The sequence below is a fragment of the Coenobita brevimanus genome, chromosome 86 (genome assembly GCF_032717465.1).
Source record: "Coenobita brevimanus isolate Jiangsu-jjx chromosome 86, ASM3271746v2, whole genome shotgun sequence".
NCBI classification, from domain to species: Eukaryota; Metazoa; Arthropoda; class Malacostraca; order Decapoda; family Coenobitidae; genus Coenobita; species Coenobita brevimanus.
In genome coordinates this window covers 36,129,085-36,201,173 of record NC_137039.1, presented here as the reverse complement: position 1 = coordinate 36,201,173, position 72,089 = coordinate 36,129,085, and the positions used below count along the sequence as shown (strand labels likewise).

At 40.6% G+C, this 72,089-nt stretch overlaps 2 protein-coding genes across 2 annotated transcripts in view; both read left to right on the top strand.

The window, feature by feature from the left end:
• The window catches only part of LOC145410776 (heat shock cognate 71 kDa protein), a 4,142-nt gene extending 3,843 nt beyond the window's left edge, over positions 1–299 (top strand). The window contains exon 2 of the mRNA XM_080280877.1: positions 1–299. This exon is cut by the window's left edge and continues 1,896 nt beyond it. Coding sequence (XP_080137003.1) covers positions 1–57 — 57 coding nt within the window. The 3' untranslated portion in view covers positions 58–299.
• A 34,171-nt stretch (positions 300–34,470) lies between these two features.
• Positions 34,471–61,384, top strand: Sap-r (prosaposin). Its single transcript, XM_080280837.1, has 19 exons — positions 34,471–34,626; positions 37,881–37,962; positions 38,814–38,961; positions 41,346–41,546; positions 44,629–44,757; positions 45,692–45,833; positions 48,286–48,437; positions 49,503–49,670; positions 50,246–50,438; positions 51,142–51,278; positions 53,674–53,808; positions 54,606–54,746; positions 55,426–55,594; positions 56,712–56,786; positions 57,134–57,243; positions 57,720–57,897; positions 58,246–58,406; positions 59,432–59,623; positions 59,957–61,384. The coding sequence occupies exons 1-19, from the start codon at positions 34,590–34,592 to the stop codon at positions 60,008–60,010; spliced, it is 2,604 nt and encodes an 867-aa protein (XP_080136963.1). The 5' UTR covers positions 34,471–34,589; the 3' UTR covers positions 60,011–61,384.
• The last annotated feature ends 10,705 nt before the right edge of the window (positions 61,385–72,089 follow it).

Below are 72,089 nucleotides of genomic sequence, written 5' to 3'. Positions count from 1 at the left end.
GGTGGGGCTCCCAACACGGGTGGCTCCTCTGGACCTACTATTGAAGAAGTGGATTAAATATTCAGTTCATCTTAAGTTTCATGGATGGATTGAAGCTGTTTATATAGTACAGTACTGTTTAATTGCCAAAGTTGTGGATTGGAGTTTTCAGTATTATTCAATTGCCTGTTTTTTAGAACATCTTTGACCAGGAGGATGTAAATTTAAATGCATTTGATTCATACCTGTAAACATGGAAATTTATGAAGCATTCCAGTTTCATTTCTTAAGATCATTCCAGTTTTCATGAAAATAAAAACAAGTGTTAAGGTGTCTTTTTATTGCCTGCATATTTTGTTGGGTTTATGATTTAAACAAGCTAAAATAGCAATCTGCATGAATGGGGAGTAGTAACAGGTTAACGTGCTAGTGATGGTGTTAACAACGGACGTAAAGCCATAAAGTCACTAAACTGATGTAAATCTGGGCCTGTGGTAAGAATCTCGTTGATTGTTAAATTTTACACGACTTTACTTCTGGCACTCTTAGGAATAACGCGTAGAAAATGTCACTGCCCGACAAGGTAAGGGTAAGGCAAATGAATTTAATTTCATGAAATGCCTCGCATAGCACAACTTAGAATATGAACATGGATTTTGAAGCATTATATTTAAAACCTATTGCTTGATAGCCAAGCACATAATTGTACAGAGTATGTACAACAAATCGAAATCTTTTCATAGTTTCTAATTTACTATGCCGGAAGGGGGTGAAACCTCGCAGTGACTGCACAAAATAAGTTTGTTCCCGTATAGATTCTTGTTTGTTTCTTAGGAATTTGATGAGCCTAGTGGCAATTGCTGGTGACTCCAAAACATCTGAGTTACCACTCTGCTTACACTGCAGTAGAGCATAGTAGTAGTAATGGGTGGGAGTTAACCTAGTATCGTCCCCCGTCCTTTAACTTTCCATTTTTGTTATGCTGACCTTTGATTATTTCTTCTATCATAACTTCTTCAAGCCTTATATTGTCTTTTTTTGTTACTTGTTTTTCATGCCTTTATCAAAATTGATGCAATGCTGCATTTTGCCCGTGGCCAAACTACGTAAAGTTCCAAGCACTTATTTCAGGAGTGGTGGCTAAATTTTTTAGATTCCAAAGCTCTTAATATCACTAAATCAGTCATACAACCCTTAAACGACGCGACACTCCACGCCTTAGTTATCCCTTATTCATTTTGTTGTAGTAGTATGCTATGACAGAAAATGTTTAGGGAAACAATTCTAAATATCTCGGGACACCTTTTGATGCGTCTTAATGTGTCGTCTGCCAAATGTATTTTTTTGTTTTAGGATTTTTTGTGGACAGTTTAAAGTCAGAACACCCAGAATTAAGCGTAAAAAGATGTTTTTTTTTATCTATAGTCAGGCACCACTATGTAAATGTTTCAGAATACAGTACTCAACATACATCCTGACAGGTGGACTTTATGACTTGTAAATACTATTGGGAATTCACCAGAGAATACCAAGTACCATGGGCAGTTTGTACGGTGCACACACTACATGATTACATGTTCTTTGTTGTGACGGCGAATCGTCCTGACGGCGAATTGTCCAGGAACTGACATTGGGGATGGAGGGATGAGAGACGAGTTTGGAGCTATCTTTGTAGCCACCTTAGATGAACTCCGTATTCTGGCAGTTCAGCCTGTATACTTTGCAAGGGTGGATGAAATCCCGAAGTTTGTAGGGAGAGAACAGACTCAAAGTACGGCATAGGTAAGCACGAACTAGTGTACAATAAGAATAAACAACATTTAGATTATGGACTAGAGGTGTTTACATAAGCTGTTACGGGTGACGCGCCATGAAAGAGGTGCTGTAAGTTACGGCAGTAGACTATATATACAGGGACTTGCCGATTTCTTAAAGTCTGACCAACTACCTGAGGAAAGTTGAAGATCAGCAACTGTTATAAAAATAAGCTTACATACAAGAAATACAAATGCAAGGGAAGGGTATATATATCGGTAATACATTTGGTTTCCCTACTTATCTGAGGACATAATCAATTTTCTGTATCTGTACTGTGAACTTTAAACGGTGACTTTTATACAGCCCGAGTCCTGGATGATGATAGGTGATCATGTTGATATGGGATATGGCTGACCCTTATCCTGTTGTTTGTCTCAGAGGGTATTCTCCCGGAGGAGTGGGTCCGCACACAGTCATCCTAATCCCCAAGACTAGTTCCTCCAAGTTCAGGCCTATTTCTCACTTCCTGTATCTACAGAGTCCTCCAGAGAATTCTTTTAGCAAAGCTCGGTGATCTCGTCCGGGATCATCTCTCTCATCTTCGGTTTCGTCCCAGGTCGCAGCATGCGAGTTGCCTTGCAGAATTACTGTCATTTCACATCATCCTCTCGCACTGTCTTTATTGACCTCGTAGCTACCTAGCTTTCTATCCGGGACGTCATCTTGGATGAACTTGACTACCTGGATGTGTCTGACTGCCTGTTTCACTGGCTTGAAATCTACCTGTTGTGTCGCCTCTTCCGTTTTTTTTTTTTTTTTTTTTTTTTTTTCTGCGGGGTGGAGTCACCGACCCTTCGGTCTTACTGGTAGGCTACTTCCCGGGATGGGGATATTAGTTCCTTCCAATTTAACTTTCTCATGAACAGACTACACAGCCTTCATGGTCCTTTCCCCAGTTCCTCTCAGATCTTAAGTTGTGCTGATGATATCTGCATTTACATCCCCTTGCTTGCCTCACTTCTCCGTTTCCTAGTTAGGTTTGACCAGACTGTTTCTGCTTGTGGGTTAATCATTAACACCGCCAAAACCAAAATGTTCGGTTACGCTTCCACTCACAGGTTCGCCAGCACAAGCCGCCGTCCTCCGCTATCATCTCGAAGCAGTACGGGACTGTACATATAATCCCACTCCCTTCCCTCTCCCTTCCAGTATGTCTCCACACTCAACACCCCCTCTTCACAACAGACTTTCTCCTCGGCATTCCTTCCAGTGGCTCACGGGGGGGTCAACATCCTCATTGCTCGTACATTTTGCCATATGTATATTCGCTTTTTTCTTGACTGCCATATCATTCAGCATCCCCCAAACAGCTCCTACCTCTTGAAGTAATACAGTACAGTCTGTGCCCTATTACTGATCACATTCATATGCTCGGTCCCTGCTGACCACATTTCCGTCCTTTGCTTCATCACTTTTCTCCTGACTGGTTGATGTTCTCTCTGATGCCACCCACTTCGGCTGGATCCGGCGCACTCATGTCCCTGGTGTGGTTTTCTGGCTACAAAGACTATTCTCTCCAGTCCTTTGGCAGAGATTCCGCCATTATCTGTACTGACCTTCTCACACCTATCCCTGATAACCATCTGACCCTCTGTCTGGACACGTGCAACTCCTGCTAGTCATTATACACCTACCGCTGCTACTGACCATCCACATATCCCTCCTCAGTTCATCTCAGTGTCCCGTACCTACCCTACCCATCCTGCTCATGATTATATTGACGGTTCTGAACTCGTTAATGGTCGGTCGAGGCTACTTGCCTTGCCTTTACTGAACCTGCTTCTCCCATTTTCTCCACATCCCACCGTTCCCCCAACTGGGTCAGCAGTACTCAGTGTGAACTGTTTGCTCTTATCTCTGCCAGTGATTTCCTTCTCTTAAAAGCTATCAGGCAGTTATGTCCCTACCCAGTAACCATTCCTTCTCATACATGCGTGCAGAAATGTAAGGAAATCGCCATATTGGGATCTTGACAGCATGTACCGCCTGTCCCGTCGCGACAACAGTACCTATGACAACCACACACGTCACGCTTTCTTTGTGTGTGTGTGTGTGTGTGTGTGTGTGAATAGTAAAATGCGTGTTCCCCCTGAATATGATTTTTTTTTTCTTTTCAAGCGAGGATACCATTGCAGGTCTGGATTCACAAACAGACTCGCGACTATTTCCTTTTCATATTTGTGACTTGATTCTCGCACAAAATCTTCTCATGACCTTGTTTTTCCTGAAATGCGAAATTGAGTTAAGAGAGTGAACTAACTGGAAGTCTGTGATTGCGGTACAAGGGCGTCGCGAGGTGTGTGTGTGTGTGTGTGTGTGTGTGTGTGTGTGTGTGTGTTTGACGCCGGGTTGTCATGAGCGTTTGTTTCACTTGACGTCACACTTCTCGATGGTAACAGGATCGTCTGATTTCCCACTCCACCTCCGTAGTTCTTCGCATTTTCCGGAGGAAGTTGGTGCCAAGGAGGATCAGTTTATCGATAGGGAAAATTAAATTGTCGATATAAAAACGTGCATTACCGTCGGAATCACGGAAAACCTCAGACATGAGAAGGAAGTGAATAGTGTTTGCTATTGACGTAGAATTTACCTGCTGAGTGCAGTATCGCCTCGCACCGCGTGCGAATCACGGCGTCTTAGCTCGCTTCTCCAGCCTTTTTCAGTCCTCTTAGCCCTCTCTCTGCCTCTACACAGCCATATCTGCCCTCTACGGCCCCCTTTGACCCCTCTGCAACTTTTCTTTCAAGCTCCAGGAGAAGGGCAGAGGGCAGAATGAGGATTCGCCCGTGGACTGGTTTTGTCCTAGGCGCCCTTGTGGGGGGTGTTGTCTATGCTCAAGGTAATTTGAGGATTTCTCTTATTTTGTCATTCATTCCTCTCTCTCTCTCTCTCTCTCTCTCTCTCTCTCTCTCTCAAATCTTGCTACCTCCAGGCGATTTTTGTTTTTAGCTACGGGGAAACCATTTGTTTGTTTGGGGAGACCTCGTGTAGTGAAGGCTTTTCCTTATCGATAAATTTTTGCATTTGATGCGTTAATATATTCTTGTAGCCTGTGTTATGCAAATATGGCACTGCAAAAAATATGAGCAGAATAAGCGAGAATAATGACGTGTAATGGAAAGAATACATCGTTAAAGTGAAGGTACGAGGAAGCCACTTAAGGTGCACTGGTTGAAGTGGTCGTCTCTCTCCACCCTTGTCCCTCCCCCCACCCTCTTGTCATCCAGCTGACTGCCCAAGCTGCCATCTCCTGTTCTGTCTGTCCTTTCTCGTCCTGTGTACCCTTTCCCGTCTGTCTTGTCCTGTCCTTTCCTGTCTGTCCTGACCTGTCTTGTTTGTCCTGTCCTGTCTTGTCTGTCTGTCCTGTTGTCTCTGTCCTGTTCTGTCTCGTCTGTCTGTTCTGTCCTATCTTGTTTGTATGTCCTATCCTGCCTTGTCTGTCTGTCCTATCCTGTCCTGTACATTCTGTTTGTCTGTCCTGCCGTCTATCCTGTTCTGTTTGTCCTGTCCTGTCTGTCCTGTCGTGTCTGTCCTGTCCTATTTGTCCTGTTTTAAAGTGAGGGTCGTGATGATGGTAGTGGTGACAGCAGTTGTAATGGTGGCAGTGGTAACAGTAATGGTGATGGTGGTTGTACTGATTGTAGTAGCACTGCTGGTGGTGCTGATGGTAGTAGTAGTAGTAGCAGCGGTGGTGGTAGTACAATGGTAGTGGTGGCGATGGTGGTGATGGTGATGGTGGTAGAAGAAATGGTGGTGGTGGTGGTGGTGGTGGTGGTAATGGCAGGGATCAATGTTGTCAAGCATATCACCACAGCGACGTACACACCTTCACCACAACCTTGCCACAACATCCATCGTCCCTCACCACACAATAACCACTCTCGCACCTATTTGCACCACATAATCACTTCTCCCTCGCCTCTGTCACCACATCATCATTCCACTTTCACCATATCCCCTACACATTAACTCAAGGCACCCTCATCACATTTTAGTCACACCTGTGCTTCTCCCTCACCATATCCTCATGCCACTATCATCATATATTAGCTAGAACGGTCATTTTGCTCTCACCACACCCACAGCACACTCACCGCACCACCACCACATCATCATACCATCAGCACACCATTACCACATCGTATCACCACAGCATCATCACCTCATCCACACCATATCACCTTAGTATCACCACACTACCACACCATTACCACACATCACAGTTTCACCACATCATCGTCCTACCGTTACCAGTCCCCACATCATTTATTATTCAGCACAGAGTGAGTCAAAGAAGTCTGAAAGTGTTAGCATTGGTGCCGCTGTCTTATACGGGACAACTCTAGTATTCTATTCTAGCTAGCGATAGACTACTACTATAACTATTATTGCTACTACTACTACTACTACTATGAGGCCTTATTATAGTTTATTCTTGCTATCTTTGGCGATTTAACCCGGTTTACGAGCAACTTTTCTGACTGGATGAGTTAGTTACAGCTTTCAATTATCTCTTCGCCACCAAGGGAGATCCTAAGATGAAAAGGGTCGTATGGTGATGCCAAGATGGTGAATACAGGGTGGTTCATATATAGCGCTCCTTGTCCACTCTGCCGGGGCTATTTCTTGTGTGTTGCCGGTTCAGTGCCTCTCTCGCGTCATTTTACTCCTTACTCCCACTGCCACACCCACGCCCATTCCAACAGACTGAGCCGTTCCCGAAACAGTAAAGGTACCGTCAGATGAGTTTCAAGTGGAGTTCTATTCACCCAGTATATAAGACGAAGGCATTTTTCACGATATGGTTACCGGCAGATAATTTTACATTTTATTCTCGCTTCCTCCCTACGAGTGACTCCGATGGTGTTAGACCATTGATTTTTTTTTTTTTTTTTAATGTGTCCGATTCTGGGCATGGGCTTCACAGCCTGCTCCCAACATGTCACCATTTCGGCGCTAACACCCATTGTCCATATTGAATACATGCTAGGGCTGTCTCATACAGGACTGCTACATTGGTATTAACAGGGGTATTTTTACGCCATGTCGGCGGGTCTTCTGGTAGATCGGTAAAGTCTGCTTTTATGAAATTCAAATCCTCAAACTGTTCCCTGCCCCAGCGGGGATTTGAACCTGGGTCCGGTAGGACTGCAGGCCACCTCTCTACCGATTGAGCTACCTCTAGAATGTTGAGTGTGTCATACTGATGGGTTGTGTTAGGTGGATGGGTTATCAGGTGGAGTCACACTGTAGGCCTACTGTGTCAGGTGGTGCCAGACCGTAGGGTTGTGTCAGGTGGTGCCAGATAGTAGGGTTGTGTTATGTAAGGCAGTAGGGTTGTCAGGTTGTGCAAAACCGTTGGCTTGTGTCAGAAACCTGGGTTGTCAGGGTAGTTATTGGTGCCAGACTGTAGGATTGTTGGTGACTGACTATCTGATTGTGTCAGGCGTTGTCTGCTTGATTATTTTGTAACTGTGTCTCTCTTTTTTCAACAGAATCCACAACTGGCTCGAGCACCTCAGTATCCGAGGGCAGCACATTGAGTACCGATGTACCTGCAGCCACAACATCCCCTACTGCATCAGAAGGTCCAGCTCCCACAGTAGGCCCTACTGTAGAAGGTCCAGCTCCCACAACAGGCCCTACTGCAGGAGGTCCAGCTCCCACAAGAGGTCCAGCTCCCACAACAGGTCCTACTGCAGAAGGTCCAGCTCCCACAACAGGTCCTACTGCAGAAGGTCCAGCTTCCACAACAGGTCCTACTGCAGTTCCAGCTCCCACAACAGGTCCTACTTCAGAAGGCCCAGCTCCCACAGCAGGTCCTACTGCAGAAGGCCCAGCTCCCACAACAGGTCCTACTGCAGAAGGGTCAGCTTCCACAACGGGTCTTACTGCAGAAGGTTCAGCTCCAACAACAGGTCCTACTGCAGAAGGCCCAGCTCCCACAACAGGTCCTACTTCAGAAGGCCCAGCTCCCACAACAGGTCCTACTTCAGAAGACCCAGCTCCCACAACAGGTCCTACTTCAGAAGGCCCAGCTTCCACAACAGGTCCTACTGCAGAAGGTCCAGCTCCCACAACAGGTCCTACTGCAGAAGGGTCAGCTTCCACAACGGGTATTACTGCAGAAGGTTCAGCTCCAACAACAGGTCCTACTGCAGAAGGTTCAACTCCCATAACAGGTCCTACTGCAGAAGGTTCAGCTCCCACAACAACTCCTGCAGAAGGCCCAGCTCCCACAACAGCTCCCGCAGGAGAAAGTCCAGCTCCTACAACAACTACTGAAGCAGAAGGTCCAGGAGGAACAACTACCTCCTCAGGTAAAAAAAAAAAAAATACGAGTATATACAGTATATTGTAGAGCTATGGAGAGGAAACCGTACACATCAATTACAGAGAAGTATTTCTGAGTATGATGAATACCAGCCAGTATTATGTGAGGTCTTTATGGTAATTTACCCATAGTTAGTGCAGACTAGACCTGTTTCTACTTGTCTTTCGGATGATAACATCTGGTGTCTGCAGGTCATCCAAGCCAAACACAATGATGCTACCCTGAAAATCATATCCTTCGGTCCTGATCTGGGTCTTATGCTGACAGTTCTGGAGGTTAAGACATAATCCTGTCAAGTTAACAACATAAGACTAATTTTTCTGAATAGGACTGTTCAGTCTCAATAGATTCGGTTAACGATTTGCTGGTCGGAGGCTTAATTTATAGTTCTACCTCCTCTGGTCGGACATTTTTTTGTTTTGTTTACCTCGGCTACAAACACCCCAACACAAATAAGGATAACTCTTACAATCACTGCGTTTGGACTGGAAGTTGGTTATATGGCATTTAAATCCATGCACACCACTTGGGTGAAGTCATTAATGCAGCTGTATCACAACACATTCAGTGTGGTCATTCATTATGAAATCAAAACAGAACTCAATGAAAAAATTATCTGAGTATGATAAATGTTTCAGATGGCTTTTTTCTCCTAGCTTGGTGTGTGACTTAGCCCTGTCATTTGTCAAATGTGCTGGCTCTGTATCTACGAAAGGTACATAATATTTTCGCACTCTCCGCTACTATAATCAGTAAAATGAAAGGCTATGAAAATGGGTTCTGCAATAGCTGGTCATGGTGTACGAAGTTATTATGACTGTGTGATGAGAAACTGGGAGAAGGAACTAGATTTGTGCAACCAACAGCTGTTCAGGAATTTGTTGGTCCTAAAAGGAAAAAAATGTACTCTTATCATACAGCAGCCCTCCAGTGAGACATTCTGGTTTTCTCCAGTGTTTAGTGTAGGCAGTCTGGCAGAGAAAGCTTAGCGTATAGCAGGTTAAGGGTCATTGTGTATATAATAGCCAAGATGTTGCATTAACACGGCACGACTGCCCTCTACCTCAGCCGATGAGTGGCAGACTAACCACATATTCAGGCTCCCTCAAGGCACATTACTATCATCGGTCCTTTGAAAATTTCTCGTAAATCTTGAGGAAGTCTATTTCACATGTATGGCAAGGGTTAATTAGCGTGTGTGGTATTCAACTTTGAGCATGATTGGGAGTTTTAAGTGTTGAATTTGGAAGTATGCGGAGAGAAAGAGAGAGAGAGAGAGAGAGAGAGAATCAATATCACTACTGACCACACACTCAAGGTTAGGGGAGGAGGGGGGGGAAATAGGGAATGTTGAAGGGAGAAGGGGAGTGGGAAGAGAAAAGGGGAGCGAGGGAGGGTCAGGACGATTAAGGTTCTGAGGGAGGAGAGGAATGGAGAAGGAGAGGGAGAAGAGGAGGGTAGGAGAGAAGAATAGGAAAGGAAAAGGGGGAGGGGAGGGAGGATGGGAAAAGGAGAGAGAGAGAGAGAGAGAGAGAGAGAGAGAGAGAGAGATTGGAGAGGGGAGAAATTAGTATAGGAAAGACTGAGAAATGAATGGACTAAGGCAGAAATTAGGAAGAGAGGTAGGGCTCAATGGAAGTGAGAGAATTGAGGAGAGGGAAGTATCAGGACGAAAGGAGGGAAGGAGGAAGAGAAGGAGATGGACAGAAGGGAGAGGAAGGGAGGGATTAAGGGAGTGAGACGGATAGACAGAGGGAGAGGGAAGGAAGGATTGAGGTGAAATGAGTATGTGGGGAGTACGAGGAGGGAATGAGGCGATAGAGAGGAGAGGAAGGGAGAGGAGGAGGGTAAGGGAGAAGGGTGGGAGAGAGGAAGGAAGGGGAAGGAGGAAGGGAGAGGGAGAGGGAGTGAGGTGAAGATGTAATGAGAATGTTTGGAGGGAAGGAAGGAAGGCGGGAGGGAGGGAGGGAGGTGGGAAGTGAAAGTAAAAAGGTAGATAAGCGGAGCAAAGAATTAGTTTAGGTTTTGTTTATCTTTGCCATCCCAGCAACGCTTCCCCCTTCCTCCTCTCCAACCTCGTCTGCTGTCTCCCTTCCCCCCCCCCTTTCTTCTCGTATCTGCCTCTCTACCCTCCCCTTCCACACCCCTTCCCTTTCCCCGCTTCCCTTCCTCTTCCCTTTCCCTTCTCCTTCTTTTTCCCCTCCCCCCCGTAAGTACCGACACGCCCCCTTCGCCCCATGACTACGGTGATGGACTTATTTTTCACTCTGGCCACTGAGCGGATGATTTTATGGAATTTAGAAAAGACCTCTCTAGTAAAGGACAACTACAGGTCCAAACTTTAGGCAGCAAAAAGAAACACTCTCCTTACTCTATAAACAATACATAAAATCAGCGATTTCCTGTGTTTCCCCGGCATGGGTTTCCATCCTAATACCTACTACAGCATCATGCAAACCATGAAGAACAACGCCCACTAGCTGCACCAGAACTACTTCTACATCTCACTACTGGAACTGAAGTCCTTACTGTCAGAGACTACCCTAAAATAAGAGGCACACGATCTTTGCAGCAACTTGCGTCAGTGCACAACATCCCCGTCGCTACATTACAGAGACACACAACACACAAAGATAAAACAATCACCACGCAAACATTAGCAAACCCCCTACCACAATATCCTCCCCCAGAGACATTTTAACACTGGCAATGAAGAAACGCCTACATACTCACTTCACACACAGGGCAATACAACACCTCGATCAGGACACCATACTACAGTCCCCTCCCCCCCCACTCCTGACATCCACCCACTCGAGGTGTCCTTAAACAGATATGATCGTGTTCACCAGCTAGGCTTAGCGCAGGACATCACCTAGCCCTCCTCAGCTACCAGCTTAGATTTGGGCTGGGTGGAATCACAGCTACATGTGCCCGGAACATAACACACATAATGAAGCACTGAACAATGCATGCCACACTGGGACACAGACACATCATCAACGGTGTAGGGAACTTAGACAACTCCACAGGGGGTGGTTGCTTACCTGTGGTCGACGGGTTTGCTCTGTCGGACGGACCAGGGTTGAGCAATAACGACAACAACTCGAGTGCTTACCCATGCACACATTGCCCATTTACTAATTACTTAACTAATTATTACTTAATTACATACTGTATTGTTTAACAGTACTCAGTTCCTCATTACTTATCTACGTATTGCTCACCTAATTACTTATTCCATGTCTATCTATTTACCTTTTATTACGTTTTATTTCTCCTCCGCTGTTCCCTCCAGTGGCGTTTGATAGTTGATATTACTTGATAGCGCTGATGTTACTTATCTACTACTTACTCAACTATTTGTTACTTATTTACTGATTAGACTCATTATTTCTCCTCAGCCGCTTCTTCCAGTGGCGGTGATAGTGGCACCACAGCTCCACCTGGTGATTCGACTAGCGGTAGGTGATGCTTAAGTGGTTAGTGAATTGATCTGTTGGAATGGACGCGAGTTTGATTGGGTTGGAGTAATAGGGAACAGGTCGATGATCAGAAATTCGTTTACCCTTCACTCCGACGACGTATTAGTTATCTCTCGCTCCAGACGATTTTTTGAGCCTGGGAGAGACAGAACTGCAAAGGTTAAATACAAAGCTCGCTAACCTCTTCTGTACCAGGGGCCCTCCGAGGCTGAAGATAATCGTCTGGTTGTGGCAAGAATAAACCACAAAAAGACGTCATCAGGTTAAAGTGGTTCAGACAGACTTAATTATCTTGCAAAAGCCTCATCGCCAGCCATTGCGTGTTCTCAGTATCCGCGGTGGGTATTCGCGCCGAGTTTGTGACCTTTGAAAGTGTGTGGTACGTAAGAGGACTGCTGGGCCTCAGGGGAAGGGTTGTTAAATTTACACCCAGAGCCGGACACAGAAAAGAAGTAATGACATAGGTAATACGACAACAAATGGTTGGCACTCATTTAACGTGAAGTAAGTTAAAAGTCGCCTGTCATGGGCTTCAGACTTACCATGTATCTTTAGGAAGGGACGTTATTCATTTTATCTCATTCTCTCTGGACCTTACCTTACCCCATTCGAAGGTGGGAAAGGGAGTCTGGAAGATGATGATGATGATGAAGATGTTTCTCTGTGGGCTTGTGGATTATCCCTACCACCTTTAAGTATGAATTGTCATTAAAGAGATAAGACGTCCCAGTGCCGTTTCTCTTCAGTTATTCATTTACGGTATGTAACGTTGGTGGCCGCAGGGAGCTTTACAACAAACATTCCGTAGTTGTATGTCTAGGTAAATTTCGTGGATCGTGACTCTCTGGGTTTCCTTTGCCAATATTTTATATCGCCGTAAACGGAGGGATACAGTGGACAGAGGGGTGCGGTGAAGGGGTACCCGCCAAAACACAGACAGCAGTACTGTAGTCTTGATGCTGTCAGTCAGCTTATTGTTCCTCTCACTAACATTTTAGTCGTCTAGAAAGGATACTTTATATAAATCAGTGCCTTGTATTGGCAACTGTGTTAACATATAAAATAGCTCTGTTACATCTTAAGAATTTAGGTGTAACAAATTCCATGGTGATATAAAATCATAGAAGTGAAAAATAACCGCAGTTACACACTTATATATAGTTCATTAGAACAAAACACCTCATGCACTTTAGATTTCATTAGAAACTTCGAACGCCATCCAATGTCTTGTCCAAGCACACATCTGCTTCGTTTTCATTAACACATATGAAACATAATCCCTTGTTTTCCTTTCCGATATGTTGATAAACATATAAGTAGATGAAATCAGTATGTCTTAAACACTACATTTTTAATACCCTAGGCATGACCACAGGGCCAGACACCGCTGCCACGACAGGTATGTCACCTGCCTCTCATTAACTACCTTGTTGACACAAACCTTAAATACGACCCACCTACAATCATGCAACATAATGATTCAAATGACACAATAACTTATTGAGAATATCGGGTGGGGTGCAGCACAGGGAGGATGTTTGATATATTGTGATAGTTTTGTTCTAAAGTTTAGTACTCGGTTGACAGTAAGTGAACACTTCAAAACCTGACACAATATTTTACAGCAGCGACCACTGTCCAGTCAGGCAGCCAAACTACTGTAGGTGAGTCACTTTCAAACTTACCCATCCATATCATGACCACACTGACCGCTACATTCAGCTAAACACTTTGTACAGTATCATGACGTCTTGGTTCATCACGTGTTATTGTTCTTGCAGATCCATTGTGTCGACATCATTTTTTTCATGATTATTACTGTAGCTGGTAACACCGTCACATTGTAGATCTAGGGTGCACACTTGAATGGAACTGTTTTATCTCATTGGCATTTTTGTGTTATATATTTAGTATATCTCTATCAATCCCACTTTCGTCATATCATCATTAAGCAGATCGAGTCACCACCACCTACTTTTTAGGCCACATAAACATTCATCAGAGGCTCCATTGTGTTATAATACCTCGAGAGTGAGAAATCATGCATGTAACTGTTCCACAGAGCAAGCTATGCATTTCCTGCCTGTATAACAAACATGCAGTAACCATACCACCCAATAACTCTGTTCATAGTATTTCTTCTGCATTCATGTATTCACATATTCAGTAACGATCAGTTTACTGCCTCGATTTGACCAAAACCACAGAAAACTACAAAAGAAACAATTACATGACTTACATTACATTTTTAATACCACAGGCATGACCACAGGCCCAGACACCGCCACTACCACAGGTATGTCACCCTCCTCTCATTAATTACCTTGCTGACTCAAACCTTAAATACGACCCACCTACAATCATGCAACATAATGAGTCAAATGGCACAATAACTTATTGAGAATATCGGGTTGGTTACAACATAGGGGGGAAGTTTGATATACAGTAATAGTTCTGTTCTGAAGTTTAGTACACAGTTGACAGTAAGTAAACACTTTAAAACCTGACACAATATTTTACAGCAGCGACCACTGTCCAGTCAGGCAGCCAAACTACTCTAGGTGAGTCACTTTCACAAACTTACCCACCTTTATCATGGTCACACTGATCATTACATTCATCGTAACAATAGTTAGTGCTATAACTTCACGGGTCAACACCAGCCACCGTTGTTCAAACTTCACTTCGTCAAAAATAGTGTACTTATGTCACACCATCGATACAGTGCCACCATCGATAGTGCCCACCAATACCAGTCACATGTAGGCCCTAGCTACACTTTGAGCTAAAAATAATTGTAACCAAGGCGATAAATCTTGAAGTACTTTTCAGACTCCCAAATCGCGGCTCCCTTGTTCCTCTGAAAATACATTTGTGTTTTATAGATTATATAATGCTGATAAGCACTAAACTTTTGTGGGACTTTCAGATATTAACTGGTTTGTATACAGTTTGTGTTGTTTGACATATTAAAAGTTAAGCCACAACATCATAACTATAAACCATTGTAGTTTGCAGACAGTAGACGAATTTCGGAAATCATACTTGACACACATACACAACTAAATATCCACCACAAATTCCTCTGGTCAAACGTCATAATTTATGAACACCTCAAAGACATTCATTCCTCATAAGCAGTCCTTCCGACAGAGACGTGAAAGCACCTAGCGACACTATCATGTGGCCATCACCCTTCCCTGTGGCAGTACAAACACAAAATACAACTGACAAACAATCCGCTGTCCCCTCACTGTGATGCCGCCCTTACCCTATAGTACACGTACTCACCTCATACAGTTCGCTTGGAAAAAAATGAATAATCTTTTAACAACAGCAGAAATAAATCTAGTAGTACCCGGCTGAAATTGTTGACTTCCTACAGTCCATAGGGTTGAGGTCTTGATGAGCATGGAATAATACCAAAAACAACAACAACAACAAGTATAAGGACACATCATGCATTTCCAGCTTATCTGACAAACATACTTTACCATCCAGTTACTTTGGCCAAACACCTCTTGTTTTCTGCTATTAATACGTGACGGACATTGGCTTATCGTACTGACATACTGTGAATCACATACTAATTGAAGACATAAGTTCATAGCTTAAACACTACATTTTAATACCACAGGCATGACCACAGGGCCAGACACTGCCACTACCACAGGTATGTCACCCGCCTCTCATTAATTACCTTTGCTGACTCAAACCTTAAATACGACCCACCTACAATCATGCAACATAATGAGTCAAATGGCACAATAACTTATTGAGAATATCGGGTGGGTTACAACATAGGGAGGAAGTTTGATATGTAGTAATAGTTTTGTTCTGAAGTTTAGTACAGTTGACAGTAAGTGAACACTTTAAAACCTGACACAATATTTTACAGCAGCGACCACTGTCCAGTCAGGCAGCCAAACTACTCTAGGTGAGTCACTTTCACAAACTTACCCACCTTTATCATGGTCACACTGATCATTACATTCATCGTAACAATAGTTAGTGCTATAACTTCACGGGTCAACACCAGCCACCGTTGTTCAAACTTCACTTCGTCAAAAATAGTGTATTTATGTCACACCATCGATACATTGCCACCATCGATACAGTGCCCACCAATACCAGTCCCATGTAGGCCCTAGCTACACTTTGAGCTATAATGGTAATGAAGGCGGAAAATCTTTACGTACTTTTTAGGCTTCCCAGTAGCTGCTCCCTGGTGCTTCTGAAAATACAATTGTCTTTTATATATTATATCCTGCTGATGACCTACTGAACTTTCCTTGAGACTTTCAAATATATCATTTCATTCATATATAATTAGGGTGTTAACTGGTCTATATACAGTTTGTGCTGTTTTAAATACTAAATGTTAAGCCAGAAAATCGACATTGTAAACCATTGTAGGCTGCAGATATTAGAATAATTTCTGAGATCAGACTTAACACACACAGAAAAACAGCCACCACAGCCATACAATTCCTCCAGTCGAGCAGTATCATTTATCAAACTCGCAAAGACATTCATTCCTTATAAGCAGTCGTTCCCAGAGATGCTAATGCACCTACCACCACTATAATGTGGCCATCACTCTTCCCTGTTCTAGTGCAAACACATAGTACAACTCACAAACAATCCACTGTGCCCTCACTGTGATGGAGCCCCAGCTCAACAACAGCACAAGTACTCATCTTATGTACATTACTTGCAAAAAATAGACAATCTTTTAACACAGACTCAACAAGAAATCTCCGGTAGTACTCAGGTGAAATGGATGGTTTCCTGCAGTCCATAGGGTTCATGTCCAGATAAGTATGGAATAATACCAAAAGCAAAAACATTAGAAAGTAGAATGACACATCCTGCATTTTCAGCTTATCTGACAAACATCTGTACCATTCAGCTACTTTGTCCAGATCATTTGATATTTTCTGCCATTAATACATGACTGACATTGATTTATCGTACTGACATACTGCTAATCACATACTAATAAAAGAAAAGTACATGCTTAAACACGACATTTTAATACCACAGGCATGACCATAGGACCAGACACCGCCACTACCACAGGTATGTCACCTGCCTCTCATTAACTACCTTGTTGACACAAACCATAAATACGACCCAACTACAATCATGCAACATAATGAGTCAAATGACACAATAACTTACTGAGAATATCGGGTGGGGTGCAGCGTAGGGAGGATGTTTAATATATAGTGATAGTTTTGTTCTAAAGTTTAGTACTCGGTTGACAGTAAGTGAACACTTCAAAACCTGACACAGTATTTTACAGCAGCGACCACTGTCCAGTCAGGCAGCCAAACTACTGTAGGTGAGTCACTTTCACAAACTTACCCATCCATATCATGACCACACTGACCGCTACATTCAGCTAAACACTTTGTACAGTATCATGACATCTTGGTTCATCACGTGTTATTGTTCTTGCAGATCCATTGTGTCGACATTATTTTTTTCATGATTACTACTGTAGCTGGTAACACCGTCACATTGTAGATCTAGGGTGCACACTTGAATGGAACTGTTTTATCTCATTGGCATTTTTGTGTTATATATTTAGTATATCTCTATCAATTCCATTTTCGTCATATCATCATTAAGCAGATCGAGTCACCACCACCTACTTTTTAGGCCACATAAACATTCATCAGAGGCTCCATTGTGTTATAATACCTCGGGAGTGAGAAATCATGCATGTAACTGTTCCACAGAGCAAGCTATGCATTTCCTGCCTGTATAACAAACATATAGTAACCATACCACCCAATAACTCTGTTCATAGTATTTCTTCTGCATTCATGTATTCACATATTCAGTAACGATCAGTTTACTGCCTCGATTTGACCAAAACCACAGACTACTACAAAAGAAACAATTACATGACTTACATTACATTTTTAATACCACAGGCATGACCACAGGCCCAGACACCGCCACTACCACAGGTATGTCACCTGCCTTTCATTACCTTGCTGACTCAAACCTTAAATACGACCCACCTACAATCATGCAACATAATGAGTCAATTGGCACAATAACTTATTGAGAAAATCGGGTGGGTTACAACATAGGGAGGATGTTTGATATATAGTAATAGTTCTGTTCTGAAGTTTAGTACACAGTTGACAGTAAGTGAACACTTTAAAACCTGACACAATATTTTACAGCAGCGACCACTGTCCAGTCAGGGAGCCAAACTACTCTAGGTGAGTCACTTTCACAAACTTACCCACCTTTATCATGGTCACACTGATCAATACATTCATCGTAACAATAGTTAGTGCTATAACTTCACGGGTCAACACCAGCCACCGTTGTTCAAACTTCACTTCGTCAAAAATAGTGTACTTATGTCACACCATCGATACAGTGCCACCATCGATACAGTGTCCACCAATACCAGTCACATGTAGGCCCTAGCAACACTTTGAGCTATAATGGTAATGAAGGCGGAAAATCTTTACGTACTTTTTAGGCATCCCAGTAGCTGCTCCCTGGTTCTTCTGAAAATACAATTGTCTTTCGTATTTTATATCCTGCTGATGACCTACTGAACTTTCCTTGAGACTTTCAAATATATCATTTCATTCATATATAATTAGGGTGTTAACTGGTCTATATACAGTTTGTGCTGTTTTAAATACTAAATGTTAAGCCAGAAAATCGACATTATAAACCATTGTAGGCTGCAGATATTAGAATAATTTCTGAGATCAGACTTAACACACACACAGAAAAACAGCCACCACAGCCATACAATTCCTCCGGTCGAGCAGTATCATTTATCAAACTCGCAAAGACATTCATTCCTTATAAGCACTCGTTCCCAGAGATGCTAATGCACCTACCACCACTATAATGTGGCCATCACTCTTCCCTGTTCTAGTGCAAACACATAATACAACTCACAAACAATCCACTGTGCCCTCACTGTGATGGAGCCCCAACTCAACAACAGCACAAGTACTCATCTTATGTACATTACTTGAAAAAAATAGACAATCTTTTAACATAGCCTCAACAAGAAATCTCCGGTAGTACTCAGCTGAAATGGATGGTTTCCTGCAGTCCATAGGGTTCATGTCCAGATAAGTATGGAATAATACCAAAGGCAAAAACATTAGAAAGTAGAATGACACATCCTGCATTTTCAGCTTATCTGACAAACATCTTAACCATTCAGATACTTTGGCCAGATCATTTGAAATTTTCTGCCATTAATACATGACTGACATTGATTTATCGTACTGACATACTGCTAATCACATACTAATAAAAGAAAAGTACATAGCTTAAACACGACATTTTAATACCACAGGCATGACCACAGGGCCAGACACCGCCACTACCACAGGTATGTCACCTACCTCTCATTAACTACCTTGTTGACACAAACCTTAAATACGACCCACCTACAATCATGCAACATAATGAGTCAAATGGCACAGTAACTTACTGAGAATATCGGGTGGGGTGCAGCATAGGAAGGATGTTTGATATATAGTGATAGTTTTGCTCTAAAGTTTAGTACTCAGTTGACAGTAAGTGAACACTTCAAAACCTGACACAATATTTTACAGCAGCGACCACTGTCCAGTCAGGCAGCCAAACTACTGTAGGTGAGTCACTTTCACAAACTTACCCATCCATATCATGACCACACTGACCGCTACATTCAGCTAAACACTTTGTACAGTATCATGACGTCTTGGTTCATCACGTGTTATTGTTCTTGCAAATCCATTGTGTCGACATTATTTTTTTCATGATTATTACTGTAGCTGGTAACACCGTCACATTGTAGATCTAGGGTGCACACTTGAATGGAACTGTTTTATCTCATTGGCATTTTTGTGTTATATATTTAGTATATCTCTATCAATCCCACTTTCGTCATATCATCATTAAGCAGATCGAGTCACCATCACCTACTTTTTAGGCCACATAAACATTCATCAGAGGCTCCATTGTGTTATAATACCTCGGGAGTGAGAAATCATGCATGTAACTGTTCCACAGAGCAAGCTATGCATTTCCTGCCTGTATAACAAACATGCAGTAACCATACCACCCAATAACTCTGTTCATAGTATTTCTTCTGTATTCATGTATTCACATATTCAGTAACGATCAGTTTACTGCCTCGATTTGACCAAAACCACAGAAACAATTACATGACTTACATTACATTTTTAATACCACAGGCATGACCACAGGCCCAGACACCGCCACTACCACAGGTATGTCACCCGCCTCTCATTAATTACCTTTGCTGACTCAAACCTTAAATACGACCCACCTACAATCATGCAACATAATGAGTCAAATGGCACAATAACTTATTGAGAATATCGGGTTGGTTACAACATAGGGGGGAAGTTGGATGTACAGTAATAGTTCTGTTCTGAAGTTTAGTACACAGTTGACAGTAAGTGAATACTTTAATACCTGACACAATATTTTACAGCAGCGACCACTGTCCAGTCAGGCAGCCAAACTACTCTAGGTGAGTCACTTTCACAAACTTACCCACCCATATCATGATCACATTGATCATTACATTCATCGTAACAATAGTTAGTGCTATAACTTCACGGGTCAACACCAACCTCCGTTGTTCCAACTTCACTTCGTCAAAAATAGTGTATTTATATCACACCATCGATACAGTGTCCACCAGTACCAGTCACATGTAGGCCCTAACTACACTTTGAGCTAAAATAATTGTAACCAAGGCGATAAATCTTGAAGTACTTTTCAGACTCCCAAATCGCGGCTCCCTTGTTCCTCTGAAAATACATTTGTGTTTTATAGATTATATAATGCTGATAAGCACTAAACTTTTGTGGGACTTTCAGATATTAACTGGTTTGTATACAGTTTGTGTTGTTTGACATATTAAAAGTTAAGCCACAACATCATAACTATAAACCATTGTAGTTTGCAGACAGTAGACGAATTTCGGAAATCATACTTGACACACATACACAACTAAATATCCACCACAAATTCCTCTGGTCAAACGTCATCATGGTTCGTAGACACCTCAAAGACATTCATTCCTCATAAGCAGTCCTTCCGACAGAGACGTGAAAGCACCTAGCGACACTATCATGTGGCCATCACCCTTCCCTGTGGCAGTACAAACACAAAATACAACTCACAAACAATCCGCTGTCCCCTCACTGTGATGCTGCCCTTACCCTATAGTACACGTACTCACCTCATACAGATCGCTTGGAAAAAAATAAATAATCTTTTACCAACAGCAGAAATAAATCTAGTAGTACCCGGCTGAAATTGTTGACTTCCTACAGTCCATAGGGTTGAAGTCTTGATGAGCATGGAATAATACCAAAAACAACAACAACAACAACAAGTATAAGGACACATCATGCATTTCCAGCTTATCTGACAAACATACTTTACCATCCAGTTACTTTGGCCAAAACACCTCTTGTTTTCTGCTATTAATACGTGACGGACATTGGCTTATCGTACTGACATACTGTGAATCACATACTAATTGAAGACATAAGTTCATAGCTTAAACACTACATTTTAATACCACAGGCATGACCACAGGTCCAGACACCGCCACAACCACAGGTATGTCACCCGCCTCTCATTAATTACCTTGCTGACTCAAACCTTAAATACGACCCACCTACAATCATGCAACATAATGAGTCAAATGGCACAATAACTTATTGAGAAAATCGGGTGGGTTACAACATAGGGGGGAAGTTTGATATATAGTAATAGTTCTGTTCTGAAGTTTAGTACACAGTTGACAATAAGTGAACACTTCAAAACCTGACACAATATTTTACAGCAGCGACCACTGTCCAGTCAGGCAGCCAAACTACTGTAGGTGAGTCACTTTCACAAACTTACCCATCCATATCATGACCACACTGACCGCTACATTCAGTTAAACACTTTGTACAGTATCATGACGTCTTGGTTCTTCACGTGTTATTGTTCTTGCAAATCCATTGTGTCGACATTATTTTTTTCATGATTATTACTGTAGCTGGTAACACCGTCACATTGTAGATCTAGGGTGCACACTTGAATGGAACTGTTTTATCTCATTGGGATTTTTGTGTTATATATTTAGTATATCTCTATCAATCCCACTTTCGTCATATCATCATTAAGCAGATCGAGTCACCACCACCTACTTTTTAGGCCACATAAACATTCATCAGAGGCTCCATTGTGTTATAATACCTCGGGAGTGAGAAATCATGCATGTAACTATTCCACAGAGCAAGCTATGCATTTCCTGCCTGTATAACAAACATGCAGTAACCATACCACCCAATAACTCTGTTCATAGTATTTCTTCTGCATTCATGTATTCACATATTCAGTAACGATCAGTTTACTGCCTCGATTTGACCAAAATCACAGAAAACTACAAAAGAAACAATTACATGACTTACATTACATTTTTAATACCACAGGCATGACCACAGGCCCAGACACCGCCACTACCACAGGTATGTCACCTGCCTCACATTGCCTTGCTGACTCAAACCTTAAATACGACCCACCTACAATCATCCAACATAATGAGTCAAATGGCACAATAACTTATTGAGAATATCGGGTGGGGTGCAACATAGGGAGGAAGTTTGATATATAGTAATAGTTCTGTTCTGAAGTTTAGTACACAGTTGACAGTAAGTGAACACTTTAAAACCTGACACAATGTTTTACTGCAGCGACCACTGTCCAGTCAGGGAGCCAAACTACTCTAGGTGAGTCACTTTCACAAACTTACCCATCCATGTCATGACCACACTGATCATTATATTAATCTTAAGACCAGGTGCTATGCTATAATTTCTTGATTCAATACAAGTCACAGTTCTTCAAACATCTGTCTTTGAAGCATCGTTCATTTACTGTGTATTACGCTACAATATCAGTACCTACCATTATCAAAGAACAGATGATACAAGCACAAACAGGCCATCATAAACTGTCCACAGCAGCACAGTGTTCACCATTAGTTCTTCTAAACAATACATTCTGTACCAAACAGACCCATCAGGAGGGGGAAGTAGCGGTTCTGGGTCGTCAGGTAGGTTCATACACCTTTAGTACCTACCATGTTGACACAAACTAGTTTTCATGAAACTGACTAGTGAGTCACATGCTACTATGTGAGAATGCGAATATCTCGGGTAGGACAAAACATGTTGAATATTCTTCTCATACAATATTGCAGTTTTCAGGAGTGCAGAGATAACATAATGGCTATATTTAATATTCCACTTGTGTATTACAGCAGGGACCACCTCCGGGTCAGACATCTCGACTACACTAGGTTCGTTACCATTACCATCATACTCAGCCACACCTTGATGTTGCCAGTCCTGTCACATTCATTGTTGTAAACACTGACAGCACACGGTTACTCCTTATGCCGTCACACTGTTATGCTGCCAATTACTGTTACCATATGTACACTCTAACTCATCACTCTTGCCACACATTGACTTGTAAGCCACTCATTGTTACCACAACAACAACGTTTGGAAATCATTTTTTACCAAAACTGTACATTTGTAAGTCGATTACTGTCACAGGACAGCTATAAGTGTTTGCATGTACAGTAATTCACTCTTGCCACACTAGTACAGAGGGTGATACACTATGTTCACACAAAAAATATCTTTAACACGCTAACATTGTAGTTGGTTAACTGTCACAACACGATTCGCTGTCACCTCAGTTTATGTTTGATGTTGATGTTTTATATTAATGTTGTGGGACACATAAAATGTTGTGAGGTACTGATTGTGGATGAGGGAAGGAAGTTATGTGGGTGTTGCCTCCCTCATGAGCAATGACTACCAGACCTATGGTAGAAGGATGAGTGACAGGAAGCCTCCCTCACAGAAAGGAAGTGGTTACTGGTGCACGTCGAGTGTCTGGTGTTTGGTATCCCCTCTTGGTGTCCTCCTGTGTCCCTCCAACTGCTGCCACTTGTTCTTGTCTCTTTTGCATCCACACTGCCCTCTCATTTGTCTCGCACTTTGGTCTTAGGACATTTCCTGTACTGATAATAAATTAATAACTTATGCTTATATCCTTTTAGAAGGTTCTTTTGATCCCTGAGCCGATGATACTTAAAAGCATAAACATGGCCATCATAAACTGTCCACAGCAGCACAGTGTTCACCATTAGTTCTTCAAAACAATACATTCTCTACCAAACAGACCCATCAGGAGGGGGAAGTAGCGGTTCTGGGTCGTCAGGTAGGTTCATACACCTTTAGTACCTACCATGTTGACACAAACTAGTTTTCATGACACTAACTAGTGAGTCACATGCTACTATGTGTGGGTGAGAATATCTCGGGTAGGACAAAACATGCTGAATATTCATCTAATACAATATTGTTGTTTATCAGGGGTGCAGAGATAACATAATGGCTATATTTAATATTCCACTTGTGTATTACAGCAGGGACCACCTCCGGGTCAGACATCTCGACTACACTAGGTGCGTTACCTTTACCACCGTACCCAGCCACACTATGATGTTACCACTCCTGTCACATTCATTTTTGTAAACACTGACAGCACACGATTACTTCCTTGTGCCGTCACACCATTATGCTACCAATTACTGTTACAACATAACCCATCATTCTTGCCACACATTGACTTGTAAGCCATTCATTGTTACCACAAGAGCAAAGTTTGGAAATCGTTTTTTACATTTGCAAGTCGATTACTGTTACAACACAACCATTGTCTGCATGTAATTCACTCTTGCCACACTAGTACAGAAGGTGATACACTGTGTTCACACAAAAAATATCTTTAACACGCTAACATTGTAGTTGGTTTACTGTCACAACACGATTCGCTGTCACCTCACTTTATGATTGATGTTGATGTTTTATATTAATTTTGTGGGACACATAAAATGTTGTGAGGTACTGGTTGTGGATGAAGGAAGGAAGTTATGTGGGTGTTGCCTCCCTCATGAGCAATGACTACCTGACCTATGGTAGAAGGATGAGTGACAGGAAGCCTCCCTCACAGAAAGGAACTGGTTACTGGTGCACGTCGAGTGTCTGGTGTTTGGTATCCCCTCTTGGTGTCCTCCTGTGTCCCTCCAACTGCTGCCACTTGTTCTTGTCTCTTTTGCATCCACACTGCCCTCTCATTTGTCTCGCACTTTGGTCTTAGGACATTTCCTGTACTGATAATAAATTAATAACTTATGCTTATATCCTTTTAGAAGGTTCTTTTGATCCCTGAGCCGATGATACTTAAAAGCATAAACATGGCCATCATAAACTGTCCACAGCAGCACAGTGTTCACCATTAGTTCTTCAAAACAATACATTCTCTACCAAACAGACCCATCAGGAGGGGGAAGTAGCGGTTCTGGGTCGTCAGGTAGGTTCATACACCTTTAGTACCTACCATGTTGACACAAACTAGTTTTCATGACACTAACTAGTGAGTCACATGCTACTATGTGTGGGTGAGAATATCTCGGGTAGGACAAAACATGCTGAATATTCATCTAATACAATATTGTTGTTTATCAGGAGTGCAGAGATAACATGATGACTACATTTAATACTCCACTTGTGTGTTACAGCAGGGACTACCTCCGGGTCTGACAACTCGACTACACTAGGTGCGTTACCTTTACCACCATACCCAGCCACACCATGATGTTACCACTCCTGTTACATTCATTTTTGTAAACATTGACAGCACACGATTACTCCTTGTACCATCTCACTGTCACTACCAACCACTTCGACACTGCAAATCATTTATTGATGTGATTTGGTTTTGGCTGTTGTCTCCGTACTTTTATATAATATATGTTGTGATCTCCTCAGTTGTTACCGGCATATATGCAGTTTCCAAGACCACTTATTTTTAATTAGCATTCTATTTCATATACTGAAGATATTGTTCAATTGCTTTTATACTTATTTTTGTCTATGAATCCATTCTCATATCGCCAGACGCCTTAGTCCAGTATACCCCGTCTAACCACCTTCTCCTTGAACATAATTACGCATTTTTTTTTAATCGCATCAACTAAACTGTTCAGTCAGAGCCATTTTGTGTGTTTATCACACCTGGTTATTTATTTATTTATTTTTATTTACCACCTATACTTATTTTGCCTTTATCGTACCAGCTAAATAGTACAAATATACTTGTTTTCTAGTTCCTTTTTATTCCACCGTTGAATCAAACTTTTTTTTTTTCGTCCTATCAGCTAAATAATTGCTGACCTGCGTTATTCATTTGTTTATCCACATTTCTAAACTAAATTGTTCAAGTGCACTTAGATTTTCTTTCCATCAATCAAGAAATTTGAATCAGTCAAGTAATTTGTATTATTGTCACGTCTATAGGAGGCCGCAAAATGCAGTGTATCCATTACTGTGCCACTTACTCACTCTCTCACTGTACCTCCTTAAAGGGTGGAATCTGGCAGGTTGAAGCCGTGGTTTTATGAGCGTCACACTTTCACTTTCGTCTATTTCAGCCATCCCCACAGGGGCGTCTAAGTTGTGTGTGGTGTGCATCTGGGGTGTGTATGAGGGGTATGTCCGAAAACAAAGGAGACTTTGGGGGAATTGTTGGGCTGGTGGATGCGGTTGGGTGGGTGTGGCTATCAGAGATGTTCTAGGTCTTGTTTTACACCCAAAAGCTAAATTATTTAACGACATTATCGTACTTGCCAGGACGATAGCGAGGCGGGTGTAATGTTTGCTTGGAGTGTGCGTGAACAAAAATAATTCTGTAGTTTTTACCCGATTTTAAATGAACTGGATAGGAGGGTTGAAGATCAGCGAAAAAGGTTGACTTTTTTTTTTTTCCAATAGATCAACGGACGAGGTCATAATGATATAGACATCTTAAATAGTTTTGAGCCAGTTTAGACCAATCTTCGTTCAAGGGTGAATGGTAAAGTAAGGCTGAGGTGATAATTTTGAAAACAATCAGTCAAAGGTCAAGATCAAGCAAGCTTTCATCGATCTGGATCAAACTTGATGGAAGGGTTGAGAGTCAGGGAAGGGTGAAGAGATTTCATTTTAAGAACAATAGGTCAAGGGTCATATATATATTGGAAGTGTATTAAAGTACAATATATCCATTTAGGTTCGTTTCTAGTAATCAAGCTTGGTGTCTGTCGGTCTAACTATGCGTCTTTATCTTGATATTCAACCTTTTTATCTGTGTGTGTCTCAGTAGCAGGAAGCAGAACGAACTTTGTTTATGCATCTGTTTTTATCTTACTTGGTCTGCCAATCTATCTGTCTGTTTATCGATCTACCTGTACGTCTGTCGGCCGATCTGTTTTTAGTTTTTCTGACTTTGTATCTTTGTCTATGTGCCTGTTTGTATCTGTGTGTTTTTATTTAATTAATTTATATTTGTCTGTATGTGTTATCCTATGTGGCTTTATTTGTGTGTCTGTTTGTCTGTGTGTACGTGTGGTTGAGAATATGTCAGAACGAATGTAAGTGACTGGAAATATTAATAGATAAATGAGAATCTAATTGATGTAGGATACAAATATATAAACGGGATTATATATGACTGAGAAGATGAATAGGTGAATGAAAAATAAATGAATATACAACACAGACAGATAAAATGAGAATATGAATTGTTGGAGAGAGAGAGAGAGAGAGAGAGAGAGAGAGAGAGAGAGAGAGAGAGAGAGAGAGAGAGAGAGAGAGAGAGATTAATTTGAATATTAATGGATAAATAATAGGAAAATGACCTCTTCCTCCCACCCTTACTATTTTTTCTGCTTTCACTCTCTCATCAATGCCTGCGCCCCTCTGGACAACCCTCATCAATGCCCACGCCCTCGTCAATGCCCTCATCAATGGCCACGCCCTCGTCAATGCCTTCATCAATGGCCACGCCCTCGTCAATGCCCTCATCAATGCCTACGCTACATATGAACTACCCTTTATGATCGCCCTGGCAGGAAAAACGGTTGACGATGAGAATATCACAGAAGGTAAGTAATGATAATAGTAATGGTAATGTATATGTTAATAATGAAGATAATAGATGCAATAATAATAATAATGATAATGACAGGGAAGTGGCTGATCATAGGTATGTCATGGTAGGGAAGTGACTGATATCAGGTGTGGCATGGTAGGGAAGTGACTGATATCAGGTGTGTCATGGTAGGGAAGTGACTGATATCAGGTGTATCATGGTAGGGAAGTGACTGATATCAGGTGTGTCATGGTAGGGAAGTAGTTGATCTCATGTTATGTCCCCGTAGGCTATATCAACATGGCGGAAGTGGAGAAGAAGAGAAAAGAGTTGCAGAAGCAGTTTTGGAGCATCACCATACCCGCGTTTGTCGGTGAGTGCTGGTATGGTGGTGGTGTGATGGTAGAATGGTTGTGCTGTGGTGTGCTTCAGTGGTGGAGTGTGATGGTAAGGCTAGGGTGTGTAGTGGTGTGCTTGCGTGGTGGGGTGTGATGATGAGCTGTGGTTGTGGTGTGGGGTGTGGTGAAGTTGTGGTGTGGTGGTGTGGTGACAGATGAACGAATATGACGAATGAACGAATATGCCGAATGATTTTTAACACCTGTCTTCCTCTACAGGTATGCTGGTGGCTCTGATAGTAATACTCGTCGTCACCAAACCGGGAATTACCTCGAAGTGAACTGGCTCTAATTCACTTGCCCATTCTCTCTAATTTCCTCACTGACACGCTCTGATCTTGGCTTCTTTCTCTTGCTCACTCTCTTACTGTATGTTCATCTTTCTTCTCACACTTTCATGCCCAAGTTCTTTTTCTTACAAATTCTTGCTCATTCTGTTTCTCCATCTCTCTTCCTTGCACAGAGTCGCACACAAACATTCTCTCTCTCTCTCTCTCTCTCTAATCATAATTGTAGTGAAGGGGCTAATTCATGGGTTCCCAGATTAACCTTTGTATTAAGTCGCATTCTTATTGACACTGAAGACTCCGTGGCACATCCTCCCAAGCGATTTATTTTGTCTGTTGCACATGAATGTTCCCATGTATGTTAACTAGTGCAAAGTATGTGGATATTACAATGATATAAATAACACACGGGAGAAAAATCAGGGTATAATAGGCAGAATAAATTACTGAGTTTAAAATGCCACGAAGCCTACAGTTACTTAAATTATCGGTCCAAGTCTGTGATTATCCTTGAAGACGGGAGGTGTAAACTGAAGAAATATCACTTCTCAAATCTTAAATCTCATAGCCATCCCCTTCGTTACTGACCCTTTTACTGTCAGTTGGGAAAAATATATAATCCGATAACCTTTCTAGCCTTCAGATGATTTACCTGCATATCAGAAAAGGTTCATAAATTCATCCCAAACTTTACGTTACTTTCCCCTCAGCTTAAAAGGACGAATGCAGATCTTCAACTGCAGCAGAACCATACCTTTATTTTCCTCCTGTCTGTGTTGAAATGGTATGTTTTTTTAACAGATTTACCAGTATATGTACCGGTATATTTATTGTTTTTCGTTAGTAATCATTCAAACACTGTATCAGTTTAATTCAATATTTGTTTGCCCCAAATCCTTAAGTAGTTTGCAGTGTTGTCCTTCAGAGATCCACCGTAAGTTTGCCAGGTTTTGTTAGCAATTCTTTGAGTATGTACTGTAGCCTACACCTTTTTCAATTTACTTAGCCTTTATTGACCTACTATTGCCTGAAACATGTTTATTATTAGCAATCCTTCAAGTACCTGCACTAACCTTAATATAATTATTCATTGTCTTTCTTGCAAAGTCAGTTATAGCATCTGTTATTGTTGGTTAGCAGCAATCCTTAGGCGTTGACTGTAATATGCCTTTTTTTTTTCCTTAGTTATTATTCAAGCATTTGTTCAGTTTATATATTGTTATTCTTTGTGTATCTAATATTGCTTATGCAGTGTTGTTCATGAGGAAGCTTGCTGGTATGTGCTGTAACCTGCTCTATGTTGTTCATCCAGAATCTTCTCTGAGATCATTGTACCTCCAGTTTCAGTTTTTTGGAATGCCTCTCGCACTTTGCTTCCTTATTTTGGCATTAAAATTTCCCACATAAAATTTTTGTGCTCATGATCAACGTGTATAATCCAGCTGATCCTCGATGTCAGGCACGTACAGGCCGCCGTTAGAGTAGTTTACGTATATATTGTGAAATAAGCATCAAGAATCCTCTATATCACAGCGCTCTGTTTTTAGTCAGCGTCGCATTTTAAGTGACGCTCGACTTTCCGTAGCATCTCCTCCTAAGCGATTTATTCTTCATAGTACACCCCAATGTCCTCATGTAAGTTACTGATACATATTAAAAAGCGTTAGTGATGTGCAGAATAAATCGCTAAGGAAGAGGTGTTAGGAAGCTCCCCATGCCACCAAGAATGTGTCACTCAGTCATGAAAGTCAGAGAATTAGTGTATCATTGGACGACAGTTTAAGTTATCGGTCGCAAACAGCTTTATCATTTTCGTCTATAGGAGTGAAGTATAGTACAAAGAGAAACATTAGATTATTTCATATCTAACTACAAACACACGATCAACTAAGAGGATCCTGATGGTACGATATAGCTGAAGAAGATAATGGGCATTCAGTATGATTTTTTACCTGTTTCCGTAAATTAATTGTCCGTAGTTTTAGGAATAATGACAAAATGCTGATAGACCATAAGACGAAAATTAGTTTAACCATTCAGCGTTAAGTGTGATTCCGGGGGCATGGCGTACGTGACAAATTGTTCTACTGTTTTGATTTTACTACGAGTATATCCTGGCACTGCCTAATTATGTACCGGAAGTCAAAATGTGACAATAGTGCTAATTTATTCAGCTTTACTCTGCCCATTTCAACTTGGTCTAAAATTGTCTAGTGTCCCTCCTAGAGCTGCAACAAGGTATTAACACTAGAACACGATACTAATCGCAAGGAAGTGTTCCTGGAACGATGTAGGCCGGGCCCTAATAATGTCATGTTCTACCACTGAGCACCGGAATATAGTCTGAAAGAGGATGGAAATCTCCGCTGAGTTAGGTGGACGACCTCGACGCGACCTTCCACCTCAGCTTGTTTCCGTTTAGTCACAATTTATTATTACCTAACACCAAAGTCAGTATGGTACTAAATGACTGATGCAGGCATTTAATAACTCCATGTGTTTATCATTAGTTAAAAATGTATTGTTTCTTGAGGTAAATGGTGGATTGTGTGTGGGATGCCATGAAAAGATAATATATATATATATATATATATATATATATATATATATATATATATATATATATATATATATATATATATATATTATAAGTACTTTGTTGTGATGAAATACATAATATATACATACACGTATATAGAAGATATATATGAATAAACTGTTTGACTGTATATCTTATTTCTATATTGTCTGACGTCGCATCCTGCGAGGGGTTGCCTAGAAACAATGCCCTCAAAGAAATTCTTGTTTTTGCCCAGCAACGACATCTCTTGTCACGTCCCCCCCTCCTCACCCTTATTAACAGATTTTCTTCCTGTTTAAAAAATGTAAGCGAACATTGAATACATTCGGAACCCTTCCTTGTATGGCCCCTTCACTCCAATGACGTATTTTATGGTACACTAATTGACTGGAATGTGTACTGTTTTAGAAGTCGTATTTATCAAGGCTGTTAACCAATTCTGATGATTATCAAGGATATTAACCAATTCTGAAGATAAATTCTACCAAACAGCTCATCCATACTGCTATCAGAAATAGTTTTGTTTTCGTTTTTTTTTTTCACTTTAATATTACTCGTATATCCATTCTGGTTGTTGTTTGGTGGCAGTTTAAATGAAAATAAAGGTAGCAGCAAGCGATCTCATACACAGCTTGGCTAAAGGAAGTCCGTAAACAAGGAACCAGTCACTGATGCTGACACCGCCCCGAGACAGGGAAGGAGGGCCTCTCCACTTAAGTGCTGAACACGTCCTAGACACATGTATGTTCACTGCTCACATGCTGTACACGTCCCAGACGCATGCACATTCTTTTTGGCATTGTGAAGGTTTGCGTTGTGCTTATTACCTTACAGTGTGGTTTGTCTGAATAATACCTTCGCTGACGTTAATTACTCGTATGGTAGCGTAATGAATGTAGTTCCTTAGAGTTTTATAACGAAACGCAGCATTTCACTCTTCAATACGGGACGGATCCATGTTTTAAGAGACGAGTGGCAACTCGGCCTACAACATAAAAGTCGTGGGTTCGATTCCCGGACCAATCACGATACTTTTGCACAGGTCACCTTTGTAGTGTAATGGTCTGTCTGTACTCAGAACTGAAACAGTCTAAAGTGAATGTTACCTGTCGTAGACTTAAAAGATGTTTGTGCGATTTACTTGTCAGTCAGTCATGCACTAATAAACAATGCTCTTCTGGCCTCTGCTAGGTAGCTCCTGTATGAGTGAGTCTATTGTACTCTGTTAAGGCAAAGATGGCAAAGAGAAAACCAGTCCACTTGAAAGTACACAGCAGGAGGGAGATTCACTAAGGGACGATCATTTTTCCCTCTAGCAGTCTTTATTTATTTGCTAAGACAAGAGATTTGGATAGATTTTGCCCCTTTCTCTTCCTGTCTTTCTTACAGCTACACAAATAAACAAATAAATAAATCTTGCCTACGATAGGGAATGGACAGTAATTCTATTGGTGAATCAACGTCCTGTCTATCATGGCCCAACCCTGAAATTTTCCTTGTGTACCTCATGTAAGTTAGCAGAGTTGATATTTGTGTGTGTGTGTGTGTGTGTGTGTGTGTGTGTGTGTGTGTGTGTGTGTGTGTGTGTGTGTGAAGAAGCAGTGGGAAATGAAGTGGGTGTGGAAAGGAGGTAGTCGTGAGAAGGACAAAGTGAATATGAGTAGGTTGTGACTTGTGAGGAAGAAAAATGAGAGAGAGAGAGAGAGAGAGAGAGAGAGAGAGAGAGAGAGAGAGAGAGAGAGAGAGAGAGAGAAGCGTGTGGGGGTAATGTCACCGGGTCAGCTAAGGGTTAACTTTCTTTGTCCCTGACCACGTGACTCCCTCCTCCCTCGGTGCACAAATACCCACCGACCTATCTCCAGATTATCATCCCGTGTTTGGATGGTGGCGTATTTGCGCTCGTTTGAGAGCTTTCGTACTATCTGTTACTAAGTGATTAATTTTGCCCGTTACACCTTAATATTCTCGTGTGTGCTACTATGGTGATATTTGCCAGACGTAAGTAGTGCACAAGAGGACATCAAAAGGTAAAATAATAAATCGCTTAGGGAGAATACGAAGCCTCTAGTGTCAACGTGAATACTGGCCTGTTTCTGTATTTAATTTATTCCTTTCTCTGCTCATCTCGAGAGAGAGAGAGAGAGAGAGAGAGAGAGAGAGAGAGAGAGAGAGCAGTGGCAGTCATATTATGACTGATGCTTAAAGTTTAATGGATCTTCCACCTACAGTACACAAATGTCCCCCCCTTCTCTCTCTCAAGCTTCAGTAATATGCTTATGTGAATAAATCGTCCGTCCCTCCTACTGACGCACTCATCTGAATAAAATCGTCTTGCATTAACTGATACAGCATGTTACAGTTGTTCGTTGTTTCTGTCATAATAGGGTTTGACAAATTATTTATTGTTGTGAAGGTATACAGTATACATATACTTCAAGAAGGTGGTTTATTAATCCACAATGCAAGTGAATCTGCTGACAATTTGTGGGGGTAAAAGTGAACGTGAAATATGACTTGGTTTCTAGAGTAATTCAGATGCACTAATCAGACTTGTCGCAGTGAGATGTGGCGGCAGAGGTGCGTGTGGTCACTGGTGGGAAGATGCGCTATAGTCAGCTCTGTCATTACCGAGTGAGTCATTGTCATGCGTCCGGTTGTGTCTTCATACCCTTTGTCTCACTGCCCACGGAAGACAGGCTACTCCATAAAAGGAAATATTGTTTGTGGACGATCATATACCAGTAGTCCTCCATTTACCTTTGAAACCTGAACCCATTTTGTTCCCCTTCTTCCTTGTATTCCGTAAGTCTACCTACTGGGCTAGCCTAGCAACAGCCTTGGTTATTATTAGTTCGTCCTCTCGGTCATGGAAATAAAAGTTGCACACTGCATTTTTCTGCGTTAATAGCAAAGGCAAAGCTTTGTAAACTTCTGCTTACTGTAACACAATAACGTAACTAAATATCTTAACAGTTAAATATCTCATTTGCTTTGGTACTGTACATATTTTAAGCTGCTACTTGAGTACGTCAGCTCTTACAATGAGGTGCATAAAGTAGGCCAAAGTTCCCTATGTCTTCATAATCCATGACGAAGAAATATCTAACCGATAAGGAGGACATTGCTGCACTGATTAGATAATAAGGGCTACAGCTAACGAAGGAAAATTAAAGTGCAAGGCTAGGTTTGTTTTGCTTGTCTGCGGAGGGCAAGGAATAGCTTTCAGTGCATTGTTTTGTAATCGACAATACCACAATAATCATCACTGTTACACAAAGACGTCCTGCGTATTATAGGAATCTTTAAAAATAAATGTATCAAAATTAGGCATCTTACCACGACCTGAATTGAACATGGCAGAGGTTTGCTTTAATTTGTTTTCCCTCAGTAGTGTGAGGTAGCTCTTTGTTTTGATATTGAGATCAGGCCCGTAATTGATACTAACTGTCTTAAAATGCTGCGTTAACAACCTGAAGCATTACAAGAGGAAAAATGAAGTAAGATGTGCGAACAGATTGATGAGAAATGGCAACATCGCGGTGGCGTGTTGGGGATGGAGATGTAAACATCACGTGATAGCGGAGCTCCCAGGCTGCCATAGGCGCTAGGTGGTTGGTGCTGCGTCACTTCTCATTCGCCACCATGAGGCTTCTGGGGATCCTTGTCTCTCTCCTTGTGGGTAAGTATGTGTGTGATATCTCAGGCCACATTGCGCTGAGTGGATCCAGTAATTAGTACTTAATCCCTTGCTGTAATTTCATTTTGTTACAGTCTGTGGTACATTGGGTACTGATTGACAGAATGGTGATTAACAAAGTTACTTTATGGAGTTCGTGCCGTTGTAGCCAGTTGGAAATGTAAAAAGATCTGTGTGACCCTCCCTCCCCTATCATGCGGGTAACTCTACGTATGATATATCTGCATTCCCATGGCCATTGTGCAGAATTAATGCAGTATGGTACTGTATTATATCCTAGTGCAGATATCATTTGAGAAAATATTTAGCAAAAGCCACAATTGGAATTAAAGTATTTGGAGTGCATATTTTTAGAATAATGCTTAAGTTAGCTGAAGCCACAACTGGAATTCAAGTATTCTGAAGTGCTTTATGTTTAAATAGCATTGTAGGAGGACTACTGGGCCTTGGGATAGGCAGCTGCCCCTGAGATATAGGCCTTGAAGCCTTTGCCCAGAGTTGGAAAAAAAAAGCAAATGACCCCAGGGGAATTAATGATCCAAAGGGGGGGAAGGAGTTTTTTTTGTGACATGTCATAGAAGAAAACTACCAGCAGATTATGAGATGTAAACAGAAAACCTAAAAATACTTTAATTACTGTTGTGGTGTTTGCCAAATATTTACCTCACTTTGTTATTAGCCCATCGTGTAGAAGGTTTTTATTGACAGAGATGGGTAATTCCTGTAGTTTATGGGTTTCTGTACTAAAAAAAGTAGTTCAGTTCCTGGGTAAACAGTTTCTGCAGTTTCAAGAGGATCAGGTTGTGTTTTGATACGTTGTCTCAGAAGATACCGTATGTTAACAGAATTTTCCAGGAAATTTTACTAGATTGTATTACTGAATATTGTATTATGTTATCTTTCGAAAATGTGTGGACATAATCAGTGTTTTGGAAAAAAAATGTTCTACATGATTCTATATGAAATGTAAACTTTAAGAATTGTCGTTGTTTGATTGATTCATCTATCTTTTTGTGGTACGGTAGATGGTGGCGACCATCATCCACTCGCTTGATGTAGTGCTGTCTGCTTCTTCCATCACCTTTATCGTTGTTTTTCTGTGTCCATCCTCCTCGTTTCATGTTTCTCCATCATTCCTGTCACTCTTAATTACTCTTCTTTCCTTTTCAGGTGGCTTTACATCAGGTGACAAGCCAAATGCTTTCCTGTAAGCCAGGAAACCATTTACATTGCTGGGTGGTTACCATATAACTGACCTACATGTGTTCCCTACATGTCACCAAGTGGGTTGGTGGACGATTGGTGCCCCTCCCCATAAAACCTCTAACTCAGAGACAAACAGCCACCCCTCATGGGATTATGGCGTCTGGCTATAGATATATAAATTACCTTTTCTGATTATTTTTTCCTGTTTTGACAATTTGATGCTCATTTTTGTCAGAAATATCCTGTTTTGCCCCCTCCCCCTCCCCCTGACCCCTACCCCATCATGGGGAATAAGTCAGATACCGGTACTAAATAAAGTTATAAAAAGCAGTGAGAGTATATGAGAAACCACCAGAAAAACCTGAGGTACCTTTTATTTAATGCAAGGAAAAAGGAACGGAAGGCTTAAGCCTGAAGATTATTCCAATTAAAAAAAAAAAAAAGAAAAAAATGAGGGAACAAAATCCCCCAGACCCCACCAGTGATATGAATCATTCAGACAACCACTGAACCTAACTTTGGAAGCTGCTCAACACTCGACCTGTGGCCATGCACTTACCGTCTTGGACCTAACATAACTGACAGCCGCTTCCTGTGGGAGAAGGTGCAGTTTCAGTTGATTCAGCCACCCTGGCACGTCCGGGGATGGGAGGCTTCCCAAACAAATGTACCAGTCTGCATCACCCCTTGTCCTCAAGTATATTTCCTTTTTACAGCTGAAGTTTCATCAGTTTCCATGTCCATTGTTGGCCCACCAGTTGCTTCTTTGTTATGAAACAAATTCTCTGTCACCTCGCTATAGATATCACATCAGTCCAGCCTCGCACGTGATGAAATCCCAGTGTTCCCAAACACTGGTGAGTGCCTCTACACTTACTTTATCAAGCCATAAGTTTGTAAAAGCTAGGGTTTGTGACAGCTGTAGGTGACATCTTCCTGTAAAGTACCATTAAAGTCTCTTGTAAAAAATTCACACTTCTTGCTTTTTATGATGTTAGTCATACCGTACCTAATGCAGGTGTAGTTGCACTGCCGGAAATGCCGGAAATGGTCATCCTGTCAATACCAACACAAAATACCACATTGGGGACACTTTATATAACTCTTCGTATATCACCATGGTTACGTTAAAAAAAAACTGGCTGGGTTATTTTGAAGAAGAAGGCTGATGATTTCATGCAGAGGTGAGTTGTCATGATAAAAGGACATTTTGAAATAACATGATGTGGCTTGGTTGAGAGTAACCTCGGGTCAAATTGGCTTCTGTCAGGTTAGTCAGTTCAAGGCCTTGCTTTGCCAGAGTAGCAGCACCTCATACCCACATTGGTTAATTTAAAGCATTTTTCTCAGAATTGAGTACAGTAGTTGTTCAGTGAAGGATTGCTTGATGGCAGCACTGATATACAATAATTTTTCATCTGTCTACAGGATGAAGATCTCTCTCCATGTTGCGTGTCGCTGCCTGGGAACATATTTGTGTGATGAAAATGAAGTTACCATAAAGATGCATTTGTGATGGAAATACCATAGAGAAGACCTCCTTAATTTGAGGAGGCATTGTCATAGAACACACTGAAATCACTTTTGGGCATAATTGAACCTAACTTCAATTATAACTTTCTAGGATTTTTTTTTTTTTTCACATTTTTTCCCTCTTACTTTCCAGCTTTTGTTTTCATTGCCTTCTTTTTCTTGTAAATATGGTGTTTTTCATTGATAAATGAAGCTCATTTTGGTTGTGTGATTCCCATAAATATTGGTAACCCTTTGGTGGATGCTAAGATTAGGGTTAAAGGATAACAATGATTTACACCTAAATGAAATGCTGTACCTGTTACATTGATTGCATCCAGATGTCCAATTAATCATTATTTTAAGTTGTTTCATTATTTAGATGATAAGTGTTGCATCACTTGAAGTTGCTTGTGAAACAATACAGTACAAAGTTGCATTCATATCAAATTGCTGTAACGTTTTAATTTCTTTATGTAAAATGGTTAATGGTAGCTATTATATCATTTTCCTTCCAGGATGTGTTGTTTTTGGAGAAGGTGCCCTTTTAGGCAGTAAAAAATGTACATACGGCCCAAGTTACTGGTGTGACTCTCTTGTGTAAGTATCATACAGGATGTGCTTTATCACTACAGGATGCAGTTTGTTTTGGTGTGCTGGGTTTGCAGTATTTTGAGTGATAAATTTTACCCTGAATATTTGTATGTACTCAAGTGACTGGATTGCACATGCATATGGGTGGATAACTATCATACCATACTGGTTCAAACATTATTGCAAAGTAGCATTACTACTGAACTTTAGTGTACAAGGTATATCAGTAATACAGTAATGTATTTTTTAATGAATTTCCGTAAAAAATTTTCTTTGTGCTGCCCCTGTACTTTTTTTTTTTTTTTTCATCATCATCATAACATCCAGATCTTTCCCCACATAAGGGTGGGGTGAGGTAGTGTCCAGAGAGAAAGAAAAACAGCTGGGAAGGAGGACTAGCAAAAGTCTGTCTAGTTAAATGGATCACACTTTCTTTCATTCACCATTCAAGCCTGTGCAATCCTGACTCCATGTCATAGGTATATAAACATCAACACTTACTGTATGTGTGTGATATTATTTACTTATCAGCTTGAGTCAGTCTGACAACCATCATATCACCAGGAAAAAAACAGGGTGTCAGTCCCATGTCATATACTCCTCATAGAAAATATATCCAGCAGCTTGATCCACTGTTAGATTAATAAAAATTTTACGGTAAGTCTGAAAGGAACAAGAATTATCTTTCACAGATCACTAGTTACAGTATGGGAGTTTTGGGACCAAGAAATCCTTAATTACAACTGCTTTTCTCATCCAGACCACTATACTCCTTTCAGGGAACAGGAAGGGAGTTGAAGAATGTATACTGTCAGTGCCTTTGGGTAAATTTTTATCTCTGCCTGTACTCCTAACAGAAAAGCTAAGGAGTGCAGTGCTGTTCGTCATTGTATACAGACAGTATGGGAGAGGACCACACTACCTGAGGATAATGATGACATCTGCACACTGTGCAAGAACATGGTGCAGGAGGCCAGAGATCAACTGCTTAGTAATGAAACACAGGTAAATCATCCTTGTCATGATCACATTTTGTTTATTTTCAGTGCATAAATCAGATGTTATGATTTGTTTTCTCTATGTTCCTAATGGTTACATAATATCAGATGTGATTTGATTAACTGTAGTAACAAGGCTCAGATGGAGAGATTTTTCTTTTATATGATATTTAGTGGAGAGTATTAGTGATGTCAGATTTTTAGTGGTGTAGCTTCTGTATGTTTGCTACTATTATGATAAAGGTCTTTGGCCATCCCCTGCCAGCATAGTCTTGCCTTCTGTACTTCTTATTCTGCCTCAGATAATAGAGAATATTCTTCCTTCTTATACTCGTGTTTGTGAGTGTGTGTGTGTGTAATAACCAAAATGAAACCTAACAAATTAATCATTGGTCTGATTGAGATTTGATCTTAGGCTGTCAAGCTTCACACATGTGCATGTTACCACTTAGCCAAAAAGAGGATCCCCTCTTTGCCTCTAGGCAGCATGGACTTTTATAGGTCCCATTACATTACTCTTTTCTCCTCTTGGTGATTGATTTGGTGAGTTCTAAACACACTGTAGTGTAGCATCGGAGGCCACCATTGAGGATGCTGCGGACCACACTGAACAGCTCACACCCGTGATGTAAGGACTAGGTCACTGTCAGCTAACCAAGACAATCATTGCCCTCCAAACCTCACCTTACGTCCTAAACCACTGCCAACCAGTGTAATGACCGAAATGAAACTTAACGAATTAATCACACTGTCCTGGCCAAGATTCGATCCTGGCCCCTCATGCTCCATACGTGCACATGTTACCGCTGAGAGGATCCCCACTTTGCCTCTAGACGACACGGACTCTTATAGACTCCATTACTTTGTGTGTGTGTGTGTGTGTGTGTGTGTGTGTGTGTGTGTGTGTGTGTCTACATCTTGTTGCTGTCACATAAAAATATTTCATAAACCCCCTCCCTTGCCAAAGCTGGCAGGAAAATGTCTAAGCTTTTTATTATGATAGTAACACCAGAGAAAATATAATAACAGTACTTGGGAATGGAACAGAATGGATGTAAGAGCAAGATATATATGATGTTGTGTATGGTATGGTATGATGATTTGTATATTTTATGATTGTTATTATCATGTACTTAGGGGTACACTACAGTACTGTATTATCCAAGAATGTAGACTTGTTGCATCAGACTATGGAGTCAGGTGAGATTAGGGTGAAAACTTACAAGTTCATCACCCAGTAACTTACTTGCATCTCCTTCTTTGTGTTTTGTTTTATACTGGTAGTCATGATCATCATCATCATTTGAACCTCCTTTCCCACCCTAGGGTGAGGTGAGGAGTAGCAACATCCAGAGAGCCTGAGTTTGCCCAATTCAGTGTCACTCATCATTGAAGCCCACGGAATCCTGGCTCCATCAGTTAGGCCAAAAAATTTTTTTACCACATTCTGTTGCGTCATATGTACCAATGTACCATCATATTCATCATCATCGTCATCATATATATATATATATATATATATTCGTAAAAGCAGTTTTGGTTGTTCCCTTGAGGATTTGATGACTGAAAAGGTCTGTAAATAGTTCTTGCATAAATGTGTGCTTAACTCTTTGGATCTGTTTTCTCAGCACTGTACGTACGGGTTTATAGTAACGCACCAGACAGCCTGGGTTAATTTTGCTGCCACTGGATCATTTTGGACAGGTTGGAAGAGATTCGTTACAGTGAAGGGGTTAGAAACAGTCTCATTTAACCTCATCTGTAGGTTAGCATCTTTTGTATTTCATTCTTGCTACCAATAGAATTTTATTCCAGTTTCAAAGACTTCTCCTTAGTAGTTGTTGTTGTTTAACCCCAGTATGTCTTGCCAGGCAGACCTGTTGACCACAGGTTGGCAACTGCTTGTTGAGCCATCCTACAGGTCTAGTACAGTACAAACCCCATGAAGGAATCTGGTGCAGTGCTCCACCCAGATTGGACAAGGGCTTTTCCCATGGTTAGGTGTTGACAAGATTAGCAGTTTTTGTAGTCAGCTCCCCTTATTTTCAGATTTGCTCATTGTAAGTTTGCTTATTCATTGGTTAATGAAGCATCCCATAGTACGCTGGAAACTAATAGGTTCTAGTGTGTATTAATGTTTTGGGGGCTTAGGAGGGTTTTTTGATACATAATGATTGCAGTGGCTGTTTTGGAGGAGCACAGGACATTCATGGCTTTTTGCCATTCACAGGCAGGTCTGTAATGTGTCCCTCATGAATATAGAGGATTGACAGTAAAATACAGGTCATTATCATCGTCATCATCATCATCCAGCCCTCTTTTCCCACCCTAGAGCAGGGTTATGTAAAAGAGTACAGATTCCATAACAGTGCTATGCCTTCTTTATTGCAGGAAGAAATCCGTGAAGTGTTTGATGGGTCGTGTCGCCTCATCCCCGTTAAGTTGATATCTGATGAATGCATCCATTTAGCCAATGACTTCATCCCTGAGCTGATTGATACCCTGGCCTCTGAAATGAATCCTCAGCTGGTGTGTGCCACTGCTGGTCTCTGCAACTCGATCAAGGTTGACAGACTGCTCCTGGAGTACAAGGTAAGAGATATATATTATCTTAAGCCCTTCATTACAGTCATGTCTTTTAAAATTTTAGTCTTGGATTTTGCAGATAGCTGCGTTTGGTTTTAAATTTTTTTTTTTTTTTTTTTTTTTTTTTTTTTTTTTTTTTTTTTTAGTTCCTGTATGATATTCTTTTTATGAGTTCAGTAAAGTTGTTTGGAAGTAGCAACTTATCAAGCATAAACCAGTAAAATGTATCCTGAGATTTTAAGATGAGCATTATAGTGAATGTTTAAGAATTCGTTTGAGTTTCATATGTTTGTGATACAATGCATTTGTGATGAGAGAAAGTGTACTTGTACTGTGTCTGATTTAGATATACAGCAGTCAGCATACAGGATTTTCTTTTATTTAGATCAGACTTGGTCAAATTTAACTGAAAGCAGTCTGGATTATCCAGTGCTTAGTGTGGCAGTTCAGTGTTTCAGTAAGTTTAATGTCAGTAACTAACTTGAGCATTCCATTTGATATTGTTTTATGTATTATCGTGTCCAGCTTCATTTAGGGTCTGACTTACATAGAAGTACAGTAATCCCTTGATTATCTGATATAATGGAGCCAAAGGCGTGTTTGGAAAGTGGATTCGTCTGGACAATGGACTTCTCCTCTGGTCCCCCTTCGTACATAACTTTGAAAGCTATCGTAAGAGGCTACTACAGTACATCGTATAACTCTCATTCCTGTTGTTTAGCACTACTCCGTCTTGTCAAGCAGACCAACAAACCACAGCCAAGCAATTTCAGTGGTCAAGCAGACCCACCAACCACTGACAAGCAATCACCACTGCAGGGCCATACATTGCAGTGACATGAAAAACATGAATAAACTGGCTACACAAGAAAATGCAGTGGGCATGCAAAACATAATGGTAAAATGGAATAAAATAATGGTAATATCGAATAAAATCATGGTTTAGTATGGTAAGCTGAAATAAAATCAACGTCAATATTCACAATTCCGCGCAGGGCATTGTGCTAAATAACCTGCTAGCTCCTTGACTCAGACTGTTGCACTGAAGCTGGTGAAGCTGTTGCACTGCACAGTACATCCCATGTGATGTAGTGATATACCCTGTTGAACCTGAAGCAGGTAGGGAACAACCACAAAACCACCACATGTGCTGCCATAACAACTGTCCGAGAGGAGCTGCTCACTACACAGTTGATGGGCAGGAACTGGGAACTACTGTGGGTGTCTCTAGCAAACGCTGGGTAAACTACCAAGCCAGACAACATGGCACCATTGGGCTATTCCTGCCCGGGCAGTCGAAAAAGTTTGTGTGACCATAATTTCCACCTAGATGCAAGCATTTTGTTGGGATAAAATGGAAAAGTTTACTTATAATGGTTTAATACAGCCAGATCACAATGTCCAGATAATGGATCGTTCGGATAATGGATGTCCGGATAATGAGAGATTGCCGTAGTCCACATCGTGACAGTTGGTGTATATTATTGACTCTACACTGAATGACCAACCCAGTGGTTTCCTGTAACCCTGGAAACCACATACAATGCTGGGTGGTAACCATGTAACCAAATTACAAGGTTAAGCAGAACCTGCTGCGGTGCCCTTGCTGGGTGGAGATGCAAATGTGGCATCCATTCAGGAACCAGACCTCCACACTATTCCTCCTGTCAGCTGCAAGGGAACATTGTTTTGCTGCATAGGACAGCCCTGCAGGGGTGATTGCTTGCATGTGGCTGATGGGGTCTGCTTGGCCAGATAGACTTGGGTTGATCAACAACAACATTCATAAAACTAGTGCTGTACACTGGGGAAAACTAGCATATTACCTTTGTTTATTGTGGCCCCAGTCTCAACTGAATGTGAACCTGGTGGACCACAGGCTGCAGTTGCCCCTCTTACAGTCCACCGTCTCCCGTTTGAGTGATAGGGAGTTGAGGGATGTTTGTATAATTAGGCTGTGTGGCTGCCTTGCTATATCAGTCATATTGCATGGTATCCCCCTCCTTCACCAGATTTGCTGTATATTGTACATAAAATAGTATTTTTTTTTGGGGGGGGAGGGGCTTAGTATAAAAAATTTTAAAGGTTGAAGTAAAAACTGATAGTGAAAACACATAGTATATTAATTATTAGATACGCTATTCTCCCAGTTTATGTGATAGTTCGAGGGTACAGCACCGTACTGTATGGTTTTAGCCACTTGAAGCAGATGTCATTTTGATAGCTACTTCAAGGTGATTTTATTCAACTTAGGAAAGGCCTTTGTTGTTAAACAAATTAATAAAGATCGTATGTAATCTCTGCAGTTTGTAAATTCTCCAGATCCTAATGAAATCGTCTAGGGATAGCAAGAATAAGATTAAGCAGGTATCTGATTCAAGGAGTTAATTTGATCACTGGTAATGGGCTTACTTGTGTGATCAGTTTCTTAATGGCAGCTCTAAAGTTGTTGTGTTGATACTTTGTTTAAACTGTGCAATAAGATTACTTATTTTATTACTGTTTTTTCCAGACAGTTTTATTCAGTTTAGGAAACATTTTACACTAGAGAGATTGTGAAGTATCTGTATTAATTTATTCATTGGTCATCTGATGGTAACATGGTGACCGAGTCCAATGCATGCAAGCATGCTGAAGCCTTTATTAATGAGCTGAAATGAAACATCGATTGCTAGAGATCTTTCCCAAGTTTAATAAAATGGTCTGGACATAGGAAGAATGAAGTAGATATATATGTAATGCTTGAAAGGAGTTAAATCTGTAACATGATCATTTTTCAGTGCCTTATTCTGTGCTTTATTAGAGCAGCCTTATTTAATGCTGTACTTAATATTAATCACTTCACTCCAGTGATGTGGTTTTCATTGTTTTCTTGATATGCTAGATAGTTAAATTCAGCTTCAAGACAGCATCTGAGTGATAAATGGGTTTATGACTGCTCTGTCTAACCCTTCCAGTTCAGAAAGTCTTTCCTGGGCTGAATATAATCATTTGAAGCGAGTAGAAGTAAAATAAAATATATATATGTTATCTAATTCAAGGGATGTAGTATGGATTCATTTTTTTTTTTTTTTTTTCCCCCCCTCAGAGGGATCACCCTAATGCGATAATCCCACGACGTCCTCCAGCTCGCACGCCACAACCAGGAGACTGTGAGGCCTGCAAAGACTTCGTTGAACGCACAATTCGATTGGTGAAGACACATTCCCGAGCCGAGGTGTGTACTTTGAAATGCTGTCATCTGCAAATGGGCACTGCATGTCATAGTTCAGGGTAGATTTCAAAGTTTCATACCCAGCTTCTTATAAATCACTAATTCAGAAACTTCTAAATCAGTTCTGAATTCATGATCTATAGTATGTGCCAGGTTGCTGTCTCAATGCACATTACTTATGTTTTTAAGTTTTAAGTGTAGTTGGATATTAATATATTCCAAACAGAAGCTTTGGGGTAAAGCATGTGTTGAGTTGATTAATTGATAAAAAATGTGAATCTAGAGAACCATTAAGCTTGCTCTTTCAAGTATAATCATTGCACTGAGACTTAGCTTACTGAAAATTTGAAGCATATGCAGAATTGCAGCCAGATACACCTTTTTCATAAAAATGGGAATGTGAAGCCCATTCCACCCTTTCTTGACTGCAAGTCAGTTGATATCATCCTCCACATGCAGATTAGCACCAGTGCTGTTTACAGTAATACACAGGAGAGAGATGGAAGGGGATGTAATATAAGTAGAGTTGTTTTTGTAATTGTTCAAGATAGGTAATTATAACATTGCTTAAAGTTTTTAGAAATCTGCAGAAGCAGTTAGATTTGATTTTCCTTAGACCTTCATTTTGAATTATTAGATTATTGCAAAACAGCAAATAATAGAACCTTGTAAGATAAGTAGAGAAGTAGCTACTTACAAAAAAGATCTTGGCATATATTGTATGGTAATTGTGTGCAACAATTACTGTAAAAAGTAAAGGAGTGTTGTTTGGATATAGTGTAGTTGCATAGTTTTATATTTTCTTTGAAACTTGCAGTACTGGTATAATATCTTAGGATTTTGTCTTATCTAGTTCACTTGAAAGTGTTGCGTATACTGTACTTCTGTTGCTTCTTTTTGGAAGCATTCGTGATAAACTGGTTGCTCTTTTCTCCAGCTGATGGATCGGCTGTTTGCCATCTGTGGACGTTTGAGCTCATTGTCAGATGGTTGCATGGCTTTGGTGGAGGCTAACTTTGATTCCATATACAACTTCCTCACACAACAGTTAAATCCTGATGACTTCTGTGACTTGGTTGGTAAGTTGTCATGGTATTTATTTTTAGCATTATTTTCACTGAAATGACAGATTGAATCCAGTGATGTACCAGGTACTTAATTAGTATACAATAGTCATACCTGCTGATGATCATATTCAGCTTAGGGAAGACCCTTGTTGTGACATGATAAGTAAAGATAGTATCAAGTTGTTTGAGAATGGAAAGTCTCCTGTATAAAATAATCAGGAAATAGCATGAATGAAGTACTGTAGTAAAAGACTTCATCGGATTCAAGGGACTCTGGCTAGTGACTATGTACAGCTTCTGTGGTAAACATGGGTGTTGTTGTTGTGCTACCCCAGTCTGTCTATTCAAACAGACAGATCAACTGCAGGCAAGCAACCGCCCCTGCAGGGCCACCCCGTGCAGTAAACCAATGTTCTCAAGTGGCTGAAGGCACCTTGCCACAGCGAGGCGGAGAGATTAGTGCAGAAGCTTGGCTCGTGGGTGGATGCCTCATTTGGATCACCCTGTTAGTAAGGGCATCATAGTAGGCTCCACATGACTTTGTTCAAGTACGGTATTTGGCTAGATGGTTACCACCTAGTGAAGTAAATGGTTTTTGAAGTTAAGGGAAACCATTTGGCTTATCACCCAGTGTGTAGCCGTCTGAAGTGGAAAGAAGAGTAATAAATTGTGAGAGAAAGGATTTTAAAAAAAGGAAGAGAGGAGGACCAACACAGATGAAAAAGAAGGGTGATACACATGAAGGAAGAAGTAGGCAGCACCACCTCTAGTGAGTGGGTGATGGGCATCCCCCACGTACCATCATCTGAGTGCGGTAACCTCGAATAATAAACATGTTATCCAGGCAGTATGAATTTGTTTAACTTCATTCATAAGAACTGAACTCACATAATTATTTTATCTAACTTTTCATGTTAACTCGTAAACTCGTCCCTTATTGTAAGAGCCTAATTTTTCTAACCCTGTGTCCATCAACACATAAAAAATTCAGTCATGAAATCAGTTCCACTTTCTTTGCTCTAAACATGAAAAGTCGTAAATTTTACTGCTCATCATCATTAACCTCATTCAAGATTTTGTCACTGTCCAACAATGGCCTTATCTGCATCATAGACACAGCCAGCTCATGTTTCTGATTAAATGAATGTGACTCTTTCATTCATATTAGCTACCATACCACATGCTGCCTCATCCAGTTGCTTTACTTTTTCCATGAGTAAATGCTTTTCTTGTGTTCTTAGCACTTTCTTTGCAAAAGGAGGACTTTTTGGGACCTTAGGTACTGTAACTGAGTTAGTTTGAGCTATGTGGTTAGAGTTCTGGGATGAAGAATGGGAAAAAAAAAAAAGCAGCTTCCAGACATGACGACAGTTAATACAACAATGAGGCTGTGGCAGGCAGTTATAGGACGTGGGTCATATGGTGGGCTTGGGTCATGGAACCCTAGCAGCAAGCAACGCAAGCACAAGTCGTATGTTGTAAACAGACGGAGCTTTGTGGGAATCATATACCTAAATGCATCCACTTCGATTCTCCTGTGTAATGGAGTGATATGGTGAGGTTGGGGTTTATTGCTAACGTAATGTCACTCAGGGATGAGTGAGGCTGCTCACTCTCATCTTAAATGTCAGGACCAACTTGCCTAGCCCCGGGCTCCTACGTTCCTCATGGGACAACACTGGATTGGATGGTGGTGATGATGAAATGATAAAGGATGCAAATGTCATTGCAAGTTCATTACTTTCCTCTCATACAGCACAACTCTGATGTACAGTATGCAATATTAACATTAGTCCAGCTCATTGGGGTTGAACTGCCCTTTTGTTACTTAACCACTGCCAGGGCTGGCTTAGTGTCTCACCAAGGCTTAAGAGAATGCGATGGTGAAAGTTGCAAGAGTGCCTTTTTAATTTTCTTTACGTATGCTTCGTAACAGATTCTCAGATTCGTGACTGATGATTGTAACGTCAAATTTTCAATACACGTAACAACAGAAACTGTCCTATATTTTTCACCTTGTAACACTGAATTCTCATACAGGTATAATGGATGCTCATATAGAGAGATTTTACTGTATGTAGGCAGATGCAGGATTGTTAATGCTCCGTGGTTTGGGTGATGACCATTATATTTTTTGTTCTTAATAATAAATATATCTATCTATCTATATCTATCTATCTATCTATCTATCTATATATATATATATATATTGTGCTGTCTGGACATTGCTACTCCTCACCCTGCCCTTGGGTGGGAAAGGAGGTCCGGATGATGATGATGATGATGATGTATATATATATATATACAGTATATATATATATATGTATGTATGTATATAAAATGTCATCACTCTTTTGAAGGGGCTAACTGCAGGTAATTCAGGATATAGGATGGACTGTAGCTGTAGGAAAAGATAACTGATGGTGATAAGAGGTGTTAAAAGGGTGGATTTTTATACCTGTAGAAATGTGTGAGCCTCAAATTCATGAGCCATCGATGTACCAGCGTCCTCCTCTGCCACACACTGGTGATGAGCCGTGTGACTTCTGTGTGGCCATCGTGCAGCACTGGCGTGATGTCCTCACCGCCAACACCACTGAGGAAGAATTTAAGCAGGTAATGGCCTAACTAAAATTTTATGAAAATTGTATGTGATGGTTAGTTGAAAAGGGGCTGATGTAGTGAAAGTTATGAATTCAGGGAATGCTCTAAAAGTTTAAGGAAGGCATTTCTCAGTTTTAAAAATTTATTTTTATTTAACATATAGTGCATAAATATTTTTATTGGCAAATGGTAATCTAGATTATTATAAGATACCATTAATATTTTTAATGTACTTTTTTTTTTTTTTTTTTTTTTTTTTTTTTTTTTCCTTCAAGTGAACTCTGTTCATGTTACAGTAATAATTTAACTGAAAGGGGATTCAGTTGGCTGAGTAAAGTTGCACGGCATTTGTGCGTGAGTAAAAATTATAAGCAAGTTTTAACCAGTGTGATTGATGTTTAAATGTATTTGGTGGTGTAGTTTGTTACAGCAGATCTGATTGGCAGAGAAGTACCTGACTTCATGCTAGTCTGTCAACACATACGCAGACCATATGATCTTGTTACACATTGATGATTGTAATATGTCTGCCTCTTTTTGCTTTGCTGTAGATACAAAGGTTTATATACTTTTCAGCTTGAGAAGCTGTCTAGCACTTCTCCTTTACCATTTTATTTCCTGCAGTAGCATTCACTTGATAGATTTTGTAGGCTCAAGCTTTGGGATCTTTCCTTTCTGCATTAAAAAAAAGTGTTCAAGTAAAATCTATCTATTGCCAGACGCCTCAATCCCGTTTGGGGTGGCCATAAACAAAACTCCTCCACGTCACCCTGTCCCCTGCCATTTCACTGCCCTGCTCCCAACTAACACCCCCCTCTCTCAAGTAAAATAAATAAATAAATACAAGAGAATAAAGTAAATAATAAATACAAGAGAATAAAGTTGTAAGACACAATAATTTGTCTTTGAAGGAATGTTAGAAAGTCTTGTATAGTGACAAAAATCTGCTTTAAAACTCAGTTTAGGTCCGATATTGTACTAGTAAACTGTGGCTTTCTTTCAACTTAATAAAGGATACTAGAGTTGTCGTGGTGATGTGGTACTTAATCATACTGTATTTCAATTGTGATGTTTCAGATTCTTGATGGATTGTGCCGTCAGATGGGTAGTTTCAGCCAGAACTGTCTTAGTCTTGTGGATGAATACTACCTTCCACTTTACAACATCCTTGTGGCTGAAATTGATCCCAAAGAAATCTGTGAAGCTGTTGGCCTGTGTGGTCTCAATTCTGTCTTTGCAGTGCAGGTATTGTTTAAAGAGCTTGTACTGACTGTGTCCTGAGTTGGATTAACAAGACAAGAAATTGGATAGTAAAAGTGATTGGTTAGCCATTCATCTGAATTGTGAAAGTCGCTTAATGGGTACTGTATATACTGGTATATGTTATTCTGTTGTGATGTAGCCAGTCTGGGCGATTTATCTGAGAGGAGATACTGGTAACATTTTTCTGTAAGTTCTTAACCTTTTGAATAAGGCTAGGTATTTTGTTGGTTTATTGTTAGCTACCTCCATGTGATCATATTCATCATAGAGGAGAAGAGTCAGTGGAGAATTTCCAATATGAATATGTTATAATTGGAGAGAGCAAGAGAAGTGGAGTACATTATTGGACTGGAAATCATAAGCATTCCTCATGTAGCATCAGCAACATTCTATATTTTATTCTTACAAATGAGCAAGTCTTACTTAGTTTTAAGTGTTATGAAGAGTTTATTCTGTTAGTCTTTTGTACCCTCATAAATACCATTTATGATTGTGTAAACTCTAAAGAATAAATAAGTAGAAATTTATCTCAATGAAGACTTCAATAATTGTTTCAGCATCCTGTGTGGACTATCCTGGATGTAGAGCGTCCCAGTATGGTGCCTCAGACCCGCCTTATTCCTGCTGTTACTGTTGATGATCCTGCCCCTCACATGACTGGCACTGATGAAGCTGCCGCCATTAACTTTGAGAACCAGCAGCAACAAACACAACAGTTGCCACGTGTGAAACTTAGCCGGAGTGGAATAGGTAATCGTCTGTTTAGAAGTTCATCTCTAGATGGGAAGAAAAGCCAGGATGATGATGATGGCAGCTAGTTCTGCAGTCCTCTCTTCAGTGCTTGTTCTTTCATTGTCTGCCATTTCTGTCTGCATCCATTTCTTCCTAACAATGGAGAAGTAATGGTATTAATATAATGTTGAAAGCATTTAATGTGTTAAAGAAAACCGAGTAAGATTTGCCATGAACTTTTACATAGATTTTGAGCTTGTTTTGACAACGTTTTTGTTTATGTACAGAGTGGAGTTTTGCATTTGATCTAACAATTTAGCCTCAGGTAATGGTATATCAGATTTTTTATTTGATAATTTGAGAATTAGTGATAAGGTTGCACTATTAATGCCACACTATGCTTTAGTGATTGTGTAGATAAAATATTAAAATGTGGGCATTGATGTTCCATTTTGAGAATTGTGTGTAAAAAAAATATTCATTGTAAGAACTTATAATGCATTTCATGTTTCACAGCTTATATCGTTTGGTTGAATAAAGATATGAGGCATAAACTAGAAGATAATACTATAGTTATTCTGGCCATGTGAGGGTTAATGTGACTGATAAAAATTTCAGGCTTACATGATTCACTCAGCTGAATAAGATTGTCTGGCACTAGCCGGGCTGAAATATTAGAATTATTCCAACCATGTGAAGGTTTTTCTTCCAAACATTACAGCTGTGTCCCCTGTGGGCCAAAGTGGCATGGTTGGGGCTGCCGTGGGCAAGAATCATGTGGGTGATGACACCAAGTGTGTTATGTGTGAGTTTGCTCTCCATTTCCTGCAGAACATGCTGGAGCAGAAGGATACTCGGGTGAGTCTGTTGGTGGTGCATGTTGGGAGGAGGAGAGGGAAACTGAGAACAAGGTGGAGAGATGAGGTGCTAGAGGACGTAAAGGTGTTTATACCATTGGAAGGAGTTGTTACAGAGTTGAGAAAGGAAAAGAGGGACTCCAAAACATAGATGGAGATTAGATGGGACAGTATATAAGAATGTGTGTTTCACATTAGGAAGATGCATTGTTACTGAGAAGACCAAAAATGATATGGAGATATATGGTGCAAGATTACCATCAATGTGTGGTCAGAATAAGACTCGTTTCTGAATTGGAACAGAAGTACTTGGAGGCTCTCTTATTGATGTCACCTCTCATGATTCGGCATCAGGCACTAGAGATGGGTAATGTTGATGAAATGTTTTGAAAAAGAAGATAATTGAATACCTCCTTGTGAATATTATTTGTTTTCTGGCTATTAAGTGACTTTAATTTACAAAAGACCTCTCACTCAGAATTAAAAATGCTTGATGTTCGAAGTAGAATGTCTCACCTAAGCTGAATAAAACAGTGTGTTGATGACAAGAGTAAAAGTTAAAAAGTGCATCATCATACTGAAGAGAGAGAGAGAGAAAGAAAATAATGAGGCTATAACCTTGTGACCGGGATGGCATGTTTTAAGTTTGTTCTAGCAGATGATTTACGCTGCATGAGATTTTTCCAACCTGAGCAGTTAGATAGCTGTTGCCTTTATTAACTCCTCCAGTATCAGCAGCCTTTTGTTAGCAACCCACCTCTACCATTGATTGTATCTTTGTACTGAGCCCTCATAGGCAAACTAGGGGCAATTTTTATTAGTTAAGTGCTTGCCATTACCACCCAGGCCCATCATGCCTCTTATTTGTGGCATGCAAGTAATTACTAGTTTATAGATAGTTTTATAAGTACATTAGTTAATCTGTTCTGTACAGTTGAGGACAAAAGTTTTCTTGATATGTCTTGTACTTCTCATTTTCCTCTGCTGATTCATATTCCTTAGCTGAGGAAGTTTTGGTATGTTTCTTTCTTCATAGGTAATTCTTTTTAAGATGTGTGAGGGAAGAAAGTAATTAATATGCTGTAAGTGGGAAGTAGACAAAGTGCATTAGTTGGCCATCTTGTGTCCTTGACTGTACCTAACCGGTGATATTATTCAGCTTAGGTGAGTCCTTTCATATTGAATGAGTTAATGGAGGAAGGATGACAGTATTATTAACTTAGCGCATATTGTTTTAAGGTATTTATATGCTGAGGTTAGTTGAGGATTTATTGGTTACTTTTTATTTCCTGCATCAGAAGGCCAAAGTAAGTTTTAAAGTAGACAGGAAACTGATACTGACTAAGCTTGAAAAAACTAGGAGCATAGTTCCTTTCTACTAAGCATTGTAGTTTAGCCAATGTAAAGAACAAAAATATGAGAAGTACAAGCATTGTAGCTTAGCCAGTTTAAAGAACAGCAACTTAAGTGAAAAGGTACAAACAATGTAGCTATTCCTCGCCCTGCCCTAGGGTGGGAAAGAAGGTCTGGATGAAGACGATGATGACAAGCAGTGTACCATACTCTTACTGAAAAGTTTTGCAGCATACTGTTGTATTCCCCCCCCCCCCCCTTCCAGTAATTAGCAGAACATATCTTGTTGCTATATTCCTCTCTTCCTCCTTTGATGCCTTTCTTCTTTGTAGGAATTCTAAATAGAGAATGATTATCATAGAACTGCATCCTTGCCACATTATCATTTACACTCATCAGCAATCTTCTTCCTCTTCCCCTCACTCTGTTAGTGTTCAATTCTTATCTTGGCTACATGTCATTAATATAAAACTTCCAATCATTCCAGTTGTCTTTTAAATTTCTGAGATGCTGTTCATTTTTATTTGTTCCAGTACCTGTTCAGAAAAAGGCCATTTATGTTGCATGTAAACTAGATGTCTGCCATTCTCTTCATAAACCACACCCTAAACTTCCTTTTCCACTTAGTTCTCTAGTATGTGCATTGAACACACCACATAATTATACACTCTGACATTGCTCTGTTTACTCTTGAGTCTATTTTTGTTGCTCAGTTCATGACATTTAATGCTGCTATTTTTTCCATAACTACAGTATGGCTTTTTTGATTACCTTTGGAGCCCATCATTGGTAACAAACTACTGTAGTTGTTTCCCCTTCAGGTATTTTAGTTTATCCATTTGTAAGAGACTGATTCTTGCAGAAATGATTTTAAATTTAAGAAAGGCTCAAGAAAGCAATGATACTTCTATTTTAGGTGTTTGGGTTACCTGGTAAATTATTGTTGGAGGTTTACCTAGTTGCCGTATGTGCATGATTCGTGTATCCACAGATATAGGTCTAATGTATCTTACAGTTTGTGAAATTGTCAATTCCTATTTCAGGAGGATATTGAGCATGCTGTAGAGAGCCTGTGTGATATGATGCCTCGCACAGTGGCAGAGGAGTGTGAGGACTATGTGGAGGCCTATGGGGACCAGGTCATCGAACTACTAGTCCAGGAGATTGATCCATCTCAGGTTAGAAGGTTGAAATATATCATCAGTTAGGTAAGGGAATGTAGAACATCCGATAATCATAATTATATTGTTTTATATAATGCTTAGATGGAGAAAGCATCATTATATAATATGCTGACAGCCCTTAGTTTTCAGGTGCTGTATAAGGAAGGAAGAATTGTTTTAAGAATGTTGACTGCAGACTTGGAGAATGAATAATTTTTGTACTGTTGCCATAGGAAACCAGCACTATTTTCATTTAATTGATCTTAAATGTCAGGACCAACTTGCCTAGCCCCAGGCTCCTACGCTTCTCATGGGGCAGCGTAGGACTGGATGATGGATGGATGGATGATAACATTATTTATTTTTTATTATTATTATTATTATTTTTTTTTTGTTAGGCAGCCACTCTTGGTAAAAAGCTTTATATGTGAAAACAATAGAACTGTCATCCCAAAATAAGAATATTTGGTGTTGAAGTTAAGGAAACTAGCTTTACCTAATTTGTTAGTGTTGCAGAATCCAGAAGTTGCTTTTTAGGATCTGTATATGATTGATTCAGAATCTGTAAAATCTACTTCAAACATGTATAGTAGAATTTTAAAAAATACAGTACCTTTTATTGTGACCAAAAACTATATTGCTTGTATGCTGTTGTGCAAGGTAGAATGGCTGTTTTGAAGCAGCCTGATGTAGGCTTAAAGATGGAGTTTATTTTTGTTGGTGTTAGGGATCTTAGAGAATATTTTATTTTATTTTTTATTGTTACCATTTTTAGTTTTTTAAAACTGTCATTGTTATTTTTTTGTCACCAGATCTGCCCATTACTACACTTGTGTCCCAGTGAGAATCAGGTGGTGGCAGCAGCCCCAGAGGTGAAGGATGACGTGTCTTGTGTAATGTGCGAGTATGCCATGACTCAGCTGGAGGATATGCTTAAAGACAACAAGACAGAGGTGTGTGAGCTTGCGTTTGTCAAATTTAGCTTTTAGTCTTCTTGTATTAAGTGAGGCTAGTTGTAGACAATGATATACCTGTATATATCCACTTTTTATTTTATTTATTTATTTTTAAATGAAACATAAAGTTCGTTGGACTCATCAGTATGGCATTACTGTTTTGAAAGTCATTGCTTACAGCCATGCTGTTTATCATATGGAAGTGAACCTGTAATTATGTTTGGCCAACTTTGCTAGTAGCTCTCAACTTTTTTGCCTTACCTTTCCTATTGTCAGATCCCCCATATACTATTGTTGTTCCTGTACACCAGGAAACCATTTACTGCACTGAGTGGTAACCATATAACCAGATTATGGTGCCTGGTGGTTTAGTGGGTAATTAAGGCGCTCCTATCGGATTGAGCCTTTGCAGGTTGCTATCTGAGGGATGGTTGGGGTTTATTGCTCATGTAATGCCGATCAGGGATGAATGAGGCTGGTCACTGTCATCTTAAATGTTAGGACCAACTTGCCTAGCCCTGGGCTCATACGCTTCTCATGGGGCAACACAGGATTAGATGATGATGATTGGGAAGTGGGATTAAAATGGTGGTGGTGCCATGTGGTCATCTCTGCACACTCATCCTGCAGTGAGTTTGTTATTATTGTTTCTTGGGTTTATTCTTTTGCAATGCAGGCTGGCATCCGTCACGCTCTGGACCAGTTGTGTTCCATGCTACCCAAGACTGTGGAGGCAGATTGTGAGATGTTTGTTGACACCTATACCGACCAGGTTATCCAGATGCTGATTGATGACTTTACTCCTGATCAGATCTGCATCCAGCTACATCTATGTAAACCCAGAGGTGAGTGTCTTGATTTCATATGAACATTATTGTCCAGCTGTCAGAATTATACCTGTACATGGAAGAGATGCTTTTTTTTCCTCCGAAACCCCTAGGCTGTGGCGGCCCTAAGCATTTCCTATGTCCATGGTGCGGGAAAATGGGTTAAAAAAATTTTGTTTTCATCATGTGTTTTGACCCACTGATACCTACAGTAATCATACCTGATTACATTTAAGTCAGGGAAGTTTACACTGCACACTGATGATCTGTGACCTACTCATCAAGCATAAGCATGCAGTAGGTGTGAAAAATGACTGAAAAGTTAATATTTCACGCGGCTCCACTGGCGTGTGCGACGCAGTCTGTCAATCGGCATGTCTGGAGTGCTATATGCAGCTGAGAGGTTAAAGAATCCCCCTGATATGGTGATTCTTTAAGAGTTACCTTGGTGGCTTTCTGTTTCAAGTATATTTGTACCATATGTATATTTTAGAAGATAAAGGTAGCACTGGCTGCTGCCACTGTACAGGCTTCACATGCTCCAGAATATCACATTTTCCCATGCCATTACAGTTCATACTGTAAAATGGTGGAAACTGGCATATCAGCCTTATAGGTAGCAGTGTAACTTTTAGACAGTTTTTGTAAGTTTTTGGTGAACTGTGTATAAAAATATAAAAAAGCAACAAGAATTTCATTGTTGTGATTTTTTTTTTTTTTTTTTTTTGTTCCTATTGGATTTAGAGAGTTTGATCCAAAAATGTAACATTATTGAAATCATAAGAAGGAACCTAGAATTAAAAAAATAATGAAGAGGTAATAGGTAGGAAGAGATTTTTTTTAAATATTATTATTATTATTTTTTATGAGGCTAACCACTGTATTCTGATGTATTTCGTAGTATAGCTACCAACAGATGATTTCATTCAATCGGAGAAAGCACCCTAGTACAGTAGAATGAAGATTTTTTATGTCAGAGTTCTGCAATTGTAAATAAAGTTTCCTGGAAGTAGCAGGAATAAATGAATAACTACATCACCAGATTGAAAGGGGATGATAGAGGAAAGGGGTATAAAAATTTTTTTTTCAACAAGGATTTACTTGGTACTGTACTATCAGCAATATCCATTTCCAGAGCCTGAGTTGCCCCGCTTGGACAGTTCTAATCAGCTTCCAGTGTCCCGCATGTTTGTTGGTGTACCATCTCTAGGTAAGTTTACTTTGTAGCAGAACATATTGTAGGTTAATTTTATTTTGATACTAAGCAAAATGCCCTATATACTGCTGATTGTCTATGTTGAATGCAGTTTTACTCACCTTTCAATGGTGCTGCAACAACCTTTTCTTTATGGCAACACCAGATCGCCATTGGTTTGTAACCTCTTCAGCACCAGCGTAACAAGCAGTCATTAAGTTTTCAATCAGCGTAGAATCACTTAAGGAAGACATACGCTGCATTACATCAAGTGAATGGATGATGGTTGGCACCACCTACCAGCATCATAGCACTGTGAAAGCAAGATTCCTTTTTACTTTTATATTATTTTCTTTACTCAGGTGCCTCAAACCATCAGACAGAGGAATCGATGGGTCAGTCGACTGTCTGTGTGCTGTGTGAGTTTGCCATGTTGCAGGTGGATAAGCTTCTCCTCACTAATGCCACTGAGGTTTGTAATTAAGAAATTATATTGTGAAATAGTGTTAGTATGCAATATGGGTATATCTTGGTTTATGTACTTCATATTTCCTTGTTTATTGTGTAGTGTAGTCTCGTGGGGGCTCATTCTCGGTTTAGGTAATATACTTACATATACTGTATATGCCATATCTAATCAAGGATTATCTGTGGTTAATGGTTGACTGCTGTTGACTATGGGACGTATACCATAAAAGTGATGTGTGGCATTTATCTTTGTAATGCCCACACATCAATTCATCATCGTGACTCCATTGACATCTCTTATTCTTGCCATCTCCAAATGATAACCCCTTTGCTATAAGGGAGGGGCATCATGTAAGCATATGTGAATAAGAGTTTTACATTAAGTTAAACAGATGAAAAAGTTGTTCTCAGGCTGAATATTTTAAATGTCAATGATAAAGAGTCTATGTTTATTAAGCATTTTTCTTTTTTTCCTCCCAGGATGAAATTATTGAGATTGTGGACTTTGTGTGTGCACACCTGCCTGGGACACTGCAGGATGACTGTATTGGCTTTGTAGAACAGTATGGGGATGCCATCATTAAGCTCCTTGTTCATCAGCTGGACCCTAAGGAAGTTTGCCAGGAATTGAAACTCTGCAAGCCACCCAAGTATTCAGGTAAGGTGAAATCAGAATGATTCAAGCAATACAGTGTTCTTTTTTTTTTTTTCTTTACCATAACCATATAACCAAATTTGGCACCTGGTGGTTTAGTGAGTAATTATGGTGCTCCAGTCGGATTGAGCGAGTGTAGGTTTATATTCAAGGGGTGGTTGGGGTTTATTGCTCATGTAATGCCACTCAGGGATGAGTTAGGCTGGTCATTCTCATCTTAAATGTCAGGACCAACTTTCCTAGCCTTGGGGTCGTTTGCTTCTCATGGGGTGACATGGGATTATCATTATCATTGCGTACTGTGGTGATGATTATGATGCTGATGACTTACTGATGATTTACTTTATACAGGACTGAGAGCTACACTGAACCTTAACTTGGACAAATGTGGGGTGTGTGAGTTTGTGGTGACTGAGGTTGATGATAGGCTGAAGGACCCGGAAGTGGTGATTGATCTTGACTCGGACATTGAACAGCTGTGTCGTTTTCTGCCAGGACATGCAGCAGAGGAGGTAAGTTGGCAGTCAGGATATTTGTTGTCTCCTGTATCTAATTGGTTATTTGTTTATTTGTAAGTTGACAACGAGGTTACGGTAAGTCCTTGTTGTCTTCTATTATTATTTATTTACAGTACAGTATTTATTGCTATTAAGGCCACCATGAATTACAGTAAAATGCTTGTTAAAATTCCATTGGTGTAAGTCTCCTCCTTTTTTTATTATTACTGTATTATTGATATTTGTTAAGTTTGCAGTAAATCGCAGAACAATTTTTTGTTTTTCTTCCACAACTTGTAAAGCTGGTTTTCCAGTGTCCCTCACATATAGTACCAGTTGTTTGGAAAAAGTAGTATTTTGGAGCAGAGCCCTGAATTACAGCAAGGGTTGCCAGTATTCATTAACCCACTCATTATTGGGACAGCTCATTGTGTTCCAGCTAATGCCAGGCAGTTAAATTAGCTGCATTCATAGGAGCCATGTTATACGTCACTGATGTGTCCCAGAATATCACAACATTTTCCATTCAGTTGATAATGTAAGTTAAGAGAATTGGCAGGTCAGCTCTATAGGTAGTACTGTGGTAGAACTTCAAAAGGCATTCTTGTTGTATATACCTAATAGCAAAACCTTGTCAAAGAATTAAAATTTTCTATAGGAAGGTAAAGCATCCCTCCCTCAGAATCACCCTTAGAGGAAAATAAGATGCGTAATTTTATATATTCTTAATAAATTCTAAACTACCAGTGTTGGAAAGTGTAATATAGTCATATTGTGGGTAGGGCGGGACTTACTTGCCGCGTGTTCTCTAGAGCAAAATATCAGAGGTATTAAGTAAAGATATGAACTGCAATATTTTCTCTAGAATGAACTATAAATTTATGTAAAGTGTAGAGATTATAAACTCAAAATCTGTGCATCTTAAGCATGATAGTATTTATACAGATCCACTGTGTCAGATTTTGAGTGATCTATTCTGATAGATTATTGCAGTGTAGCATGAGTGTACGATATTTCTTAATGAACTGTTCTCTTTTTAGTGTCGCAATATAGTTGAAGTGTATGGGCCATATCTTGTCAATCTGCTGCGTGAGCTGCTGGAACCCCAGAAGGTGTGCGAGAGTGTCCACCTGTGTCCCAGCACCTCTGATCAGCCACTTTTGGGTGGGGAGAAGTGTACCTGGGGACCATCTTACTGGTGCCAGACACAGGTCCATGCTGCTGCCTGTAAGGTTAGTTATTTACCTACTTCCCTTAATGCGTCTAGTTCAGGTATTTTGTTACACTTATAACTTATTTATTTATTATTATATTTTTTTATGTGCCCTTTGTTTTCTATGGGAACACAGGATTGGATTGGTGAATGGCATAAGGCAAGTGTGTTGTCATTTATTTCCACTTGATAAATGTTACATGTATTTACAATAATTATTGACAAGGGATAGACACCATTGCAGGAATGAGTGTATTGAAACAGAAATTGCATTTAATAACCCCTAAACTCTTGATAATGAGGTCCATTAAAGTGTCCTTTCATTATTAACCTGATTGTCTTTCCCTTCCAGGCAACCATGCACTGCCAGCAGACTGTGTGGCAGAACAACACTCCTCAGATTTAGTTACCAAAGTTCTAGGAATAAACAGAACTATTAGGCTTAGTAATAAAAAAAAAAAACTGGCATATATCCAGTTGTGATATGAACAAAATTGTGGTAAGTTAAGTCATCACCCTCAGTTGTTTCTGTTGGGTGTAGAGTAATGATAAAATTTTTCACTGAAACCCACAGTATTCATTGAACTTAGTTGCATGCTTCTTATACTTGTGTATCTTGGTAGAAGTCATGTAGAATATTTTATGTATCAGTCTAATATTGGTGATGTATGAGTAGGCTGCAGCTCCTTGAAATATTTACTCATAAAACTGACATACTGCATGATTTATACATGTTGTTTTGTATAGGAGATACTCACTCTGATGGAAAGTGGAAGTCGTAGTAATTTTGGATTCTGTTAGTTTACTAGTTTATCCAAACTAATGAGAAGATACTTTTGAAACTTAAGTAGAAATTTTTTATGACAAAAATTTGTCTTAGAATATCAAGACAAGTTTATGATTTAGTGAATGTGTTCTTGTTAAACTGGTGAAAATGACCAGACAGTACCATCTAGGAGCTTCCTCATTTTGAAAGTATTTGTATATCAGTGCTCCTAAATGTAGGGTTTATTATATTCAGTTCATTTTGTAGAGGTACAGTATTAGCCAAACGTGCTGTCTGGACGTTGCTACTCCTCATCCTGCCTTAGGGTGGGAAAGGAGGTCCGGACGATGATGATGATGATGATGACAGTATTAGCCCTGATACCTTATTCTGCTTGCAAATATAATATGTTTGCCATAGAAGTTGAAGAAACCGATATTGAAGAATGAATGTGGGAATTGTTAACACTTTCACCATCATCTTATCATATCATTGGGATATTGTTTGAGAAATTTAGTTTGCAAATATTAAGTATTGATTCTTATTGATTTATCAGTATGAGAGAGAAATTGAGAATTTATAATTAGTGTATCTACTTATTAGAACTTCTTTCATTAACCACTGAACTTGAACCTGTGTGTAAGTATTCAGGAGACAGTTCTTAAGTAATGGCTAGTTATTTGTTATTGATATGTAAGTTGTAAGATACAGCTTAATGTGTTGTGATTTTTTTTTTTTCTTGTAGCTTGCATTAAGGTAAAGAACTGTATATACAGTACATATTTTTACTGCACATGCAAAGATGTTCATAATTGAGGCGCAAGTGTTTGTTTACTGTCTTTAGGGACTTCATTCAAGCTCTCTCAATGTGCAGTTGATTCAGTCTTTGTGGTTACAGAATTTATGTTTGTGTATCTTCATTCAGTATGCAGTAGCCAGCATAAACCCACTATATATTCAAGAATTTGAGTTGTGTTGTGTATTTTGATGGAATATTAAAGCTCACTTATATTACAGTGAGGTATGTTTTCCTTTTGGTACTTCCAAGCTACTGGCTTATCAGATAGAGCCAGGATTCTGTGGGTTTGAATGGTGAGCAAATGGAAGCATGGCCTATTGGATTGGGCAGATTTGGGCTGTCGGGACATTGCTACACCTCACCTTGTCCTAAGGTGGGAAAGGAGGTCCGGATGATGATGATGACTTCAAACCTAACTCCATTTTAGTATCCTTCCCCCTCCCCCCGATCTCCAGAGGATTTTCTTCAATACAGGAAATGATCCATATGAAAGGGATTATTTCCTTCCCCGTGAAAGGTCTCCCATAAGTTGAACAAAATCTGTTGGTTATAGCAAAAATAACTAAATAAAGCATCTTAATACAGAAAGGGCGAGGTATCAGGCAACAGTTCATCATAGATGGATGCAGCATTCCAGATTTAACAGAACCTGTAATCCATTCTTAGGTGGGGGAAAGAGCACTAGATGATGTTTATTTACTTATATGGAGATAGATACGAGTGATATGTTCATAGTCATCATCAGTGCCATCATCATCATCATCATCATCATCCAGACCTCTTTTCTCACCCAAGGGTGGGGTGTGGTTGGGTTAGAGAGAGAGAGAATCCTGACTCCATCCTGTAGGCATACTGTACTATGTATGATACACTAAGTCCTCAGTTTCTTTTTATTTTGTGTTAGTTTTTCCAAGTTTACGTTAAATTACAGAAAATTTTCATATACTGTAGCTCCATTACTGCATACAAAATTATTGGTTTCCTTCAGTTTGCGTATTACCAAGATAAGCCACACAAACAAACAGAGTCCAATAACTGAGTTCCACTGGGCTTCATTCTCTCACCCACACTCAACTGTACATGCATGATATTCCCACACCCCAGCTGCCATTAAGCATTGCCTTACATGCAGATGACATCATCAGAACAACCACACACCGCATTGCAGACACAGCTTGCACACTGCAACAGACTACCTCAACACAATGCAGATTTGGGTCAAAGACAACATGATGATCACTCCGGTCAAATCCACCACCACACTCATCGTTAGTAATCGTGACCACAGGTAATCTTCTCACTTCACACTTAACAATGTACATATGCCTCACTCCCCCTGCATTAAGATCGTTGGAGTGATATATGACACTGGACTCACTTAAGCACCACGTACAGTACAAGACTTCATGAGACTGGGACTGTGAACTACCCCCCCATGACTTGGTGCACTGAAAGTAACTACAGGGCCAGACTTCTGGGAATGAAAAGAAATGCTCCTATTAGATACGTAATGTCCATTGTCTCCCTGGTTTGTGCTCCTGTTCTTATGCCCATTACAAACACATTGCAAATCATACAGATCAATACCCTGCTCATTAACACGGGTTACACCAAAACTACTCCCACAGCTCACACAGTTCCACGCAGCAGCCTGCGCCAGTACACAGCAACCGTGTCTTTACATGACAGAGACAGCATGCCTTGGCACATAAAGCAATCATCACACACATTATCAAGCCCTTTACAACAGTATCCCACCTCTAGATATTCCAACACCAGCAATGAAGAGACATTCTCACTTCATGTGCAGAGCAATAAACATCTTGATCAGAACAGTATATTACAAGCCCCACCCATCAGAGATGTCCTTAATTAGATCTGATGGAGTTCATGTAGCTAGCCTTAGAGCAGGACATTACCCAGTCCTTCTCAGCAACCTGCTTAGCTTTGGGTTTAATGGAATCACAGATACATGTGCCCAACGTGTAGAATGGGCCTACACAACATAACACACACAATGGAACACCACAGCACATGCCACACTAAGATGCAGACAAATATTGAGTGGTGTAGGGAACCTGTGGGACAACCCCATAGGGGCACTTGATAACCTATAGTCGACTGGTGTGCTTGATCAGACAGACTGGGGTGGAGTAACAACAACTTTAACAAGTGTATGGAAAACGTCAGTATTTTGAAATATGATGGTGACAGACTATAAGTTATAGAAATGAGAAACACGGCTAAGCGTTTTGTAGCATTTGCCCCGTCCTTTACCAGTGAGGGTGTGGGGTGTATAATGGAAAGAACTGTTACTTAACGAGTAATTCCCAACCCTAGATATATTAATATAATGAGAAAATCTATTTTAAATGTGTGTGTGTGTGTGTGTGTGTGTTTTACGACTGAGGCAGGCATTGGGTGAGTGGGGTGAAAATACTGTAGGTCCTCGGAGTGAATGGTTCCATGGGTGAAAGTGGTCCAAGGGTGAATACGTTCTTAGGGGAAATAGGCCCAAGTGAAAACATAGGTCCAGTGGGTAAAAATAGGTCTTTGAGAGAAAATAGGTCTATGTGGGGATTTGTGTTCGCCATAAGCTAAGTTCTTGAAGGAAAAGAAGGCCATGGGGAAGTAGGTTCAAAGAGAAAATAGGTTCATAGAAAATAGATCAAAGGGGAATGTATGTTATTGGGAAATATAGGTCTAGGGAGAAAATGGTTCATAACGATAAATGGGTCAGGGGAAGATAGGCCCTAGGAAAAAATAGGTCCATGCAGGTATGTCATTGAGGGAAAATGGGTTCATGGGCAAATAGAATTAAGCGGGAAATACTTCCATGATGGAAAATAGGTTCAGGCAAAATAAATCCAGGGGAGAAAACAGGTCTGTGGTGGAAGGTCCATGTGGGAAGACAGCTCCACAGGGAAAAGAAAAAGGAAGGTTGAGATGTCCATAAAGAAAAACAGGTCCATGGGAGAAAATAGGTTTATGTGGTAGCAGGTCCTTGAGGAAAAATAGGTACGTTTGGAGGTTGACCCGAAGGGGGTGCTAATTATTACCAATGATAGTGGATAGCTGATTGCAACAGCAGGCAAAGCCATCGTGAAGCATGCAATCAGTGCCCCTGACTGGGATTTGGAGTACTTTGTTTACCTAAGGTAGCTCGTAAAGTCTTAAGGCTTACAAGTTCTGAACTTGGTATACTTTCGGTTATGTTCTGCCACTGAAATTATATATATATATATATATATATATATATATATATATATATATATATATATATATATATATATATATATATATATATATACTACACTGAAGTTACCGACCCTTAACATTTCAGCTACATTACATTATTTTCTTTTTCAGCTTAAGCACCTTCCTATTTCATTCCTTTTGTTACTTTCAGATAACTTCCTGTCATCCAAGTTATGACTGATGCAGGAGTGAATCAGGTCTGTATTGTCTCTTAGGTTCATACATAATGTATTCTGTACAAAAATGAGTTTTACCAGGTGAGAGATAAAGTGATTCGTGCTACATGCATGTTCAAATCCCCATGAGGCAGTGAAGAGTTTGTTGATCATAATATGATCAACAACTCTTCGTGCTGAAAGGGTTAATGGAAGTTGCCTCCAACTGTCCCCTTGAATCAGGATTTTTATTATTACTATCCCCAGACAGCTTCAGGCAGCTCGGGAGAGACGTTTCGAACATAATGGGTTAGATGCATCCTTCATCAACTACTTCACTATTATCGATCGATCCAGAAGCTGAATGATGCTGTCTGAACGTAAGAAGAAAATGAAAAATTCCGTAATCGGACTGAAGGGGTTAAGTGTGCGAGATCCTTCCGTGGATAACGAAAAAGTTGTGGCAGCTGCATGAAGAAAATATAAAATTAATGTTAAAAGAGATTTAGAACGCTGCTTGTCACAAAAGTGGATGAAATACGTACGTGCATCTCCCCTCCTGACATCCCGGCGTCCTGCACTGCCTTTCCCACAGAGGCTGAGAATTATTTGGCCTCTCGATTCACTTGGCAGGAAGGGCTGGAGGGGTCGCATCCCGCCCTCTCTCTGACATTCCTGACATAAAGGAATTTAGAAATGATTGTTTAGCCAGCATCACCGCCTGCCCTGCAGTACGTGCGACAGGTGCAGACTCATCCGTGCGTGTTCCCTGACATCAGCCTGTGTTCCCGTGGGGTTAAGAAGTTTTGTTGCACCTTTTCAGTAGTAATTTATTTTGTATATTATACCTTCATTGTCTTGTATGTGATTTGTATATTTTTAATGTTAACATGTATTGCATACACTTTTAACAATTTTACAAGGACGAGGCGATAGGGAGCTTTGTAAGTTAACAGGACTGATGATGGACACATAAGCGAACAGTGACCATGTGGAACGAAGAAATTTTGCACGTTATTTTGTACAATGGTAGCCCTACCCCTGAGGCAGGTTTCTGGCAGGGTGGGACCAAGGATCGGCCCCTGGGTGTCCCACCCAAAATCGTTAAGGCACGGCCAGATTTCATCCAGGAATACAAATTTTTACACAGTGGTAGCGCTTCACTCCTGCCAGATTTTAAGCATGGCGGGACCCCTGAGGGCCGGCTCCCCTCCAGAATAGGGGGCGGCCTCCGGTGGTCGCGGCATATTGGTAGATGTGTTTTGGAAAGGATGGAACGGCCAATGGTCACCCCTCACGGGGGAGGGACGGCCTACAGAGGTCCCGGCAAAGCCATTATGCATGGTTATAGTTTTTAATCCAGAAACACGAAATATTGCATGTTGGTAGGCGTTTGTCGTGGCAGGTTTTTAAGCTGGGGTGGGATCCCCAGTGACCACTTACCCCATGGGCCGGGGGGAAGGGGGTGGCTCCCAGGAAGAATATATATATATTTTTTTTCCTGAAGGACATGAAATTGTACACATTTGTAGATCTTTACTGGGGCACGTTTTAGACGTTTTAGACAGGGTGAGACCTCCAAAGGCCATCCCCCATTGGAGGGTGGGGGCACTCTCCGGGGATTTTAGCCAAAGCCTTTATGCACGGTGATGGTTTTCAAGCTAGGAACACGAAATTCTGCATACTGATAGACGTTCACTGCGGCCACATATTAGGCAGGGTGGGATCCCCGATGGCCATCTCCCACGGAAAAAGGACCACCTCTAGGGGGGACAGCGCCATAGTTTTTACACAAGCACACGTAATTTTGCACAGTAGTTGATCTTCTCCCTGGCTAGAGCTTATAGAGGATGAGACCCATGGGTTCCCCGCCCCTGCCTTCCCCGTAAATAATTCTTTCTTTCCCCTTACAATATTGCAGGGTGGCTTGTGTTATCAGTGGAGTCCTTTAATACCACATAGTTATATCAACAACATACAAGGGGATACTGAGCTGTAGTATGCAGAATAAATCGCTGATGGAGAGGCTGCAACGATATCTCCAAGGTCACTAAAATACGGTATATACTCATATTATGACGTGCCCTCTTTGTCGCCCCTCCTCACATCTTTTGTTTGGAGACGGAGGGTTGATGCTTGAGGCACGATGGTATGTAATACTGGCATATTTGGAGATCGGTGGTGTGGAATTTTTTAATTGGGAGTGTACACATGCATTATTATTTATTTGCTGAACCTCTCGAATCCGTTCTTTTTTTTCTTTAGTTCTTGCTGCTTCCATGGGAATTTATTTAGCTTAGGAATGTAGCCTAGAAGTAGAGAGGTTAGTGAGGGCAGTATCTAACTCAGGAAGATGGGGAGGAGATAATGAGAGGAGAGCAATGAACGAGGGGAGAGATAAGGGAAAGGAAATCAGTGAGTGTGGGGAGAGGAGAGACTGGGTGATGAGTGGCAAGAAGTGAGGTGGAATGAGGTGGGGAGGAGAGAGAAAGGAAGAGTTTGCTTAGGGTGGAATGATGTGGAATAGGACAGGAAGAGGGGTACTGGCAGTGGCGTACCTGAGGGGGGCGGGGGGGGGGCTGTTTGAAACTGCCCCCCGGGCCCCCAATTGAGGGGGGCCCCCAAAAGCCTCAAAAATTTATAAGCTTTTGTATTAATATTTAATAATATTATTTATCATCCCGACAATCCCGACTGAGATATTAGATAAGATTTGAGAATGAGGGGAGCTAGGTTCATTGCGGGGCCCCACTCCAGGAGGGGGGCCGCGCAAAGAACCTAGCCCCCCGGGCCCCCAAATCTCTAGGTACGGCCCTGGGTACTGGTTTGGTTGCGGTGGGGTACGGGTGTGTGAGATGAATGAGGGATGGGTATGGAAGGGATGGGATAGGGTTAGGGGATGGGGGGCAGGGAAGGAAAAAGGGAGAGGGTGAGGTAATGTATGTGTGTGTGTGTGTGTGTTTCTCTATCAGTGTCTGTGTCTACTGTATATCTTCATCTTTTGTCAGTATCTATATGTTCAACCTTGCTGTCGGGGCTGGGGCTGGGCGGGGTCGAGAGGGGCTGGTCGGGGGTGGGGTGGGGTGGGGCGGAGCGGGGCGGGGCGGGGCGGGGCGGGCCAGACACGGGGCCATCAAGCCAGCGTGTGTAGTGCAATTTAAACATACGTGAGGCGGGTCCCTTTGATCTCCGGGCGGCGCTCTTGTGTATGCCCATATATGGCTAACGAGTACATTACAGAATGAATATGCGATTACGAGGGGAGGCGGGACGAGGGGAGGGGTGTGAGGGGAGAGGCTGGAGAGAGAGAGAGAGAGAGAGAGGAAAATGGAGAGAGGGGAGAATGAGGACGAGGTTGAAGAGAAAGGGGAGGAGAGATCAGGGGGAGAGATTGAGGAGAGAATGAGGAGTTTGGAAAGACAGTGGAGGGGAATGAGAGATGTTGAAGAGAGGTAATAGTGAGGAGGAATGTTGGGAAAGACGTGGCAGAGGGGTAAGGAAGAATGACTGAGGGAGAGACAGAAAAGAGGGAAGAATGGATGAGGAGAGAGGGATGGAAAATGGGATGAGACTGAGGAGGGAGTTGTGTGAGGGGAAAGACTGGGATGAGGGGAGAAATGGAGAGGAAATGATGAGAAAAGAGATGAGGGGAGACAATGAGTGTGGGGAGAAATTGAGGCTGAAGGGAGCAATGGAGAAAGAATGATAAGGGGAGAGGAGATTGTAGATGTGTGGAGGACGAGCAGTGAGTGACAGCGCGGGTGTGGGGACAGCGAGTGTGGTTGTAATGAAACTTGGTTGGTGGGGCCCGCAGGCTACTACATACACTTCTGCAAGTCTTACCACACTACGCTACATTATACCACACTACCACTACACTGCACTATACTGCACTACCACTACACTACACTATAAATTCACACAACAGCACTACACTACACTTCATAACCCTACACTTACAGAACGGTAAAAAAAAGTTGCATCGTAGTAACAAGTATGTAATGGAAAAAGAGGACATCGTAAAGTAGGCCTAAGAAGAGAGGATTGTGGGAAAGTTATGATGATGATGATGATGACACTGATGATGATGATGACAATGACGATGATGATTGATGATGATGACAGTGACGACGATGACACATGATGATGATGACATTGATGACTATGATGACACTGATGATGACACTGATAATGATGATAAACGCACAACAGTGAATTGCAAAGTACCCCCGAAGTGTAAGATCTCGAGTAAGGGCTGTCGTATTGCATTACACTGAAGGGCAGATGACCAACCTACTTCCCTGGCTGGCACTGCGTAATCGAAAAACTTATCACTTCAGGAATCGATCTCTTCCTTATTCTTACTGTTATCTTCCTTATTCTTACTGTTATCTTCCTTATTCTTACTGTTACTTCTTTATTCTTGTTGTTATCTTCCTTGTGCTTACTGTTGTCCTGTTTCTATTGCCTCCTCTGTTCCTGTTACCTCCCGTCTCTATCAGACGTATTTGTTACTGTTTCATTATTTTCATCTCAGTGTGATAATAATAAAGTATAATGGTTTGACATCCTTCCTCCTCTTATCTTACCGTCATTTTATCTGTCGCATCCTGTCTCATGTGTTCTCTCTCTCTCTCTCTCTCTCTCTCTCTCTCTCTCTCTCTCTCTCTCTCTCTCTCTCTCCCATCGTTTTCACTTTTCTACTCTCCTGCCACTCCAAGTCGCCCCTCATCATGCACTTTTCACTCTAATCATGCCATCTCATTTACGATCTTCCTTGCCTTTTTAACCTAGGAAGTAAGTTATTAACCCTTGCAGCGCGATGACATCTTTTACTTGCTTCATGATACGCCACTTGAATAAGGTTATTTTGCTGCTGCTGCTGATGATGATGATGATCATTATTATTATTATCATTATTATTATTGTTGTTTTTGTTTTGCTTGAAATAAACCCTATAAATCAGCCTATAAACCCCATCCTCACACGAAATTTTAAGCCAAGGGATAGGTGCAGTATATAGAAATAAGGTTATTGAATAGAAATTAGGTTTTCTCCTTATTTCATCATATCTGTATACGTAAGCAGTGTCCCAGAAGAGTCTTGTAAATAAATGTTTTTTTTTTTTTTTTTTTTTTTTCCCGCACCTCATCGCCTAAGTGCTGCGTCCTGGCACGCATTCTAGTAGGCCAAGGTGTCGCTCAGTTGCCTCATTCTGACCGCTTTATTTCTTCGCGTGGTGCTTTTTTTTATTCCCTTATATGTTATTAAGGCAATTTAAGTTCATATTAAGGAAACAAACATTGTATATTAGACAAGTATGATGTAGTAAGCATAACAAATCGCAATTAAGAGTACTAGGGAAACTCCTCAGTAGACTCAATAGCCGTTCCTTCGTAATACGCCCTGTAGTTTAAGCGATTTTTCCATAAATATTAATCAGTGGCATTACTTATTAAATGTTTGTGCTGAGTGGATATAATTTTGCGAACTAGTACCTAAAATATATAATAAAAGTGTAAAAAGACCAAAATGTATGGGAATTTCTTGGGAGATAGAGACGTGACTGCCTGAGTGATGCGCTCGGGAACGAATTCGAGTAGGTCAAGGTGTCGCGCAGGTACCACATCCTTTCAGCTTTATTTCTTCCCACGGGACTTATATATTCCCTTCTATGTTAATGCAATCTAAGTTGATATTACGGAGACCTAAACAGCATACATTATACTAGTAAGGCGTAGTAAGGATAATAAATAAGAATAGTTGAGATATTAGACAGGTGTTCTAAAATTGCCGCTTCCTTTTAATACGCTCCGCTCCCCACCTTCCACTTCAGGTGATTATACCATAACCATTGCTTTTGAGGCATTTTTCATTAAACGTCTTCGTATAATTGATACATCATTGCAGACTGATAGCAGGAATACGCCAGAAAAGGGGTAAAAATTGGCCATAAAACGTATCGGAACTATATAGTTTTTTAGGAGTTTCCGACGGGACTGCCTGGGTGATCATGTATTCCTCCGCGTCATTTTCGGAGGGAAAAAGTGCTTAAATGTTGCGCGTGTCACGCCTCTCGTATTTTTCACGAAGATCTTGGGACAGTTGCGTTAGATACGTAACAACTATATATATATGCAGTGAGTTTATAATGCCGTGAAAAGACAGAAGGCAGAGAAGAGGCGTGAAATTGGAGGTAACGCGGAAGATAAGGTATGTAATTTGTGCGTTGAGTTTCCGCGTTCTCGTCGGCATCGGAGCATGCCAAGCAGTTCTTCCTTAATAGTTTATTCCTGCTTTAGAATAACGTATGCTATTTATGTGGCCTGTGTCGTTATTTCAACGAGAAAAATAACATACATACCTACATACATATACACAAAGAAATCGCTAAGAAAAAGGTGTAAAGAAAGCCTAATAATGCCATATTTTCGTCGACTACATTCTTCAAGTACGACTAACTACTTACTACTTATACCAACCAGTAATAATGGCAATGATAATAATAGTACTGCGATAATAATACCCTGCTCCCTTTTTATTATTTTTCATTTATTATCGTACGAATAGTGCTAACTTGACTTTTGTATTAACTTTCGTTGCTTAAGATATAAGATTGCAGATCAGTAGACGAAATTCGGTGGTTAGGGAAATTATGATATTTTTTGTTCCTATTTTCATTGGTGGATTTTTTCTTTTCTATATTTTCGTACAGATATTGCATATGTGGCATTATTTATTGAAACCGCTGTGCTCAGTGGAGATAATAATGGAAGCTAATACCCGAAATACACCATGTAGGGTAAACAGTGGCTAATAATATATGGAACTAGTTTTTTGGGAGGTAGAAACGTGACCGCGTGAGTGCTGCGTCCGGGCACGTATTCTAGTAGGTCAAGGTGTCGCGCAGGTACCACATCTTCCCACCTGAGTGATCCTGTATTCCTTCGCTTCATTTTCGGAGGGAAAAAGCGCTCAAGTGTTGCTCCTGTCTCGCCTCTCGTATTTTTCACGAAGATCTTGGGACAGTTGCGTCAAATGCTTAACAGCTATATATACAGTGTCATTTTAATGCCGTGAAAAGACAGGAGATAGGGAAGAAGCGTGAAATTGGAGGAAACGTGGAAGATAAGGTAAGTAATTTGTGCGTAGAGGTTCCGTGTTCTCGTCGGCATTGGAGTATGCCAAGCACTTCATCCTTAGTAGTTTACTCCCGCTTTAGAATAATGTATGCTTTTTATGTAACCTGTGTCGATATCTAAACGAGAAAAATAACGCATACATTCATACATACACACAACTAAATCGCTAAGGAAAAGTGTTAAGAAAGCCTAATACTGCCATATTTTCATCGACTGCATACTACTGTTACGACTAACCACTTACTACTACCACTACTACTACTCCTTATACAGACCAGTACTAATGACGATGATGATAATAGTACTGTGATAATACTACGCTGAGATTACGCACAGCTTCGCTCCTTCTCTTTCTATTATATATC

Coding starts and splice junctions, on each gene's coding strand:
- Sap-r (XM_080280837.1), top strand. CDS start 34,590: ATGAGGCTTCTGGGGATCCTTGTCTCTCTCCTTGTGG. Junction 58,407..59,431: donor CAGGACATGCAGCAGAGGAG/GTAAGTTGGCAG, acceptor TTCTCTTTTTAG/TGTCGCAATATAGTTGAAGT. Junction 59,624..59,956: donor TCCATGCTGCTGCCTGTAAG/GTTAGTTATTTA, acceptor TTTCCCTTCCAG/GCAACCATGCACTGCCAGCA.